Here is a 61,107-nt window from a genome sequence, read left to right as displayed (position 1 = left end):
AGAAGCTTTTACTTAGTATCGACCCGATCTGCTTATAAACTCATTACGCCAGTGCTGATGCAGTAAATTAAATCAGAATATCAGATCAAACGCTTTTCCTGAAACCTGATAATATATCGAGTGGATTGTAATGTATCTCAAGTGTTCACTGTGAACAGAAGGAGAATATGAATGCACATTGACAATAAATATCACAATATAATCCAATGTTTGAATGTATTCAATATCATTTTATATATAATATAGAAAACGGTGTAAAGCAAATATATATATAGCCAAAAAAGTAACTCACTTTATTAAAAAACATACATATGTGAATTTATTTCATGCCTTATGTCATGTATATTTTTATACATTACATGAAGCATGAATTATTGTCAAAACATCGAGATACAATTTTAAGCTTGAATTTGTATGCATTCTGAAAATATATTTTAATATATTCAACTGTTTTTCATATATGTTAATATACTGCAATATATTGGGCAAATGTGAAATACCTCTAGTTTTGTTTTCTTCCAGTTGCGCTCCTTTCACATATACTGTAAATTGTAAGTTTTTAATGCTTTAACATCACAACTCGCCTAATGCATTAACTCAGCAAAAAAGAAGAAGAAAAAAAAGGTCCCTTTCTCATGATAGTGTATTTCAAAGAAAACTGAGTAAATTCCAAATAAGCTTTACAGATCTTTATTGGAAAGGTTTTTCATGCTTCAATAATTGCACATGCACCCGTGGGACAATCCTTAAGACAGTTTACAGGCGCTAGACAATTAAAGGAAAATAATTCATTCAAATTCATTTTTAAATAAACATCTTTAAAGAGACTGCAGCAACACTTTGTCAGAGCCTCGAGTAAATCACTTATTTTGTTTAGTTGTGGGAAAATGGTGATTCTTGTATCCAGAATCGTGCAGCTCTACCAAACATCAGTTTTTTATCTCTCTCTTTATTATTATTATTATTATGGCGAAGAGTCACTTTATCCACAGAATCACAGCAGTATCTATATGATAAATGCATAGTCAAGGTTCCTCAACATCACTTCTTCACATATTTCTGAATGGCTGCCCAAAGTCAAGCTTAAAAAAAAGAAAGATGTATTAGTTCCTCAATTATTCCATCTGCACTTTTCATGCTCATTAGTTATGCAATCGCCGTATATTACTATAATTGAGTGTTTTGGTACAAAAAACTAACTAAAATAAGTGAGGGAAAATTTAATAAAAAAATTTAAAAAAAAGAATGTCATGACCCATTCATTCATACACATTCATTGTGTAATTGAGAAATATTATTTCAAAGAAAAGGAAGTGTCTGATAAAACAGGAGAGGTTCAGGACCTACTGCTTTATAATTACTTCCAAGCACTTCCAAGAAAGCACTGAATAATATAAGATAACTACATGGGTTAAGATTGGGATTAGGGATTGGTTCAGGGTTAGTTCCCGGTTTTAACCCAATTATTGTAATTACTACACAAATATATAAGTATAATAAGTATATAGGGTTACACTTTTTTTAATGTGTCATTGTTACAGTGTACTTATATATTTAACTTATCCTTAGTTAATTTGACCCCCATAGAAATGAATGGAATGCGAGGAATACTTCAGTACACACAGATAAACCTAAAAATGCTCAACATTCAAACTAAAAATGCTCAACATTCAAACTAAAAATGCTCAACATTCAAACTACTTTATTAGATTTGATCAATAAAAAATAAATATAATTTAATCTTTCACTCGCGGGTCAAAATGACCCAAAGCCCTTAAATTATACTTTTTTTTTTTTGTCCAGAAAGCTTATTTTATTTCATTTTGATAATATTTTTCTATTTTTTAATGCAATTCTTTGGGGGAGATTTTAAATTTTATTTACCCTTAAATTACTAAATTACTTTGTATTTATTATTTATTGATCAAATCTAGTAAATTAAAGGTAAATAAATAAAAAAAAGACTCCCAAAAGAATTGCATTAAAAAACAGAAAAAATATTATCAAAATAAAATAAATTAAGCTTTCTGGACAAAAAGAAAAAAGAAAAATAAAAAGGTATAATTTAAGACCTTGGGGTCATTTTGACCCGCGAGTGAAAGATTTGTTACAGGACGCGAGGGAAGGATGAGGGTTAAGAACTGAGTAATATTAATTAACAACATGTACTTACTAGTTAGGATTAGGATTTGGTTGAGGGTTAGTTAGTTAGTTATAATTTACTGTTATTACTATGATAAGTACATATATGTAACAAGGACACTGTAAAATAAAGTGCTACCATTACGTCTGTAGTGGAAACAATGGTAATATGAACTGAAATAGCACGGGTGAAGTGTATTGCGTGTTCGTGGTTTTCTCTCTGGTTAGGGCCTCATGAAGGAGTTCAGCCATGGCAGGAAGCGGGACACTTTCTGTAGGACGTATCCGCTCTTGCAGTCGGTTCCCGAGGGCCGGCTGATGATGCCGGTCAGGAAGAACACCTCTCGGTACAGTGTGAGCACAGGACTGCCGGATGCAAACACACAATCCGCTTTAGATCGAGGCATCGTACAGGCCATCTTATTGGTGACCTACAGACAAAATAAAACTAGTCAGTCATATACACTAGAACAACTTTAAATAGGTTTGATTCACCTATACTGAATATTTCAGTCCTTTTTTTACACAGTTAGCCCTTACAAATACAAGACTTTGTTCATAATTCTTTTCCAAATGTCCCTTACAATCCAGCCCTTTCTTACTGCTTGCTGTTGATCTTTGGGGGCCAGTGTTAATTTCGTTAATGAAAACTATGACGAAAAATGTTCGTTGACGACCTTTTTTTTCCCTGACTAAGACAATACGATGACAGACGACACCCATTAAACGATAACTGTGACTATATCAACACATGCAATATTGTTGATGAAAAAAGACGAGACTGAAATGTGTTTGAAAAAATAAAAACTTGACCAAAACCACTTGTTTTTGTCAAATAAAGGAGGAAACAACACATTACAGACATGTTACGAGCGTTCATGCTTACGGTTGCCAGATGTCAATAATTTAATTATTCAGTCAGAGGTTTTCTATTTGTTTTCTACCCGGTGTTTTCAATAGCATCTGGCAACCATGCGTGAAGCGCGGATGATCTGAAAACACAGACAAGTAAGCTGGGGTTCAGCGATGTTCATTTGAGATTTTCTGCGACTAAATCTGCGATCAAAAATTATTATTATTATTATTATTTTTTAATCGTTGATCTGCGATCAGAATCCAGGCTTATATCCAGTAGTGTTTTTAATGTTGATCATATTATACGAGCAAGAATGCAATGTTTCCCGAATATCCACAATTTAATATTTCCCGAATATCCACGTGACATTGATTTTATACAACAGTTCAAAAAAACAAAAGGGTAACATTAAGTGCTGTACTACATTTAAAACAGTATTTCAGTAGGCTTATTGCTATATTTCACAACGAAAGCCACAGCAGAACTGCAGCACACAGCGGTGATTCGTGAACGAATCTGTGGCTTTGAACGAATCATGAGATTTAATGATCCATTCATAAATACTTGCTTCGTTACTGAATGAATGAATGACTTGATGACTCACTCATAAAGACAGTGAGTTACCGCCACCTACTGGAGATTTTAATATAATAATTTATTAATATTAAACGTTTTGTATTATCATTGAATATTTATTGAACATTGTTTTATTTAAAGCATTATTTCTTTTTTAAAGGTACTTATAAAAGTAAAAAATGAAATGGACAAATCGATTTAAGGGGGCAAATATTGTCCCTTAACCAGGGGGTTCGGTACTCTAAAAAACTGGAACTAAGGAAAATGGATATGTAGAACTGCACAAGTGCTACTGCTAAAGAGTGCAATGTCAATACAGCCTGTTACCTTGATTCAAATTTCTCATAAGCTTAATCGAATTGGCCTAGCGAGAATATTTACAATGACATTTTCTTTCTAAATACTACATATAAAATAGCTACCAAAATTCAAGTAGGTAACTGCAGTTTGACTAAAAGTAATGTCGTAAAGTTGACAAAAAATGCAAAAGACTTTTCGTCAACTAAAACTAGACTAAAACTATGAAAGACAAAATGGCTAAAATGTGACTAAGACCAATAAGCATTTTCGTCTAAAGATGAAGACTAAAGGCCCGTTCACACCGGGACGAATTTCGCGCGCGATATTCGCCGACGTTTAACGCCTCGTGATTAAACAAAGGGCGCCAATGTGAGTGTGCACACCGGCGCGAAAAACGTCAAACGTAAAAGGCGTCATTTTTTTAAAAACGCCTCGGGTTCGTTTTTTTGGTTTGACGCGCCGCGTCAAAAACTATCCGACCAATGAGATTGATGCTTTTGCTCACGTATCTGGAGCTTCTGAAGTTACAGTAAAACACAACTTGGGGGCGCTCAAACACAAAACTGTCTTGCCGAGCACACACACGTAACGGCGAAGAAGATATACACCAAGTAGCGTCTACACTGCCGGGAAGAAGACGAGGAAGATGCAGGCCGAGATAAATGTAAAGCTGCTGGTCTCGTTGGTGTCGGAACATAAGCTTTGACATCCCACCTTCATGTTTTTGCCCATCGAAATGAGTCCCAGCTGCTACTACAGGTAACGCGACTCACCAAACAACACTTAGGCCTGTACTCATTCTGTACTACTGCTCTTGGTAAGGAGTCATTCACACAGCTCGTGTTCTTGGTTCAAAAAACCCTTGAGAGCACAATAAAATGGAACAGAATCCAGGGGTCTGGATATTTCTGTTTTACATTAGTTTTACATTTACGCCATCTAATGTCAGGGAATGAATCTGCACGTTCACTCGGCTCATGGTCAGCGAAAATCGCTTGGGTGTGAACACAAAAAATGCGTTGAAAAACGCTGGAGAATAATGCATGCCGATTTTCGTCCCGGTGTGTACAGAACTAAATCAAAAATGGCTGCCAAAATGAACACTGATGGGGGCCTAATTGTGATAACTTGTGTCTCTCTACTTCATCTCTTGAACTTCTTGTTTCTCTCGAGTTAAGTCATCCGGGACCCCTCCAGAGTTATCCTGTGTTCTCCCGGACTATGCAGACCAATTAGAAGTGTTCAGCAAGAACAAGACCTCGCCCTTGCCCCCACAGACCTTATGATTGTGCAATCCACTTGTTGCCTTGAATTCGCTGGTCCAGAGTAAGTTCAAACTGGAAACTTTGCATTCCTAAATACTGAAGTAGGTATGTACAGATATATAGTATATAAATAAAAGGATATAAACAACATATATTCATCATCGGGCCGGGGATCTGCTGTTACGGGCCGGGGATCTGCTGGCCCGTACTGATCATGAATCACGGAACAACTACGATCCCTAAGGCTACTTACATCGCACATCCTGCAATGTGACTATCGTGGATGCGCACATTGCGATATCAATTATAAAACGATATATCGTGCAGCCCTATCCGGTAGCCCCTTAAATAAAAAACGAACAGTCCCTAACAAAAAAATAAATAAAATAAATAAATGAAAAATAAATAAATAAATATAAATGAATCAATTTATTAATAAATACAAATGGGAGGAACACTTTGCACTACTTTCCCTTTCTGGTCTCCTCCTTCCTATTAAAAAAGGGGGGAGGAGGTGAGAATAGGGAGTGAACCAAATGCCCACACAGGCATATGAAAGTGGGTAGCCCAGACAGGTCTAACATTTTCTGGTTCGTAAAAACAGAGGGGATGAGAGCATTTGCATATCTTATAATATTTTTTGTGTATCCCATTGACCGCAAATCCAATAGCAATAATCTTAGTATATATCAAAAATAATCTAATTTTTATCAAGTACAGTAACTACAGAATTATAATTTATTCAGGTTCCCAAATCAAAAGGAAAATGTAACGCAAACCAGAGATGTCTGTAGACCAAGAATTCAAACAGCTCATCAGGAGCCTATATGCTTATCTTAGAACCTGCTCTTTCCAAACATTATCAAACAACCAGCATGTGGATATATGCTAATGCACGCAACTGGTTGCACATGGGACTAGATATACTTAAAGATCACTATCAGGAGTGCTTAGAAACGACACAAGCATCTATTCTTACCACATCTAGAACACGTTAGGTAAAAGCCTTGCAGATAGCAATAAAATGGGATAGACGAAACTTAAAATCCCTACAAGAACATACCATTGAATTAGCCTCCCAAGTTGTCACAACCTTCATGACAACAGATAAACCATCTCAACCCACCCAAAAACCGGAACCACTACCGCTAAAGTCCCCTACAATAGAAAACATTCACGAAAATGAAGAAACCCAGAAACAAGATAAACCAATAAAGGAACAAACAATCACTAAATGTCCAACCCCGAAACCAACGGTCCGTCGGAAAATTACAGAGACCGGAGAAGAATCATGCAACATTGAAACAAAACGACACAAACCAACAAACCGGATCTCCTCTATTAGATCAACACATGATTCCGATGACGAATATTTTTTTCCCACAATGGAATCAAATAACAACGACTTCACCTTAAAACCACCACAGGCTTTCTCCACACCCAAACGTCCGGACCCAGAGGAGAAACCTAGCACATCAAAACCTGCATTAATCCCAATACCTCACCTTACCCCGTTAAATACCTGAAGAAAGCAAAGAGCAAACCGTAAACCTCCAGACAGAGACTCGGACACAGGCCTTAGGGATTTCTGAAAGACAGGAACACCACCAGAACAAGTACCAAAACTTGAGTCTAACCCCCAAGAAACTACTCCTTTTTCTAGGCGCCTCTAACCTTAGCCAGCTACCCCACAGTAGAAACAACAAAGTACAGGTTGTCAGCTATCCAGGAGCCAAGTTAGAACACGCTTATCATATCCTAATAAAACCCAGACAGCTTCGGAAGTCCAACAAGTTATTTTACACTTTGGTTTAAACAACAGAAACGAGGGCAACTTATCAATCTTACGGACGGCGGTAGAGAGAGTTCTTTGGAGCAGCGCGACAAAACCTCCCAACAGCAATAATACATATTCCCCTCATAAACTATGACAGAAACGTATCAGGGAAACTCTTGACTTCCTAAATGATATTATCAGGGACAGGGCACAATACATCACCCTGTTACCAGGGGGTACCTGTACCTGTTACCAGTTACTGGACAGTCCAAACGGGAGAGGCCATGGCGGAGCACTGGCTGGGACATTTAAACTTGTCAGGACAACAAACACAGAACTGGTTAAACTAGACGGGACAGTGGTAAACCTCTCACAAATACACATCCTAACACCAGCAGAAACAGCAGTACTAAACAGGGGCCTATCTTTCATCCCAGCACACTCAACTAAATCACGGGATAGGCACTCTATAAGGGCCGAATTAAGTAAATTTCACCTAAGCATACAAAGGGCAATATTCTTTGGAACGGGGAGCGACCCAAAACTGATCCACTTGGAAACCCTCACCCCAACAAATTTGGGATTTCTTCGACAAAAACGAAAAACACCTAAAAGATCTGACAACCAACCCCCAATCACCGGAACCGAACCTGTCCCTACAGGAAATAAAAGCTCTAAACACACTTGCCCAAAGAAAGGATCTTGTTATAAACCAGCTAACAAAGGGTACGCAATAGTAGTTATGGACAAAACCCAATACATTCAATAAGGCTTACGACAACTACAGGACAAAAAATGTTTACACCAAAATTCTACACCCGATTTACCAAAAATCCATTCCCCGTATCAAACACATTATTGAAGAAACAGTTAAACAGGGCTATCTACAACCAAAACCGAAGAAATATTTGTTGGGAGAACATACCGAAAATTCATAAACCAAGAGAAGACTGGCCAACTCCCTACATGCCCCCGGAGGTCCCATAGTATCCTACTGTGGTAGTGAGTCATACAGGATTGCAGAATATAGTGGTTTCTACATAAAACCATTATCCATCAAACATGAAAGTTACATTAAAAAGATACATATGATTTCACTGATAAAATCAAATCTCTAAAAATCCCACCAGAAGCCATTCTGTTCACAATGGACGCTGTCAGTCTATATACCAACATTGAGACCAAATTGGGCCTACAAGCAATCAGAGAATGCTTTGAAAAGAACGAAGATAGCGCAAGACCAGACGGGACAATCCTTCAATTACTAGAAATTAGTCCGACATGTAATGACTTTGAATTTGCTGGAGAACACTACCTACAAATAAATGATACGGCCATGGGCAAAAAATTCAACCCTGCATATACAAACATTTATATGGCACGATGGGAGGAAACAATTTTTCCCAAATGTACTAAACTCCCATCCAGGTCGTCCCCTTGACGACATCTGGGGAATATGGCAACATGGAACCAAAAATTTTGAAACTTTCACACAGATCTTAAACAACCAGCACAAACTAATCAAAGTCAAAGCAACCACAAACCCAACCTCAATAGACTTCCTCTACACCAGGGCTATTCAAAAACATTTGCAGGGGGGCCAAACTAGGAAATTCCAAAATTTGTGAGGGCCGGACGGACAAATTGATATCAGCTAAAGGAAATTAAAATATACTATATGTATATACTAAGGTACATAATATATGAAATAAAATAAGGTACATTATTCTTTTGGTTTCCTTTATTATTTCAACACATTCAACTTGTATTGATTAGGCCTACAACAAAGTGCGCAACTGCAAATACTGAGACATATACACAGCTTTTACCCTCACAGTAAACATAAGTAATAGCTTATGTATAGTATATAGTATATATATATATAAATAAATCAAACAATCAAAATAAAGCTGTCATAAGTGCAAAACCGCAACTGCAGTTTCAAGTATCAAATCTTATTTTGGGAAATAACATTCAAATATCCCTTAAGTATATCTTTCAGACAGTAAGTACACATTTTAAAACTAGAAAAAACATTTCAAGTGTACAGTAAGTAAAAATCTGCTAACTATGTCCTGTAAACATACTCTTGATGAAAACTAATAACAAGAATATTTTTTTCGGTACAAAACCCGCCAATTTCACGCTGACTTTGCTCAAAAGAAGTTACCAGTCTGTCTATTCTACGTTGTCTCTCCACTGAGCCCTCTTGGTATTGCGCAGAAAAAGACTAATGTTTTGTAGTAAAATGTCTCTTCACATTATATTCTTGGGCCACAGCCACTGATTCGTTGCACAGTAAACACACAGGTCTATCGGTCCCTCGCTTGCTTGCCATAGTTGGCACAGTACTTCTCCGTCCATTCACTCTGAAACTTACGATTTTCTCTGTCAACTTTGCGGTTTGGGATGGACAACGCCATGTTAGATGCATGTGTCATAGGCAGCGTGAGAACATCAATCAGTGAGAATGAGTGTTTGTCACCATGGAGACGACCTGCTCCGCTCTAGAATATTTGCCTGTACCCTTGTCTGTGCGCCGCGGCAGATTTGTAGATTTTATTTTTTATTTTTTTTTATCTGCCGCGGGCCAGAATAAATTTCAATCGGGCCAAATTTGCCCCCGGGCCGCTATTTGAATAGGCCTGCTCTTCACCACCACCGACACTACAAGGGCCTAAACTTTAACGCTACCCACCGACTGGACTCAAAGGTCTTTTTCAAAGAAACAGACACACACGCTCCATTATAAAAGTTTCCACCCCAAACATACCTTTGAAGGGATTGTCCGAGCTCAAGTCCTGAGATTCTCAAGAATCTTTACGAGGGAGAAGGATTTTCAAGAGGCCAAACAAATTCTTTTTACAACCCTCAGGGTATTCAAAGTCAAAACTCAAAAAAATATACAAAGAACATCTCCAAAACCAAACACATCCTGTTCAGCGACACCCTTCCTTCCGCATCTTAATTAAACATTTCCAGAGGCATGGCATTCAAAATGTACAGATCAAAGGGATTGACCATAACCCGCACTGGACAGAACAAAGAAGACGGGCGGAATGACAGAGGATTACGAAGTAAAATACCAAGTTCCCAAGGGGCCTGAACGAATGACGGGAGGGAGATCAGTTTGATTAAACACAAATGTAAACTAAAAAAAATATGTTTATTTGTAAAAAACTTTCACAAAAGTTGTTCATCCTTTTGAAAGTTGTTCATCCTTTTATTCACACCTAAACAATTTTTTGTTTCAATAAAAATGTTTTCTTCTAAAGAAATAAAGAATAAATAAAAAATAAAAAAAATAAAAAGGGGACATGATGATCAAGAGATAGACAAGGAGCAACGGCTCAATTTGTCCTTCCTGATCTGAGACCCCAACATCTATTTACACAAATCATACATTTTTATCCCCCTTAACCACTGACAGAACAAGTAAGACCTATTAGCAAATATGCTTAAAACTTAACCCTCGTAGAAAGATATATAATTACAGCACAATCAACGATAAACCTGGTACCTACACAAACACTAAAATCTGACCCCCCTAGGGGACTAAGATCAAATTCCTCCAATATACCTAAAACCTAACGGTCACATAAGAGGAGACGCATCTTGGACAAAAGTTGGCTATCCCTACATCTACACCAACACTAGAATATAACCCTCACAGGGAATGAGGACCAAACTCTTAAACATACCTAAACCTAACCCTCACAAGAAAAAGACACCAAAAAGCTGGTAAAACCACATAAAACCCTTAGAAAACCACCTAAAATCCAACCTGAACCACCTTAAAACTAGCCACAACCTTCAAAAACACCATAAACCACCATAAACCAGAGAACCCGACAAAAACCACATAAAAACCCTTAAAAACCACCTAAATCCATCCAAAACCATCTAAAAACAACCAAAAACCATTAAAAACCACCAAAAACCTAGTAAACCAGATAAAACATCCTAAAACAATTTTCCATTTCACCACCAGTGAGGAAACCCAGACTATATCCACAAGGCCCTGAAATCTGGCTTTGTACGTCCCTCGACTTCACCAACTGGATGAATAATTATCCAGATATAAAAAATAACTCTAGATGGCGTTAATTCAGCCCAGATTAATTCTCCTTTGTTAAATGGTTGTAATGCTCTCACCTGTGTTGAATCAGTCCTAATGACAAACCATATTTAAGGCCCCACTGCCTTTTATTCTGGATCAGTCCTGTTGGTCTAAGCGTTGTCATTGGTGTAAGATTATTCCTGCCTTCTGTTTTTGCACTTGGATTGAATGTTTTTTGTTACCTTTTTGTGGATTGTGAACTCTTGGATAAATATCTTTCTGGACTGATGTTTAAAGGGACAATGTGTAGTTTTTTAGGTATTTTATTATCTAAAATCAATATTTTTATTCATAAAAATGTCCTCAATGGTGTAAAAATACCACTGCCAATTATCTGACTTATCCTCGTAAACAAAGAATTTATTATATTTATATACATGTGACGGGTAGGTCCACGGAGGCTTCCATGTCGTTCCGCCATCTTGAAAACTATAATAGCAGAGAGTTGTCAAAAAGTACTAGGCCAACACGTTTCCACAACGCATTTTCGTTCAGAGCCAGCGTCACGTGACTGAAAGCAGCAGAAACGGAGGAGCAGAGCAGTGAGAGGCGCTTCACTGCCCCGGCAAGTTTAAAAGGCTGCATTGCACTGTTATTTTTAATGGCTGACCATACATATGCCAAGCCACAGGAGAAGAAATCCTCGTCGCCAAAAAAGTCCAAAATTGAACGTAAAAGGAAACGTGACCGGAGATTACAAAAATGTAAAACTCGACGAAGTGCTATTAGAAGACATCCTGTCATAGCTTTTTGGTACATAACAGCTACCGTAGATGCAACACGCATTTGAAAAAGCGAGGCGCTAGAGAGCACAATTCGTTTGAATTCAAAATACAATTTCACCGCTAGATGGGAGAAATTCCTACACAATGTCCTTTTAAGGAGATCTCTTCTGTTTTGGATTGCCCTCTTTGTGTTGCCTCCCGTGGGGAGTTGTTTGAGTTACCCAGTAACACATTCATCTAAAGCGCTGCCTAAGACTGTTGCTAATATTTAGTTTTTCCCTCTGAAGTAAAGAGCCAAAGAACTCAGACTTTTGTGGTCTAGTTGTATTAATATTCCTCTGCACTTCGGTCGAACCTCCTTCAGTGGTGGAGTGGTCAGCATCAAGGACACACACACATCGGAGACCTGGGTTTGATCCTCAGCTGGATCATAACAACATGCTATTCTCACAATGGCAGTAAATTTATTATAATTTATTGATTCTCCCAACTACTACTTTTTATCTTTCCTTACTAAAAAAGCTTCCTGCTTATACTGCACTGTATATCTGTTCAGAAGCCCTTCCAGGTCTGTGGGATGTTTTGAGTCGTTTAACCGTGAATTACTGTCTCTGGGAGGCTTTTGTCTTTCGAACACAATAAAATGCACAAATTCACATCATTTCATATTTTCATGCAATGCAGGGGCTCCCCAATGTTTTATAGCTAGGCCAATAATAATAAATAATAAAATTAATTTCACTGTTCTCTGATTTCAGTTAATGGTCACATGACATGCAGGTAAACAAATAAAATATTTATATTTTTAATCTTCTTCAGTAAGTGTTTTGTTTTGTATGTTTTTTTTATGATTTAATTAATAGCTTTTCACTCAACTCATGAACCCCAGTCGGGGATACTCTGACGTAATGTAATATTTAATGGACATCATGTTGTTGATAACAAAGAATAGAATATATTTTCTTTCTCATTGTATTTTTTTTAATCAATATTGTACAACATTATCCTATTCAACTCAGTGTGATAAACAAGTTAGGACAAAAGTAATCGAAAAGTAATCAAAAAGTAGTCAGATTGCCTTAAATGTGTAATGTAATGGATTGCCGCGAATGTACTGAAAATGCTGAAAAGGAAACGAGGCATACATTTCAAGATGGCAGTCAATTCAGCAGATGTTGGTGCAGACGCGTATACTGTAATACCTTCTGCATACATTGTTAATTTAGCACTTTTTAAAACGAGAGGCAAATCGTTAGTAAAAATGCAATACATGAGTGGTCCTAGACAGCTCCCTTGAAGGAACTCCACATTATACTCTCCATCCAAGCAACTGCTGAAGGTCTAAACACATGACACTTTTCCAGAAGAAGCTTGTGATCAATAAGATCAAATGCAGCTGTAAAATCTAATAAGACAGCTCCACATATCATTTTATTATCCAAATCCCTATACCAGTCATCTGTCATTTGTACTAAAGCTGTGCTCTTTACATAGAGTCCCTTTCTGTAAGCATGCTGAACATTTGTTTTGTCAGATTATTTTCTGTGAAGTAACCTTGTATTTGATCAAATACTGCCTTCTCTTACTTAGATCTTAAGATTAGATCTAATATCTTACTTAGCGCTGGTAACAAACTTAGTGGACGACTATTAGGGCCACTAAATGGTATTTTCCCATTTTCTGGGAAAATGCTTCTTTCCAAGCCTGTGGAAATGTTAGTCGTGTAAGGCTTGCTTTTAATATATGACAGATTGGAGCCACAACATACTCTATGGCAATTCAAATCAATTTATCGTCTATATTATCTATCCCTGATTGTTTATCCTTACATATAGACTTTATTAATTTATTAATCGTTTCTACTTCTAATTCGCTGAACTCAAAATGACAATGTTAACCCCTCATATAATTTTTTATGTTTAAATGGTCAAGATATTGTCTGTTCCATATGATAATTCTTTCCTCAATTTATATACCTCTCTACCAAAATAATGATTCAAATAATTACCAATTTCTTTGGGTTTTGTAATAAAAATACCATCACAGTCCATCGAAGTAGGTTGTGTGTCTTACCATTTACTGTGCGCCAAAGCTTTTTCCCATCATTCATGTTCCTATTTAACTGTAGTACATAATATTGTTTATTTTTCTTTTGATTAGGTTTTGTCACATATTTCCTCAGTTTACAATATTTCTGTCTGTCAGTTATAGGTCCATTTTTTTGTGCTGTTTTCTTAGCCGCATCTCTCGGAGTCATATAATCTTTTAATTCATTATCAATCCAGGATGCTCTACAATTCCTAATCATCAATTTCTTAAAGGGAGCGTAATTATCAATGACTGTTTGGAATTTTTTGAGATCTGGTTTTTCTCCATCATAAATATCTGACCACCCACATATCTCAAAAAAGCATCATGGGAAAACCTCCTATATGACCTTTTATGCACAAGTCTTTGCTTGCTTTGTAATTCTATAATTCTATAATAACATCAGAATTAACTGAAATTAAATTCCACAAACAGCAAGAGATTACTTTACTTTTTTAAGGGAAAAGTAATTAAACTACTGTAATTAATGACTTGGTGTGTTTTGTCTGCGTTCTAACAAATGTTGGGTGTAATGCACTGTTTCATCAAATCAAACGTCATTAATAGCGGGTCTCTACCGTGATTTATCATATTATCATATCAGCATACCCTACCCCAGATCACCCTTTTTATGTGGACTCCAAATGTGCTCAAATAATAATATTAATAACACATAATAATAATGTATTATTTTAGTGAACTGGAAAAGCCCTCACCCACCTTCACATCACCATTAAATAAATTGTATGATGCTTGGATTATAAGAAGGGTTTGAAATTAACTTTTTCACTCACCCGCAAATTTGGCTACTACATTTTTAAATTACCGCCCATTCAGAACTTCTACTAGCCAAAAAAAATTTTTCTTTTTCTTTTTTCTATATATATATTTTAAAATTTGGATTTCATACATTCATTTCTTATTCAAACAAAATCCTGTCATCCAGCTTCTCCTCTCTTCTTCTTTCATACTTTTCACCATAAATGTATTTTAGGTGGACAGATCAATACAGTACGAAGAAAATAAATAATGTTGGATGTTGGAAAATAACAATGTCTTTTCTGTTCACCAAATCTTCACTATTGCTACAATGCAAATGAACAAGCGCGCCATTATTTGTTGTGTAGTGACATGTGTGTTCGAGTAAGCCAGATATGAGCAGATTCTGTGCAATACGCTGTATTTAATATATGATGATGACTCACGAGTATTTGCACTAAATCTGCGCAGATTTGTCTTACACAAACTTCCCCAGCAAGGTGAGTACATATAATAAGTAACACGCCAAATTGGCTTGTGATTTAACAGCGTAGTGCGCCACAGTTGATTTTTACCCGCATTTGGCGGGTGTTATTTTCAAACCCTGATTATAAGAGAACAATTTGTGAAATGAGAAACCCTGCAACTCCATAAAATCCTGACTTCTCCACACACATACCTGTCCGGAGTGGCGCTGGGAGCAAACCGGCAGCTTGTCATAGGACAGGTGGTTTAGCATGAGGTTCCCCTGAAACCCTGTGTCCCCGGAGACCTCCCTCCAGCCGGTGACGACCCCCAAGAGGTTTCCGGCCATGAGCACGCTGTCGGAGAAGTCCCGCTCTGGCAAACATGCTGGGAGAACCAGCTTCTTGAAGACGATCCTCTCCCTCAGCTCCACCACGGCCAGGTCGTTCTCCGGCTGGCCCTCAGCGTACAGCGGGTGGATGTGCACCTGCTTCACGTGGAGAGTCTGCTCTCCGGCTTCAAAGGAGCTCAGCCTCTTACCTGAGGAGTGTAGTTGAGATGAGAAAACTGACAGTAAAGGTGCAGTCTGTAAAAATGACAGAATAGGTCATTAAGAATGACGTCGAAATAGGTACTGCAGTCCAATTCAAAATATGGAGGATCATGGTTTCTCCTGCTCCTCAGACTGGACGCTCACACGGGTTGCCAGTTTGAGACACGCAACAGGAACGAGCGCAATGAAAATTGGCAAATTGGCAGCGTGCATTATCACACTGACCAAAACAACAACAAACATTCCAGCCTGGAAACAAAGTTAAATTTAAAATAACTGGCTGTAGAAGTTTTTTTCAGAGAAACGATTATGTGAACTTCCTCAATATATGCAAACATATATATGCAAACGTATTTTATGATTTAGTAGAGTGAAAAAGTTACATACAGCACCTTTAAGGCCTTGTAAGAATCACACACAGATAATATTATTAATATTTTTTTTTTCACTTTATTGGAATGGTATGAAACTTGGTAAAGGTTTTGGCACTTGCTATGTGAACACACACAAAAAAAAACCATGGACATGTTTCAAACAGATTAAATGGTCCTGAATAAAATTTGTGCTCCTCGCGGTAAAAAATAAGTGCATTGGAAATGAATGCGAGACGATTTTCATCCAGTGGAAGCGTTTGGTACTGCGGCCAAACAACATCTGACCGAAAGCTCATTTTTTGAGATATCAGGCTGAGATTTGGAACTTGTTTAGATTTATGGCTTTGATTTTCTTGTAGTTTTATAGTAAAACGTTTTTTTGAAAATATATATTTTCAAGAATTGCTTGATAACTTTTTATTTTTCTGTCTGTATCATCTCATTGAGTTTTTTTTTAGGGTTTACGCATGCGTTGTATGGATAATGTAGCGTTTTCCAAAGTTTCTCATCCACACTAAAACGTCAGAAAACGCCAGTGTGGAGGGAGAGTCCAATTCGTTTTTCAGAGAGTTTTGTTTTTAAATGAAAACGCCGTTTTCAAATGTATCCGGATTAAAGTAGCCTTAGTATGTTTGAATGGAAACTCACCCACGGCCACCTGGAAGTCGCTGTACTTCATCACACACTGGGCTGAGGTGAGGACCAGATTCTCCCTGAACACGACACCACTGCAGAAACCACTCGACCCCTGACGCAGCATCGCCTTCACAAACACACAACATCTTATGGATGACAACCGCATGTAAATCTGAGGATGAATGCAGTTAAGTATTGTTTTGTGTGCGTACAGAAAATGGATGAATAATATAGTGATAGACAGCCTTTTCTGTAAAGGACTCCCAACTCTGGAACATGTTACCAAATGAGTTTAAAGCAATATGTGAAATAAAGTCTTTTACATTGAACGTAAAGCGGTGGTTTAAAATAAACCTGAACTGCACGCATATTTAAATTGAATACATTTTTGTTTCAATTAGATATTCATGCCAGGGTTGGAGCTATCCTTAAAATAGATACAGGTCCAATGACGTAAAATAGGTAGGTATGTATTTGTAGAGTAGTAGAGGATGAAGAGTAGTAGAGGATGAAGAGTAGTGGAGGATGGAGAGTATTGGAGGATGAAGAGTACTGGAGGATGGAGAGTAGTGGAGGATGAAGATTAGTGGAGGATGGAGAGTAGTGGAGGATGAAGAGTAGTGGAGGATGGAGAGTAGTGGAGGAGTAGTGGAGGATGAAGAGTAGTGGAGGATGGAGAGTAATGGAGGAGTAGTGGAGGATGGAGAGTAGCGGAGGATGGAGAGTAGTGGAGGAGTAGTGGAGGATGGAAAGTAGTGGAGGATGGAGAGTAGTAGAGGATGAAGAGGAGGAGTAGTGGAGGATGGAGAGTAGTAGAGGATGAAGAGGAGGAGTACTGGAGGATGGAGAGTAGTGGAGGATGGAGAGTAGTGGAGGATGAAGAGTAGTGGAGGATGGAGAGTAGTAGAGGATGGAGAGTAGTGGAGGATGAAGAGCAGTAGAGGATGAAGAGGAGGAGTAGTGGAGGATGGAGAGTAGTAGAGGATGAAGAGGAGGAGTAGTGGAGGATGGAGAGTAGTGGAGGATGAAGAGTAGTGGAGGATGGAGAGTAGTAGAGGATGAAGAGGAGGAGTAGTGGAGGATGGAGAGTAGTAGAGGATGAAGAGGAGGACTAGTGGAGGATGGAGAGTAGTAGAGGATGAAGAGGAGGACTAGTGGAGGATGGAGAGTAGTAGAGGATGAAGAGGAGGAGTAGTGGAGGATGGAGAGTAGTGGAGGATGGAGAGTAGTGGAGGATGAAGAGTAGTGGAGGATGAAGAGTAGTGGAGAGTAGTGGAGGATGGAGAGTAGTGGAGGATGAAGAGGAGGAGTAGTGGAGGATGGAGAGTAGTAGAGGATGAAGAGTAGTGGAGGATGAAGAGTAGTGGAGAATGAAGAGTAGCGGAGGATGGAGAGTAGTAGAGGATGGAGAGTAGTGGAGGATGAATAGTAGTGGAGGATGAAGAGGAGGAGTAGTGGAGGATGGAGAGTAGTGGAGGATGGAGAGTAGTGGAGGATGAAGAGTAGTGGAGGATGGAGAGTAGTGGAGGATGAAGAGTAGTGGAGGATGAAGAGGAGGAGTAGTGGATGATGAAGAGGAGGAGTAGTGGAGGATGAAGAGGAGTAGTGGAGGATGGAGAGTAGTGATAGAATACTTAAAATAGATACAGGTCCAATGACGTAAAATAGGTAGGTATGTATTTGTAGAGTAGTAGAGGATGGAGAGTAGTAGAGGATGAAGAGGAGGAGTAGTGGAGGATGGAGAGTAGTGGAGGATGGAGAGTAGTGGAGGATGAAGAGTAGTGGAGGATGAAGAGTAGTGGAGAGTAGTGGAGGATGGAGAGTAGTGGAGGATGAAGAGGAGGAGTAGTGGAGGATGGAGAGTAGTAGAGGATGAAGAGTAGTGGAGGATGAAGAGTAGTGGAGGATGAAGAGTAGCGGAGGATGGAGAGTAGTAGAGGATGGAGAGTAGTGGAGGATGAATAGTAGTGGAGGATGAAGAGTAGTGGAGGATGAAGAGGAGGAGTAGTGGAGGATGGAGAGTAGTAGAGGATGAAGAGTAGTGGAGGATGAAGAGTAGTGGAGAATGAAGAGTAGCGGAGGATGGAGAGTAGTAGAGGATGGAGAGTAGTGGAGGATGAATAGTAGTGGAGGATGAAGAGGAGGAGTAGTGGAGGATGGAGAGTAGTGGAGGATGGAGAGTAGTGGAGGATGAAGAGTAGTGGAGGATGGAGAGTAGTGGAGGATGAAGAGTAGTGGAGGATGAAGAGGAGGAGTAGTGGATGATGAAGAGGAGGAGTAGTGGAGGATGAAGAGGAGTAGTGGAGGATGGAGAGTAGTGGAGGATGAAGAGTAGTGGAGGATGAAGAGTAGTGGAGGATGAAGAGTAGTGGAGGATGAAGAGGAGGAGTAGTGGAGGATGGAGAGTAGTGGAGGATGGAGAGTAGTGGAGGATGAAGAGTAGTGGAGGATGGAGAGTAGTGGAGGATGGAGAGTAGTGGAGGATGGAGAGTAGTGGAGGATGAAGAGTAGTGGAGGATGAAGAGGAGGAGTAGTGGAGGATGAAGAGTAGTGGAGGATGAAGAGTAGTGGAGGATGAAGAGGAGGAGTAGTGGAGGATGAAGAGGAGGAGTAGTTGAGGATGAAGAGGAGGAGTAGTGGAGGATGGAGAGTAGTGGAGGATGAAGAGTAGTGGAGGATGAAGAGGAGGAGTAGTGGAGGATGGAGAGTAGTGGAGGATGGAGAGTAGTGGAGGATGAAGAGGAGGAGTAGTGGAGGATGGAGAGTAGTGGAGGATGAAGAGTAGTAGAGGATGGAGAGTAGTAGAGGATGAAGAGGAGGAATAGTGGAGGATGAAGAGGAGGACTAGTGGAGGATGGAGAGTAGTAGAGGATGAATAGGAGGAATAGTGGAGGATGGAGAGTAGTGGAGGATGGAGAGTAGTGGAGGATGAAGAGTAGTGGAGGATGAAGAGGAGGACTAGTGGAGGATGGAGAGTAGTGGAGGATGGAGAGTAAGGGAGGATGGAGAGTAGTGGAGGATGGAGAGTAGTGGAGGATGGAGAGTAAGGGAGGATGGAGAGTAGTGGAGGATGGAGAGTAGTGGAGGATGAAGAGTAATAGAGGATGGAGAGTAGTAGAGGATGAAGAGGAGGAGTAGTGGAGGAAGAAGAGGAGGACTAGTGGAGGATGGAGAGTAGTAGAGGATGAAGAGGAGGACTAGTGGAGGATGGAGAGTAGTAGAGGATGAATAGGAGGAGTAGTGGAGGATGGAGAGTAGTGGAGGATGGAGAGTAGTAGAGGATGAATAGGAGGAGTAGTGGAGGATGGAGAGTAGTGGAGGATGAAGAGTAGTGGAGGATGGAGAGTAGTGGAGGATGAAGAGTAGTGGAGGATGAAGAGGAGGACTAGTGGAGGATGGAGAGTAGTGGAGGATGGAGAGTAGTGGAGGATGAAGAGTAATAGAGGATGGAGAGTAGTAGAGGATGAAGAGGAGGAGTAGTGGAGGATGAAGAGGAGGACTAGTGGAGGATGGAGAGTAGTAGAGGATGAAGAGGAGGAGTAGTGGAGGATGAAGAGGAGGACTAGTGGAGGATGGAGAGTAGTAGAGGATGAATAGGAGGACTAGTGGAGGATGGAGAGTAGTAGAGGATGAAGAGGAGGACTAGTGGAGGATGGAGAGTAGTAGAGGATGAATAGGAGGACTAGTGGAGGATGGAGAGTAGTAGAGGATGAAGAGGAGGACTAGTGGAGGATGGAGAGTAGTAGAGGATGAATAGGAGGACTAGTGGAGGATGGAGAGTAGTGTGTTCACCTGCCAGGGACACTCTTCCGGGGCACAGGCGAGTCCTTCATATTCTGACTGTATGTTGGCGGTCTGACGTCTGCCCCACTGACTCGAGCTACTCATCTTTCCACACGGGAATGACACTAAAGAAAGAAGTGAACATTTACTTAGAGACGATTTGGTAATGCTTGTCATTTTTTGGTACATGGCTTTTTTGGAGTAAATATGGAATGGAATTACTGAAATGACTTCCCAGTTGCCAGATGAAAAGGAATAAAAACATAATATATATTCACATATGTGAGACAGATAATCATGTATAAGATGCTGTGAGCGTTTCTGAACACTGGCTTTCTAGAGAAGAGTTGACCATTTCTCTCTTCCTACCTCCCAGATCACTAATAAACAAATCCCATTCTGTGTTCATGCCACTGTAAAGCTTACATCTTTACATCTGCAAACTCTTTATTTTCGATAGTCCACTTTAGACATTCAACTAACTAGAAGTACCTTTGCAGCTACATGTCAACTAACTGTCATTAGAGTATTATTAGGCTGTCTGCTTAATATCTGCTAACACTTTATTTTGATGCTCCCCAACAGACATTCTACTGACTATGAGTAACTTTGCAATTACAAGTCAACTTGTTCTCCTAACCCGAACCCTAACACTTAACCATAACCTAACATCATACTACAGTCTACTAATACTCTAATGAGAGTTAGCTGACATGTAGTTGCAAAGTTACTTATAGTTAGTAGAATGTCTAAAGTGGACCATCGAAAAAAGTGGAACAAGTTATTTCAGTGTTTTTAAAATAATATCAATGTGTAGGCATGTATTAAAAAAAAAAATACACAATGCTAATAAAACATGCTTTATTGAAACAATATAAAGTTGTTTACTTTAATAACATTCTCTGGCTATATATATATATATATATATATATATGCTATATGGTATTATGAGGAGTCAGATAGCATAACCTGTAGCCTGCTTGTGGTTGTGCGTAAATGTGATTGTGATTGTTAGGGAACTCACCAGCCGGCTCGCACTTCTCTTTCTGCTTGAGTTTCCAGCCGTAAGCACACGAGCACTCGTACGACTGATAGCCTGGCTTACAGAACTGACTGCAACCTTTGCTCTTATCTATCACACACACTGTCTGATCTGTAGATGTGACAACAATCAATGAGTGAGGATCGAGTCATAACAGCAAGAGAAAAACATCATTTAGCATCATGTAATAATAAATCAGAAATAAAGTATTAAAAACTATTTTCAAATGGCAAGTTTTTAAGGTAAAACTGTTGTATGCAGCACTTTGTTCAAGAGGTCATGAAATGCATTTTCAGATCTTTATATTATGTTTCTGGAAGTTATGTAAGGAACAAATGACGACAGGCCGTTGAATTATTAGAAAAATAATGCACACCTGAGGTGGTAATGCGGTCACGAGGCGAAGCAGATTATTTTTATTTGTTATATTATCTGGAATAATTACGAAAACCCGTGCAGGACGACTATCAATTTATTTATATATTCAGTTTAATTTTCTATTGATTATAGATAGAAGTAGGACCATATACTTTATTTATTTAAATTAAACTGCATGTGTCCATTGATTGTGAAGTTAGACATCGAAAATTGCAGATCAAGCGCATGGGGCTGCATGTTTTTCCTTATGAATTGTATCCTATTTTCCGTTATTACGGTTAACTATGCGGAGTGATATGGAGCTATAACGTGGTCAAACCTGCTGGAACTACTGCAACCGTGCGTTTCCCTGAAAATAATTGCACACCTTAGAACATCCTCAACCAATCAGAATCAAGTATTCATCAGCCCTATAGTATAACTATTATTATTATAACTGTTTGGCCGACCCTCTATGGACACACTGAAGCTCGGGTCGCCATTGGCTTGTGCAGTTTTTTAAAAATCGAATAAACAATTTCCAACTAAACAGCCTGTAATCAAACTACAAGCAATAGCACAAGATTTACGTGTTGAAATTGAATAAAGTAATCAAATGTAAAATAACTCGGACTGCCCCCTAACAGTCGACTAGAAGAGGTTTGGTTGAGTAAGATTTTATTAGTCGCAGAAAAAAAACTTGACAGGAAATGGTGAAACAAACATCCAAAACATTTGCCTATCATTCATCAACCTCAAATATGGCTTATGACTTGAAACATGTAAGTAGTAGCAACTATACAAGTCCGCTCGCTCTAATGCTAACCTAGATAAATGTGCGCTGTTCTTAGTGTTTGTGTGGAGATTGAGAAGCTCTTACTGCATGACATACAGGCCCCGGCGCACCACTGTGTTTAACTTAAAATACTCCCTAATTTCTGGTCATACAGATAAGAGTAATGCAAACTGTAAAGGGTCTACTTTTATTTCTGTAAACTCACAATAACAACAAAAAGTTTTGCTTTTGTAAAATCAGGATGTGCTTTCTGTGAACTTGAACGTCACAATAATGAACCGAAACTCAACGTATACTTGCCTCACAGACAAGAGAAATATATCTATAGAAAGCTTGAAATCTCTACTTTTAAATGAAACAATTCAAGTGTAAAATAAATATTCTCAGATTATGTAATCCATATGAAACATGCACTACTGCGGAGATGATGAGTCAGCATCATTGACTTAATCTCTGGAGCCGAAAACAGAAAACATTCCCAATACATTATTAAATTGTTCAAAGTGTCCTTCTGTTTTTTGCTGGTGCGCTGTGGCAAGCTTTATGCGTGTGCTTGAGCGCTGATTAGGCTGTGTATTATACAGTATATAGGCAATTAAAGACTCATTATTATGATTTATGTCTTAAATGAACGACTACCTATCAACTAGAAAAATCTTTAGTCGACGACAGCCTTAAAAACACCACTGCATAATGTTCACTTTATAAATGAAAAATAAAAAAAACATATTTAAGTTACGAAAGTTATTCAGTCAAGAGCAGTGAGTGGTTTCTTTTGCTGTTTGATTAACATTACAGGAATATTAGGCTGCTGTCACTTTAATACATACTGCACAAATCCAATATATTGATAATGTTACACATGCGTTGTCTTTCTCGACTGTTTACGTTCACTAATCTATGTTTACTAGGATACAAGATGGGAATTTTGTGTGAATTTGTCCAAGACGACGAGAAAGAGAACTCAATTCAGTATTCGTGTGCTTTCTTTCAGTAAAGCTCAGCAGGCAAGGAAATTGTGTCTTTTTTGTTTCTAGCTCAAATCACAGGCGAGTGAAATCATAAAATTTACTAGCCATCAGCTAATTAAAGAATTTTTTTAGTCGCCTAGAGTGAAATTTGTTTGCATATGCGAGTGATTTACCCGCATTGTAGAGAGTTGTTTGCACAAAAATTTGTTTTTCAAGAATTTGTTAAAATAACTAATAATTTTCACTTTGTAAGAATCCCACTATTACCTCTTTCAGAAACACAAGTCCATGCTCACGGCGGTGATTGACTAACTTCATCAGAGCGTATTCTTATGACCAATGGACAGGCAGGAGATGTTAAGAGCTCACTCCACAATTGGAGTGACAGCAACATCATGACAGCAGGACTGAAGCATTTTTCATGGAAGCTTGTTTCTGCCACGCAATAAAATTGTTTTAAAAGATAATTGTACCTTTTTATCTAAAAATTCTGACTTTATAACTCACAATTGCGAGTTTATATGATGCGATTCTGAGAAAAAAAGTCAGAATTATGAGATTTTATTTTTTATTCAGTAGTAGAAACAAGCTTCCATAGATTTCAAATCCTGGGGCCTGATATATAAACGTAACATTCAAAAAAAATGGGCATTGAAATATCCGTACACAACTTTTCATATTGTCCTAGTACCTTTCAACACAGTAGTACACAATACAATCCCCAGTGTTAAATCAACTGAGAGTACATATGTGTAACACTCTACAGAGGGTTAAAGTAACACTGACTACGTTTACATGCAGCCAATAACCCGTTCAAAACCGGGATATTAGCAATAACCCGGTTTTGAACGGCCATGTAAACACCGGCAAAAACCCGAATATGCTCATATCCCGGATTTTAAAAACCGGGATATTATACCTGGGGTACCCCTTTTCTAACCCGAATTTTTGGTCATGTAAACGCGCATCGGCATATCCCCATAGTGATGTGTGTTCTGCGCATGTTCTATTCGCAAGGAATCTTGGTCTTTTGAGTAGAGAAACTTCTCGGCGCATACAAAACCCCGCTTGCAGTATACCGGAAGTAAACATGGCGAGACGCAGCACAGCATACTTTTGGAGCGAGGTCAGTAACGTTACCAGCACCAAAGCGCAAACAAAGGCGATCGCTATCTGCCCCAAACTATTCATTATCCGCGTGCTGCTGTTGTTGTTGTCTTTGGATACAGGAAGAAGAATCGGAAATGACGCATATTGCGTCTCGAGGTTGTCCGTACGTCCAGACGCTAACCGCGCGTCGCGTTTACATCGGGATATTGCAATTCCATGTATACAGGAGTAACTCTCTCTGCTCACGCATGTAAACGGGTTATCCCTAATGTTTCAGAAACCCGAATAGTGACCTTAACCCGACCATAACCCGAAATTTGGCTGCATGTAAACGTAGTCACTGAAGCAGAGCTGAAGTTATATATGAGATAATTAATGGCGCTTTTCCACTGCATGGTACGGTACGGCTCGGCTCGGTACGGCTCACTTGTGGCGCTTTTCCACTGCATGGTATGGTACAGTACGGCTCGCTTTAAATGGTACCACCTCTGTTGAGGTTCCAAGCGTACTGTACCGATACTAAAATGTGACGTGGAAGCACTGTAGATCACTGATTGGTCAGACAGACAGAATCGTCACTACCAGCGTCATTGTATTTGCGAGACATCAAACCCGCAGGATTTAAATAGCCAGTAACAGCCACCGCTGTAGCAGCTGTTTTAAAACTACTTGCTTGACTTGCTTGAAGAAAAAAAAACTCCCAAAAAAGAAATGGTTGAATCGTGGTCAGTGGACGAGAAGTGCAGACGTTCCTCTTGTTGGTTGCAGAGGAGCGGATGATAACGATCAGTCATAATCCCACCCACTTTGAAGCGGTACTAACTGCAGTGGAAAAGCAACCGAGCTAAAGCGAAGCGAGCCATGCCGCGCCAAGTCGTACCACGCAGTGGAAAAGCGAAGCGAGCCGAACCGTGCCGCGCCGAGCCGAACCATACCGAGCCGTATCATGCAGAGGAAAAGCGCCATTAGTGATTCAGCATAGGAGAATGACATGGAAGAAAAGAGATAATGTATAATGAATAATGTTGTTATTTTTCTTTTTGGCGATGGAGGGACAGAAAGCTCTCAGATTTCATTAAAAATATCTTCATCTGTGTTCCGAAGAAGAACGAAGGTTTGGAACGACTTGAGGGAGAGTAATTAATTAAAGAATTTAAATTTTTGGGTGAACTATCCCTTTAAGTCAAGGGAAACTACAAGAAGCGGTATGAAGATTAAAATCTGAATGCTCTACTGTAATCATAAATGCTGGTCTCCATTCTGCTTCCACCAGTACAGGCTCAGCTCAGCCGCCAGTCTATTGGGCTCGACAGAAGCATTAGTATCCTCACTTATACCAGCTGGCACTAGCATTTATGTTCCCCCGCATTCTCTGTTCCTTGCGAAAGGGACAAGGCTGGAAAGGTTTTGTCAAAGAAGAGGAATCGTCTAAACTCCAACACACTTCAAAATATTCTGTCCCTCAATAAAAATCAATTGTAATCCTTCCGTCACTCAGCCAAAACTGCAGTGTTGCAGTTTGCTCCACTATATCCCCAGTCCCATAAGAACAACACTGCATTAAAACTAGTAACAGTTCACAGCACACAAACCAAACCAAAACAGAAACAATTTTTAACTTTTCCCACCCCAGACTGCTTTGTTTCAGTTTGCTTTATTACACTCCCTCCACCATAAGCATTGCACTCAACACAGTCTCACTTTTGTTGTTCATACTGTCACTATCCAAACAATTTATGAATAATTAATTAACTGTATGTATGACAGTAAGTCTCTGCACAAGTAAAGTCAGACAGAGAAAGTTACATATTTTATTTTATTCCCAGGCAATGGACAAATGTCTGGTCAGGATTAATTGATTTGTCTGCTATTTCTCTGCACAGGAGCTAGGTGTCACTAGTGAGCAATGCTGAATTAAGCTTCGGTTAATTAACGATCGATGTGAAGCAATAGGCTGCAAAGTCTCAGTGGTTCAGGAAGCCTCATTTTGGAAATCATATGCAGATAAGGATATGCATAGTAAAACTAGGTGTTGTAAGCACCGTATATGGTTATTTTGGGGAGGAGACAGGGTGATGATGCATGTATGTATGTATGCACAATCTCCGCTGATTAGGATTTCTAAAGGCAATTTTGTGCAGGTTCTGGCATATGTGGCGTACTTTAAGAATTAAATTGACGCAAAGTTTTATACACAGGCTCCAGATGCCTCAGAATGGTGGAAATCAAAATGCGTATGTGTATGTCCTTATGTGTAAGGACATTTTGATTTTCCATTTCATGACCCCTTTAATGTGTACTTTTAAAAAGAGCTCAACGTGCTCAAAAGCATCTCTTGAAAATATGCAGTGAACAAATATTTAGGTTAATGCAGAGATGCATTGCTTTTATTTTTTGTTTGTTAGATTTTTCTGGAAAGCAGTCATAAACATGAATGAAGTCTTTCTAAAACATCATGGGTTGAGTTACATACCTGTCTCGCAGTGGATTCCTGTAAAGCCTGATTTGCAAATGCAGTCATAACCGCCCACACTATCTGAACACATGGCTCCATTTTTGCACGGATGGTTCGCACACTGGTCACCATCTAGGGACATCGTGAGGGATAACACATATGATACACAGAAAACATATATATCCTTTAATGTATACAAACGGATATTGATTTTTGCATTTGGAAATACAACTGACACCAGACTTCCTCACATGACCATCATTCATCTTTACACAAGTTTGTTTCTGCAGCATTCACAACTTACCGATGTAGACAGACCAGAAGATATCCTTTAAAGAAACAAACACAATCCATTTAAGTCTGTATATAATTATAAGTAGAACTGTGAATATTATCATTAATATTAAATGTGTAGAATAGGGGTGTGCGATTTTCATTTAAAAACTATATCCCAATATTTTCTGGGATTTTGCCTATAACGATAATTAAACCGTGTTGTTCTGGTCCCTTTGTTTGGGCCTGTCATGAACAGCTGATTCGTTTCATATTCTTCTTTTTCTGTGTGGTGCTCAGAAATGTACTGATTTATTGGGTCACTGAATCACTGATCTGTTTAAAACACGGATTCAGTAATAAAGCACCACTCGGACAGGAACAACAGCTCTGCTGTGGTTGACAACAGTTTTTGTTTGACAAAATAAAGCAAAAGCAGAAAATATTGAAAATATTGGGTATATATAGACAGTAACTCAAAACGATCAATTATTGTTTATTGTATATCACAATCGTGCTGATACGGGTGTGATATCGCTTGACAATATATAGTCAAACCAAAAATTCTTCAGACAACAGATATAATTTTTACTAGTGTGTGCAGAATACTATAGTTCATTTATGTAAGTGAGGAGAGCAAAATAAAGTAAACTGTGATATATTATACCCCAAAATTCTTTATACAGTGACAACAAGCAAAATGTATACAAATTTTGGACCAAAAATGATTCAGACACTTTGAGCTGATCATATTTTGCTGAAGTGTTTTTTCTTTAATTGCTAATGCACCTTTTTACACCACAGACTGAACGACATGAAGCATTGCTTGGTAAGTGGTTGAGCTAAACTGGTATTATGTAATTGTGTAGTTAAATTGAACAGCTGACAGATATTCAACATAATTCATGCGTGAGAGTCTAACAGAAGGACGGACAAAACCAGTGAAATATCAACTGATTTAATAACTCTGAGTTCTTCTCATATTTTATTACCCTTTTCTAAACTAAAGCGAATAAACTGTGATAATGTCAGAAAGGTGTAATTTGATATTGGACGGGTGGGGAACGGGTCATCATTACGGCATTAGGCCAGATCTCACTGCTCTCTCTCAAGGTGCGTTTCTGTTTGTTTTTTCCAAAGCGCTCTACTATCAGTATTGCGATAGATGATACTGTGATCGATTGCCGGGTGATCGATTGCCAGACTCAGACTCACGGTGCGATAGTTATCCTGGAAGACTTCTCTGGCCTCCTCGTAATCGCAGACCTCCTCTAGACACTCCCTCTCGAGGCTGGCTGGGAGTTTGGTCTCTTCATCACCGCTGTTGCTCCTCTTCTGGCGGGAAATCACATTCAGCGCATCCCACTTCTCCAAGAACAGAGGAGCTGAAACAATACAGGACAGTTCAGAAAATTACATTTTGCAATTTGCAAACAAATATGAACATGGTTTCATACAGTATGAATGGTAGACGCTGGGAAATCGATAAAAAATTATATTTATAGTGGTCAACTGATATATATCATCAGGGCCATGTGGCCGATGTGTCTGAAGCAGGACTTTTATTTTGTCAGCATGCACACAGATTAGGATTACAGAATCAAGAAGTTGCAATGTTTTTTCATACATTTTTATATTATTTCTAATTCAGTAAAATAAATGTAAAATGATTACATTTATTAATTCCAGCAGATGTTATGCATCGGCTTTTAGCATCTTTTAATGATATAGCGTGATATACACTGGCCATCGGACACCCCGCTGTCTAAGATATTGGCTATCAAAAAAAATTAATGAATCAATCATTAGCGGTTGACTTCATGATATTTAAACTGAAATATTGAACCATGGTTTCTGGTTATGACCATTGAACACCTGCATTGGCTGAATCCCCGGCTACATTACATTAATATTTACATTGTCATAAACATTTACACATGATCTGGAAACCATCTAATGTTCATTGTTTATATTTTTTTATTTACACCTTTGAAAGTTAAGAAAAAAAGTTGTGGTGCTGTTAGACTACGGTCGTGAAGTATCGAGGGAACAGGTTATGCAGGATCACCCGAGAGAAAGACAATAAAACAGAAAACTCACTGCTGCGAAATTCTGTTGATGGATCTTAAAACAACTAAATATATATAATGAGCAAGTACATCATGAATCTTTCAAGAAGTGTTTTATCCTGAGTCACTACAGTACGCCTATAAGTGCTTATTGGGATTATTTTACCAGTTTGAGTATCAGTGCATAGCCATAAACTGAGAGAAGGAGCTCTGGCTATTAATGTTCTTCTGCAAGACCAGGGGCGATTCCAGGATTTTATAAATGGGGGGGGGGGGGGGGGGGCACAGGGGGGACCAAGATCCAGTCAGGGGGGGCCCATGGGAAATCAGAAAATTCGAATGGAAATAAATACGTGTTTAAAAAATATTAAGCACGATTTAAAAAAAAATCTTTGCAATGCTCAGTGACCTAATATAGATGGTATTAAATGTGGCACTGAACAAGAGCCTGAAAATCATTTTGTATTATACATGGATTGGACCACACAGTTTTGCTCTAATAAATAAAAAACATCACCTAGGCATTATTTAGTTATTTAACATGCTTTATTCTCAACACAAACACTGAATGTGTGTGTGTGTGTGTGTGTGTGTGTGTGTGTGTGTGTGTGTGTGTGTGTGTGTGTGTGTGTGTGTGTGTGTGCGTCTGTGTTGGCGAATGTTGTCTGCATGAAATCTGTCTCTGACATGGTTTCTTCGTAAAGAAACCTTGGATGTCCTGGTGTAAAAATAAACAAAAACCCATTCAGTATAAATTACACAGAGTTGCATGTAAATTCTCACATTTTAATGTTTACCACGGCTCTGCTTTTTTGGAAAAATATTATAGTGCCTTTAGTCTTTAAAACAAAAGATAAAAAATGATTTCCATTACACGAGAGTAGATGTTAAAACTTCATGCTGATTTGTACTCGGCTTTCGCCAAGATAATCACGAACTAAGACATAGCTTTACAGTAACCTATGCTTCTCCATCCATTTACGCTTCTTTCCATCTGGTGATGTGACTCTTCTGTCTGGTGTTAATATTGCGCGTCAGCACACACAACGGCTGCAACCACAGTGCGGTCCCCCCATAACAACCCCCCATTAAGTAATATGTGGGTCATTCCTGGTATGCGGTGACATTTTGGCTTCATAAATGTTGGGGAAAAAAGGGCATGATTTTCATGTTTTTAGCATTCTATCAAAATAGTGACATGTTTAACATTTAGGTTTGATGTTTGACATATAGGTCAAGCTCAGGGACTCTATAATAATAATTATTGGTAGATTGTTCAGACACTGTCCATAAAAATATTCCACCCTGTTAGGGACATATACGTTTATCACAACATGTTAATAATGTAAACGTTAAACAATAATGAGCTTTTCTTGGATAGTATATGTCCCTTATGCCATCTTAGATTTTTTCTTCTTCTTGAAACAAGCAAAAAAATTTTGATGAATCGAATATGTTTAACATTCAAAGAGCTATGGCTAACTTAGCTCAGAATTTTCCACCCTGTTAGATCTATAAACCTAACAGGGTGGAAAATTCTGAGCTAAGTTAGCCATAGCTCTTTGAGTGATCAACATTTTTAGCTAGCTAACCTTCTACAGATGAACAGAACTTTTATAACTATGTCAGATTTGTTTTTACATTTTTTTGATAGGACAAACATTCTCCATAACATACCCTAACAGGGTGGAACTTTAAGGTGGGAACAAGCAGGATAACATTTCAAAAACTAAAAGAAAAGTTAGGAGTGAGAGATGAAGCATACCTCAGTTTGTACAGTTGAATTCCAGCAGGTAAAAGAAAAGAAATTTCACTTCTTGAAAATGGTCTCAAGGAAATTGCAGTTGGATTTGGAAGGCAAAAAAGTACATACTAACAGGGTGGAAGATGACTTCAGGTACGCAATAATTGAAGACAATTTTAAGAAAAAGACCTATATTTCCACATGATTTATATGTATGATTAGAGGCAATTTAGCCTAGTCTATAACATAATTTAAAAATATTTTGAGGTTTTTGTCATTTCATGGTTTATATTTCTTGCAGAAGTTGATTACTGTGCACTGAGGACATGATATAATTGAATGCATACATCAATTAAAATTGTGTAAAATACAAAATAGTATTTTTAATGTCTATTATCTCTGATTAAATGGTAAAGAATACTTAAATCTACAATTTAAGCCATTTATTATAAATATGTGACTCATTTTAGAGAAAATATGAGTAAATAAATCATTGGGACAGGAAAGTCACCGCATACCAGGAATGACCCATGTATCTATTTTATATTTATGTAGACGCGCTGCCGCAGAATAACATTGACAAGTCATCTGCCGAAATTACGTTATCTAATCTAACGTTACTGGCTTGATCAGTCACACATGAAAGTAATCAGACCAACATATGGTGCGATATTTCAAAATATATACTGTAATTGAGTGTGTATATACCATAAACAGTGACGTGTCGAGGTGTTTCTCTCTCTCTCCTACTGTTTGAAAAACGCGGACCTGTGATTTCGCTTTGCGAATCGCAAATCAAGCAGTGATTGACAGCGCTCTGATCCAATGGCGTTGGGCATTGTCGGGTTGACAGTAAATCTAGCCCAATGATGTTGGGGGGGCACCAGGGGGGGCCAATCATATTTCAGGGGGGGCCAGTGCCACCCCGTGCCCCCCTTCTAGACACGCCCCTGTGCAAGACACATGCAGTTTGGTTTATTTACCGCTAGAGTGCCAAAAGTTACATAGAGAACCTTTAAAAGTTAAATATATTTATATTTAAATATTAAATATAAATGCTCTATTGGCCAACATTTTATGCTATTTCTCAAAATCAGGTGTATCACACACTTCAGCAATGACCGGCAGAACACAGAAAACATGGGCCATCGTACTGAAGCTGCTCCACAATGGGGATGCCGACAGAATAATAATAACTCCAGGGTTATGATCTTTGGATGAATTGACTTTGAAATTAACTATTCCTATATTTCTTTACTGACTGTTTGCTTGTCTTCAATAATTGCTTGTACTTTTTCTTAAATTAGTTAACCGATGATTCCTTTTTGCTGGTATTGAGAATTGTAAAATTTCACTGGTCTCTCAAATTTTGATTGTAAGTGCAAATAGTTTTTAGATGCTATTTAGTGCAAATCGTACCAGATACTCAGTGCAGATCAGTGTATTGTAGAGGTTGCACAGTCATGACCTATAGAGGGCGCAACAGGAGAAGAAATCTCTTTTACACTCGTTTCCATCAGTTAAAGTGACAAATCAATACTCCACAATCCGATCCACAAGATATGTTGGATTATTATAATATTTGATTATTATGATTATATTTGATTATCTGGGTGCTCAAAATTGGGAGAATGCACGTTTTACAGTTTATTTCTACGTACGTTATTCACCGTACTACTACGTACGCACGTATATACTAATGCGCTGCGACATTGTAACACACACACACACACACACACACACACACACACACACACACACACACACACACACACACACACACACACACACACACACACACACACACACACACACACACACACACACACTGGCTTATTTGTTCATTAATGACGTCATCAGCGAATAGGCGACGTCAACTCGACTTTCATCACCCAAATGTAGACTTGAAGTCATTCAGTCCCTAATGTAGTGTAGTATATTATAAAACGGTATGTAATAATAACAACATGTACTGTAATCAAATATACTGAATATTTAATAAAATCATAAATGGATGCTGCCTTATTGGGACATTACATGTCCCTGTTTCTAAAGCCCTCATACACCTACTCAAACACTGTTATTGTGTTTTTCTGATAATTATGGTTAATATGCTGTTAAATCAGTATTTTATGGAGGTTCAGCTATGGATATAGGGGATCAAACCTTAGTAAAGCTTTTGATGTGAAGCAATAACTTGTTTTAATGATTTATTGCTTGTTCAAGTAAATGCAACAATATATAAATTGGGAATGCTTAGTCAACTTGTCTTGTAAGTTGCCCATACTTAAATATTTAAGTTAATTCGATGGGAAGACCACATTAGGTGAACTTGATAAAACAAGTTTTACTCAATTGAAGAAAGAGTTTGCACTTATCAGGGTTACAGTGGTTTAGTAAGAGATGAGGATCACGCATTCACAGACCGACCGTTATCAGTTCTTGTCATTCAATGAAGTTTGAGCAAGAATTATCGTTTTTTTTCACTGATGTTAGAGTTTAACATAAAGACTGTGGCCTTTTCCCTGTAAACAAGCACTGCCGATGCACTCGTTAGCTCTATGAATGCAATAAGCATCTCAAAAACTGGCATAACCATCAACATGTCACCTAGAAGCATTAAAATATTAACAATTCACTTTTAGAGGGGCATTAATAACCCCAAAAGCTCAGGTGAGTCTTTCCACAGCATATTACAGATGTAACTTATTACTACAGTAATATTTGTGTAATGTTACTTTTGCCAAAAATGTTCCTACATTAACTGGAACATTATATATTTCGAAGTGCTTTCAGCCATTTTGACAGCAAATATTGTATTTTCCTGCATTCCAGTAAACAATGCTGATAGAGTTTAGAAGTGAAAGGGGAGATACAATTACATTTTAAAGCACTCGTGTGAAAACCAACCGGGAAAGAGACGTGAATGAGGGTTTGGGGGAAAACAAGATTCTTAGTGCATTTTAGTGATGGGATATCGTTCGTTAAAGTGGGACATCAGAACACGAAAGCACAGTTTCTGTGTCTTTTTCATATTGTTACAGCTGAAAGCAAAGCAAAGAAATAATCAGGAACAACAGAATAAAGAAAACTTTGGCCACATATTCTTTTCTTCAATGTTACATTAAAATACCAAAACGTACATTACTTTTCCAACAGATAAAAATAGAGCATGACGGAAAATTCACAGCTCATTCAATCACATGACGGATCAGTGATAGTGAGAGAGAGCGCGTGAATGAAGCCTTGTTTATACTCGACGCATCCGCACGAGCGCGACGGTGCGCGCGGCAAACATGACGTCATTGCACAAGACCCCATTTCGCCTGCCGGTGTGCACGGCACTTTTTGACATCACGTGCAGCACCGCATCGAAGATGCACGACTTCGAGCCGAATCTGGCCGAGCACATACGTCTTATCACACCGGCACCCGTTTGTGGGTCTAGTTTAAATTTACAAAATGAGCCAACAATAGCAGACATGCCCTTTTAATTATGGTCCATGTTTAATAAAAAAAATTCTCGAAACTAAATTAAAATGTTTAGTGAATTTAGAAAATATGTAGCTTATTGTTAATTTAGTTGTATATGTTCTCAGATTCATTTATTTTGTTCTAATGTAACAAGTAGTCTTATAAATTCAAGGTTTACTGCTTTAGACTACACGATTCTTTTGTAATTTGGTTTTGGTGAAGTGTATTAAAATAAACATTCACCTGTGTACCTTACTTCTTCTCACTGCTGATTCATGGTGGTTTAGAGGGCAATTACTCCGAGTCACCTCCTGTCATTTCAAAGAATATTACTACGGCGGGCACGTCAAGTAAACGCCTCGTCTGTTTGGGAAGGTGCGCGCAGGCAGCGGAGGCTCACGCTGCAGAGCCAGGCGAAAGTATAAACTAGGCTTGAGGGAGAGAGAGCGCGAGAGGTACGGGTGAGTGAGAGAGAGAGAGGGACGAGCGAGAGGTAGTGCTGTGCGAATGCGCTACGGCACTCTGCAATCAAATACGATTTTAAATAGGCTTAGTAAAAAAAATAAAAAATCAATGTGTGGCGGTCAGCGTTGATATTGTGGCGGGCCACCACAAATAAATTAACGTATGAGAAACCCTGGGGTGATAAAATGCCCTTTTCACAAGATGTAAAATAAACCTCTTATGTCCCCAGAGTGTGTGTGGGGTATTTTGTGCTAAAACTTCACACACACAGATATTTTTATATAGCATGTTAAAGTTGTCACTTTTTGAGGGTTAGCTAAAACGCACCGTTTTGTGCCTGGCCCTTTAAATGCAAATGAGCTGCCTCAGAGGGCGGGGTTTCAAGAGGTCTTGTGTGTTAGCCGCTGCAATTACCTCACACAGACACGCTAAAATGACAGAAACTGTTCTGCCTTTAATGTTAAAACAGAGTCAGACAAATATGGAGAGACTCAAGAAGAAGTGACAACATGTAGAATGCAACAGGACGTCTCTGAATGGTTAGTTGAAGAATTTATGTTGCTGATGTGGAGTTAACTATCTTCAATTAGCATATTCGCTCATGATAATCTATAAATCGCTCGTATAGGAACTGTTGTGAGATGCACACAGAGTGACTTTCTATTGCATGTGAAAAGAAGGATGCTAAAGTTTGAGCTGACTCACAAATGTACTCTTATACAACAACTTTCCACTTCTCAACATGGACTGCAACCCCGGAGGCGGGGATTATGTTCAGTTTAGGGTTGCTGATGACACTAACCCGGGAGAAATGTTGTGTAGTCCCTACCAGCCGTTTGTTGTAGTCCTTTTCTTTAAAAGCAAATATCTCCCTTTGCTTTGAACTTTGAGCGCTGTAACTTTGCAGATGTTTTTTTATGCTCAAACAGTAACATTTCACACTAGCTAAAGTTAGAAAAGTGAAATCGTGTTTTACCACCCCTTTAAAAAGTGAGGAAAACAACTATTCATCCTTATAAAGAGAAAACTATACATAGATACAAAGTTACAACAGTTTTTAGAAACACACACATAGTGTGAGCAATGTTCTTATTAAGTGTTTACATAATGCTGTTCGTCACAGAAACGATACTGACAATGTTGAAAATAATTTATCATAATCATGACAAATATTAGAGAAAAATAAGGCAATATTATGTGTGCCAGCATTAAAACAAATATGTCCTTCCATCACGGTTGAACTCGCACTAACATTAACAAGCTTGATAGCGCGACAAACCCGCCCACTAGATCCAGCGAGGGGGAGCTGGAGCTCTAGCTCCTCCCATTTGGCTCTGCATCAATAACCATCCAACGTTTTATAAAAACCAAATGACGCAGTAGTGATTTAAGATTCAAATCTCTATCACAAACACTGCCAAATTAGCAGACAGTCTCAATTTTGGCAGAGTTGTATAACTAAATATATAAGGCACTCATTTTGTTCAAATGTATCAATACAATATATCAAACAACAACAAACACAATGTGCAGCAACAGTACAGTAAGTTAGCGACATTTAGCGGGTTAAACACGGCGTTGGCAACCGAGCAGCGAGATGATCACGTGCCCCCTGCTACTTTTCTCATCGCTTTTCATGATGAGCCAATCGCCTTTCACGACGAGGCGTTTGATTTAAACATTTTATATGGGCTCTAGGAAAGATTTACACTGGTATGTTCACTGGTAAAGCAAGGATCCAGTCTTTGCCTAACGATTTATACGCTGAAGTGAACAAAATGTCTGAGAAAAAGACAACAGGAATGCGGCCCATGGAGACACGAAGATCAATGTTTTAACGTTAAGTGTTTTACAGATTCCAAAAGCTTTAAATGTAGTAAAATTTTACTTTACCTGTTCTTTTATGCAACCCTGCCGTCACGAAGCCAAATAAAACTGCGAATGAAATAAATCTTCCGAGATGAGCCATGATGCTGGTGGACGCCTGTGGGAAAGCAGGATAAATGAATAAACAGCGCTAATTCAGCAGTGGCCGTTTGTTTGTTTACTAACGGGACAGAACCGTTATTCCAAACACTGTAGGCTAACTTTACTAAACGCTCAATTTACAATTGGGATAAACATAACATTAATAAACAGGGGTTAGCTTTAACCTCAAAATGCGATGTAGTTTCTCTTTCATTTAGCTTTTATTTATAATAGATAATTCCTCACCCGCTCGGCTGGTGACGCAGATATAAACGTAAATATCAGAGGACACAGTTACTGTCCTCGTGACCTCTGCTGTCCTGTCCACTGAGTTTAAACAGACCTACGTCAGAACATCTACTGTTGTTTGACACAAAAGCGAGACCACTGCGTTTGTGTGTATAACCAGAGAATGTGGTATAACCCATAGACTGTAAAAAGGTTTAACCACACGAGGGTGCAAATGCACTATGGTCGTTTTTCGTCACAGTTGCTTGAATATATTAATTGTTCATTTTCATCTATAATTTGGTGCTTTCATCGGTTCTCACCGTCAGCGCAATTTTAAGTGTGAGATTTACAGACCGACATTAAAACCATTATGACCAAAATGGAAAGACAAGACAAAGAACAGAATTGTAACAAATATAATATAATATAATATAATAATAGGAATATAAAACGTAAATTAATTAATTAAAATGAAAGATATCAAGTAATATTTAATGTCCCTTCTCAGTACTGTAAAAGAAGTATACCAAATTGTACTTTATGTAAATGTAAAAATAAATGGTAACACTTTACAATAAAGTTCATTAGTTAACATTAGTTAAGGTATTTAACAACATGAATTAACCATGAGCAATTTTGTTACAGTTTTTTATTAATCTTTGGTAATGTTAGTTAATAAAAATACAGCTGTTCATTGTTTGTTTATGTTAGTTCACAGTGCATTAACTAATGTTTACAAATACAACCTTTGATTTTAAGAACGTATTAGTAAATGTTGAAATTAATATGACTAAGATTAATAAATGCTGAAGATGTTTTGTTCATCCTTAGTTCATGTTTAAGGTAGTTAACTAATGTTAACTAATTAAGCTTATTGTAAAGCGTTACCAAATAAAATAACACATTTATATATTAGTCTAATCAAAAATACCCTGTGATTGTACTTAGGCTATTTCATGCTTTCTTTAATGCACACAGAGAAACTTTGATCACTACAAATTATGGTTATTTGCAACTACAACTTGTTTTGAGGACAAGATGCACTTATGAAACACCACATACTAACTGATATTATTGATATTATCAAACCCTCAGTTCAGGGATTTATTAGTCCATTTCTCTTTGTTAAATGTCTGTGAGATTTGTCCAGTTAATGTCTTAGTTGTTTAATCTTTTTAAGTTCATACTAATATTTACATGTTAAAAAATTAGCTGAGAAAAGAGCAGTTGAAAGTGAGGATTTTCGAAAAGTGATGGTCATCCTTCAGCGTATGTGTGGTGTTCAACCATCAATGTTGACCCCTATGAGGGCATCTAGCGGATCATTTCTACTGTGGGGACGTTTTGCTGCCATGGTTTGGGTCAACTCGTCATCTTCTTCGGATAAAGCTGTCGTGCTTTGAACCTGGCCATCTAATGACACAGTTAAAAACATGAACTTGGGCCACAGATTATTCAAAACTATCCACAAAAGCATTCTCATCCACTGTGTGTGCATTTATCCTGATCTGTGTCCCATCAAAGCAGCCGAATACCTCAGGAAAACTGAAAATTTTAGTCTATGTTTAGTCGCTTCTCAAATCTCCACACCTCTATAGGATTATTGAGAAGGATTATTTTTGTTCAACACTTTATTGTTTTGAATGTTGTTGTTTTTTATCCAGTGAGTTTTGTCTTGATTTCAGAAATGAATGATTAACAGACATTCACAGTAAGTAGGATACAGCAGCAAACGTACTAAACTGACACAAGTCTATATTTATTTCACTTACTCTCCCTTGTGAACATTTGTACCTTGTGAGACTTTAAACTGTCTTTTTTTAGTTATTTTTCAGTGAACCTAGAACGCTGCAACAACAAATAAACGGAACATGAATCTGCAGTCTAATGAACTGTTTGTAACCTATACTGGTGTGATTTTGTTACATCCTTAAGTCTCTTATTTGGCAATTAACACATAGCCTTGGCACATAACTACAAAGGGCCTTGGCACCCTGGACAAATGAAGTCTGTCTCCATAGTTGGTCTGCTCATGCAAGTCCCATTGGTACCAGCTAGGGATGAGCGAGTACAGCATTATCTGTATCTGTATCTGTATCTGTTAACCATATGAATTATCTGTATCTGTATCTGTACTCGGACTGGGCGGGGCCTAACCCGGAAGTGGGCGGGATTTAACCCGGAAGTGGGTCAGGTTGTCTTGAAATGGGCGGGGCTTTAACCGGTATGGTATTTTAAGCATGCAATTGATATGGGTTGTTCAGAAATTGTTATTTATTGCTGATTAGAAAACTATTTACTCATTATTCTGTTTCACTGATCATGAGAGGGGGGGGGGGGGGGGGGGTGTTTGTGTTTTTGTGAGTGTAGCAGCTTAATTTGTAATATTATTTATAACACAACTACCTTTAATTTATTTATAAAATACAGCAAGAAAGTGTCACTCAGTGCGTGAAGTAAAAAAAAACTGGTTAGAGCCAGCAGACGGTTTAAAAAAAAAACTCAGATGACCGGCAGAGAGAGAGAGAGAGAGTGTGTGTGTGTGTTGCTAGCTAATTCATTTGTAATATAGTTTTATACCACTACTTCCTTTATTTTTTTTAATGAAATCCAGCAAAAAGTGTCAGACACTCAGTGCATGAAGTAAAACAAACGGTTAAAAAAAAAAAAAAAAACTCCGACTGGCAGAGACGCAACGCGAGTCGCATTCTCTTGGTCGACGTTACGTCACAAATCATGTGACCTGCAGGCGCTATCAGCTATATGAATACAGATCTTCTTCTTCTATTACAGAATGTCTTATCAATATATAGACAGTCTCCTAGCGCCTGCATTGACCAGGTACCACAGAAAGCTGTCGCTTGTAGGTTTAGCATTACAATATTGTCCATCGGCATCCAGCTGAGTCCTGGGAGAACAAACCAAAAGCATGGCCCAGGCTCGAGTTTCCAGACATACAATTACCTCATCAAATCCTAGGGTGGCTATTTCTATAACACCAAAAAGAAGGACACATATATTTTGTTGACAAGTGTCACGCAAGGTCTCTCGCTCTCTGCCGCGCTCTGCACGGTTTGGAGCACATACGTTATGTCCTGTCTCGCATGCACGGCTCGAGATTCCAGGAGATTTTAACTAATTTCCGGGCATTAGGGAGCCGCTATCAATGTGCGGGATTGTTATAGGTTAACTTTTTTAAACAATTCAGCGCAACTCCAAAAAGGAGGACAAATGAGTGTCCGGCTTGAGGCTGCGCCGGACAAGTGGCTTAAAATCCGGACTGTCCAGACAAAATCCGGACGTATGGCCACCCTATCAAATCCCCTGGTATGAACACCATGTGTACATACCATGTGTCCTACACTTGCAGTCATGTTTACATACCCATCAAGCATCGATTACATTAACTATGTAATCGATTTTTTATTAATTAAAAAAACTGTTCATTCAAAAGCACTGTGTAACAAAGTGGCTGTAATGAGCTCAGTCTGTCAGTGGCATGTCAGTGAGGGACACAGTTTTTTCCAAAAAAAAGCCAATAAAGGCTAACTGCATAAATGTATAGTTTTTAGGCATTATTCTCGGCGCTTGTTTATCTTCCGCTTTCGTGTTGCTTAATGGCGGGTGCTTGTTGTTTTACCCTTCGCCGCGTTGCTATGCGCGCGCAGTGCATTATAGGAGTAAAATTCCCGGATGTCCGACCTTGAGAATTCTACCAAGCACCACGTCTGAACAAACCCCACGTTTACCAGAACTCTACTGGTTAATAAGTAAGTGTACTACAAACCGAAGTAAAAAACAAACCTGAAGCTGAAGAAACCCTAAACGTTAACGGAAAAAAGACCCGCGAACCTGAGTGACTGAGGGAGAGACAGAGGGAGAGAGTGTTCTGTGTGTGAGTGAGCAGAGCGGGACACAGCAGCACAATAAATCAAATCTGTATGCGTGTAGGGGAGGGGCGTTGTGACTAGTCTATAACAGAACGCAGACACAGTCAGCTACCCAATGAGGATTTTTATTCAATCCGAGCACAGATATTGACTCGTATTACTCGTATTATACTCGTACTCGGCAAAAGTGCTTTATCCGTACCGGATACTCGTTTCAGCCGAGAATCCGGCTCAACTCTAGTACCAGCCACTGCAGCTGTCACACTGAATCTGAAAAGATATTATCATGAGTAAGAATGTAATCTTCAAAAATAAACGTCAGATTACTATACATTTTCTTTATGTAAATCATATTCTTAGTTTAATGTATCCTAGTGTCCACTTTGTCCTGTATACAGATTTATTTATTTTTCGCCACAAGCCAGGCACAAGTCATTTAAATATTCTGCGGAAGCAAATTTATCAAGGTAATATTATACATATGGTCAAGGCACATCATCTATTAACCAAATTTAAAGAAAATAAATAAAGAAAGAAAAAATTAGACATAATTATTTTAGCAGTCCTTGGCAAAAATATGCAAAAGATCTCTCCCTGTTAAAATGGCTTCTGCAAACTGAACAGTTCAGTGAAACAAATTCTAATGGTGTGTGTGTGTGTGTGTGTGTGTGTGTGTGTGTGTGTGTGTGTGTGTGTGTGTGTGTGTGTGTGTGTGTGTGTGTGTGTGTGCGTGCGTGCGTGTGTGTGTGTTTAACAAAGTTTATAACAGCTATATACTTGGCAGGCAAACACCCCACATGAATTGCCATCAGAGCTGTGTGGTAAAGTTACACATTTCCATTTAGTGCCATGGAAACCCTTGAGTTCTTGAAACACCTTTTTTGGGGAGGGATATGGCATTTTTTTATTTAAAGTTAACACTTGATGAGGTTCCTGACACATTGTTCTTCATTTATTCTCATCTGCAGTGAACTACATTCCTGCTGCTCTCACCACACAAGCTCAAATAAACTATCCTCCCTTTTTGAGGATATATATCATCTGTCAAAAGATTTAGTTAATAAATTGTTAAAAAATAAACAGAGAAAGACAGAAGTCATGTAAAGAAACAAACCAGCGGTCCACCGGAAATCCAGTGGTCAACCTCATTCATGGACCCTGCCAGAAAATCATATGCCCGTGGATCCATCTAGATTACACAGGTATAGGTCATTAGAATAATACATCATCTCAAGGACAGGATAAGTATTTTACCTTCTTCATTGAACTGTCTTTGCCATTCCATATATTTGTCATTTCAAAAGTATCCATGACAAATGCCTTACCTGCATAACTATTTGTCAGGCAAGTGAGATATGCATTGATAACCTGCACCAAATTTAAGAATGTGAACAATTCCCATAGTTCCACACTTTAATATATATGTCAGAATGAGAAAGTTGAACAACTAAGCAAACTAACTATTATGGAATTGTGAACAAAATCAAATATGAAGTCACAGGCCTGGGGAGAAGCTTGAGAGTGAGGTCAGAGGAGGTCAAAATCACATATAAACAATTTATAGAGATCTATTTTGAAATATAGCCTTCCCCTACTTTCCCTTCCCAGATGTGTTGTAACAGTAAATGGACCCAAAGAGAAGCAATGCTCATTTTTCATTTAAGTATCCTTGAAGTTAAAAATGGATACATACAAGTTGTTGGGAGACAGCAGATTGGGAGGCAGAACTGGAGACAGCAGGACTGGAGACAGCAGGTTGGGAGGCAAGACTGGAGACAGCAGGATTAGAGGCAGCAGGACTGGAGACAGCAGGTTGGGAGGCAGGACTGGAGACAGTAGGACTAGAGACAGGATTAGAGGCAGCAGGACTGGAGACAGCAGGTTGAGAGGCAGGACTAGAGACAAGACGAGACAGCAGGGATGGAGGCAGGACTGGAGACAGCAGATTGAGAGGCAGGACTGGAGACAGCAGGATCAGAGGCAGCATCACTAGAGACAGCAGGGCTAGAGACAGCAGGACTGGAGACAGCAGGACTAGAGACAGCAGGACTGGAGGCAGCAGGTTGGGAGGCAGGACTGGAGGCAGGACTAGAGACAAGACGAAACAGCAGGACTGGAGGCAGGACTGCAGACATCAGATTGGGAGGCAGGACTGTAGACAGCAGGACTGTAGACAGCAGAACTGCAGACAGCAGGACTGGGGACAGCAGAACTAGAGACAGCAGGACTGGAGACAGCAGGACTAGAGACAGCAGGACTGGAGACAGCAGGACTAGAGACAGCAGGACTAGAGACAGCAGGACTGGAGGCAGCAGGACTAGAGACAGCAGGACTGGAGGCAGCAGGACTAGAGACAGCAGGACTGGAGGCAGCACGACTGGAGGCAGCAGGACTAGAGACAGTAGGACTAGAGACAGCAGGACTGGAGGCAGCAGGACTAGAGACAGCAGGACTAGAGGCAGCAGGACTGGAGACAGCAGGATTAGAAGCAGCAGGACTAGAGACAGCAGGGCTGGAAACAGCAGGACTAGAGACAGCAGGGCTAGAGGCAGCAGGACTGGAGACAGCAGGACTAGAGGCAGCAAGACTGGAGACAGCAGGACTAGAGACAGCAGGGCTAGAGGCAGCAGGACTGGAGACAGCAGGACTAGAGGCAGCAAGACTGGAGACAGCAGGACTAGAGACAGCAGGACTGAAGGCAGCAGGACTGGAGGCAGCAGGACTAGAGACAGCAGGACTGGAGACAGAAGGATTAGAGGCAGCAGGACTGGAGACAGCAGGTTGGGAGGCAGGACTAGAGACAGGACGAGACAGCAGGACTGGAGACAGCAGGACTAGAGAACGCAGGACTGGAGACAGCAGGACTAGAGACAGCAGGACTGGAGACAGCAGGACTGAAGACAGCAGGACTGGAGACAGCAGGTTGGGAGGCAGGACTAAAGACAGCAGGACTGGAGGCAGCAGGACTGGAGGCAGCAGGACTAGAGACAGTAGGACTAGAGACAGCAGGACTGGAGGCAGCAGGACTAGAGACAGCAGGACTAGAGGCAGCAGGACTGGAGACAGCAGGATTAGAAGCAGCAGGACTAGAGACAGCAGGGCTGGAAACAGCAGGACTAGAGATAGCAGGGCTAGAGGCAGCAGGACTGGAGACAGCAGGACTAGAGGCAGCAAGACTGGAGACAGCAGGACTAGAGACAGCAGGACTGGAGGCAGCAGGACTGGAGGCAGCAGGACTAGAGACAGCAGGACTGGAGACAGAAGGATTAGAGGCAGCAGGACTGGAGACAGCAGGTTGGGAGGCAGGACTAGAGACAGGACGAGACAGCAGGACTGGAGACAGCAGGACTAGAGACAGCAGGACTGGAGACAGCAGGACTGAAGACAGCAGGACTGGAGACAGCAGGTTGGGAGGCAGGACTAAAGACAGCAGGACTAGAGACAGCAGGACTGGAGACAGCAGGACCGGAGACAGCAGGACTGGAGACAGCAGGGTTAGAGGAAGCAGGACTGGAGACAGCAGGTTGGGAGGCAGGACTGGAGGCAGGACTAGAGACAGGACGAGACAGCAGGACTGGAGACAGCAGGTTGGAGACAGCAGATTGGGAGGCAGGACTGGAGACAGTAAATTGGGAGGCAGGACTGGAGACAGGACGAGACAGCAGGACTGGAGACAGCAGGTTGAGAGGCAGGACTAGAGACAGCAGGACTGGAGACAGCAGGACTAGAGACAGCATCACTGGAGACAGCAGGACTAAAGACAGCAGGTTGGGAGGCAGGACTAGAGACAGCAGGTTGGGAGGCAGCAGGACTGGAGACAGCAGGACTGGAGACAGCAGGTTGGGAGGCAGGACTAGAGACAGCAGGACTGGAGACAGCAGGACAAGAGACAGCAGGTACGGAGACAGCAGGTTGGGAGGCAGGACTGGATACAGCAGGTTGGGTGGCAGGACTGGAGACAGCAGGACTGGAGACAGCAGGACTAGAGACACCAGGTTGGGAGGCAAGACTGGAGACAGCAGGTTGGGAGGCAGGACTGGAGACAGCAGGTTGGGAGGCAGGACTGGATACAGCAGGTTGGGAGGCAGGACTGGAGACAGCAGGACTGGAGACAGCAGGACTAGAGACAGCATGTTCGGAGGCAGGACTAAAGACAGCAGGTTGGGAGGCAGGACTAGAGACAGCAGGTTGGGAGGCAGCAGGACTGGAGACAGCAGGACTGGAGAGAGCAGGTTGCGAGGCAGCAGGTTCGGAGGCAGGACTGAAGACAGCAGGTTGGGAGGCAGGACTGGAGACAGCAGGACTGAAGACAGCAGGACTGGAGACAGCAGGTTGGGAGGCAGGACTAAAGACAGCAGGACTAGAGACAGCAGGACTGGAGACAGCAGACTGGAGACAGCAGGGTTAGAGGAAGCAGGACTGGAGACAGCAGGTTGGGAAGCAGGACTGGAGGCAGGACTCGAGACAGGACGAGACAGCAGGACTGGAGACAGCAGGTTGGAGACAGCAGATTGGGAGGCAGGACTGGAGACAGTAAATTGGGAGGCAGGACTGGAGACAGGACTAGAGACAGGACGAGACAGCAGGACTGGAGACAGCAGGTTGAGAGGCAGGACTAGAGACAGCAGGACTGGAGACAGCAGGACTAGAGACAGCAGGACTGGAGACAGCAGGACTAAAGACAGCAGGTTGGGAGGCAGGACTAGAGACAGCAGGTTGGGAGGCAGCAGGACTGGAGACAGCAGTACTGGAGACAGCAGGTTGGGAGGCAGGACTAGAGACAGCAGGACTGGAGACAGCAGGACAAGAGACAGCAGGTACGGAGACAGCAGGTTGGGAGGCAGGACTGGATACAGCAGGTTGGGAGGCAAGACTGGAGACAGCAGGACTGGAGACAGCAGGACTAGAGACACCAGGTTGGGAGGCAGGACTGGAGACAGCAGGTTGGGAGGCAGGACTGGAGACAGCAGGTTGGGAGGCAGGACTGGATACAGCAGGTTGGGAGGCAGGACTGGAGACAGCAGGACTGGAGACAGCAGGACTAGAGACAGCATGTTCGGAGGCAGGACTAAAGACAGCAGGTTGGGAGGCAGGACTAGAGACAGCAGGTTGGGAGGCAGCAGGACTGGAGACAGCAGGTTGCGAGGCAGCAGGTTCGGAGGCAGGACTGAAGACAGCAGGTTGGGAGGCAGGACTGGAGACAGCAGGACTGGAGACAGCAGGACTGGAGACAGCAGGACTGGAGACAGCAGGACTGGAGACAGCAGTTTGGGAGGCAGGACTGGAGACAGTAGGTTGGGAGGCAGGACTGGAGACAGCAGGCTGGGAGACAGGACTGGGGCCTGCAGGACTAGAGACAGCAGGAATGGAGACAGCATGACAGGAGACAGCAGGTTGGGAGGCAGGACTGGAGACAGCAGATTGGGAGGCAGGACTGGTGACAGCAGGTTGGGAGGCAGGAATAGAGACAGCAGGAATAGAGACAGCAGGACTAGAGACAGCAGGACTGGATACAGCAGGACTAGAGACAGCAGGACTGGAGACAGAATGACTAGAGACAGCAGGACTAGAGACAGCAGGACTGGAGACAGCAGGACTAGAGACAGCAGGACTGGAGACAGCAGGACAGGAGACAGCAGGACTAGAGACAGCAGGACTGGAGACAGCAGGACTGGAGACAGCCGGACTGGAGACAGCAGGTTGGGAGGCAGGACTAGAGACAGCAGGACTGGAGACAGCAGGACTGGAGGCAGCAGGTTGTGAGGCAGGACTGGAGACAGCAGGACTGGAGACAGCAGGACTGGAGACAGCAGATTGGGAGACAGGACTGGACATGTTTACACCACAAAAAAATCCTATTTTTCAGAACAAGCAACTTTTTTTTGCTCAGACAAGTGAAGGACCAATTTACTTATCCGAAGAACAAACACATCCTTCCCTCGAGTTTTGTAGCTTATTTGATTTCATTTTGATAATATTTTTTAATTTAAAAAATGTGGGATTTTTTGCACATTTTTATATTATTTACCTTTAAACTACCAGATTTAATTAAATAATAAAATAAATATTAATTTAAGCACATTTCTTACATTCTTTCAACTTAAATTAAAAATAAATCACAATTTCATGCATAAACCTTTTAATTCAGCTCAAAATATCTTACATTGGGTGGCGACCTCTTGTGGAAAAATAATAATATAACATGATATTTCATGACTCTTGCCACTAGATGGCCTTATAGCTCTATATGAGCTTTTCTTCTGGGTCCTAAAGTCAGTTTTGCTTCAGAAAAGTGCATTCAGATACACACATTATAAAATAATTTTTTGGTAAAGTTGTAGCATTTTTAGTTTGAATTTTGAGCATTTTTAGGTTTTTTTATGTGTACTGAAGCATTCCCCATATTCCATTCATTCCTTAGGGATTCAGATTGACCCGTGAGGGAAGGATTTGTTACTTTTTTAAATTTCAGCCACAGAACTCCTCGAATCCATTACATTTTTTTGTGTGTGTGTATTTATGGTTTAAATGCGATAAAAGTCCTGGGGTACTGGACTCCTCTGATGAACACTACATTTTTAAAAAAACTTCAAAAAACATTCTGGGGAAGTATGGGGGTTAAACAAACCACAAAATCCATATAATCCATGGTGCATGCCAATATGCCATAGCACATTTATAAATTTACTAATGCAAATGAACCCTTTAGTCCTTAGTCCAGAGGATTGGGGAGCCAAATATAACCTGGAGCATATAAATTACTTCTTTCTTCCTTTTTAATCCAAAAATATCATTAAAATGATTGTCATGTAATTTAAATAAGATATAAACATGATATTTATGCAGTGTTTTCTAAAATATTTACGTATTTTATATTTTCTTCCTTAAAATGTAATAGGTTTTACCAATAATTCTTCACTTTTTTCCGATAACATACAAAAAAAAAAAATGCACAGGCCACTCATTACAGTGAAAAATGTAATCAATTGAATTTGTGGCAAAAATTATTTTATAAAGTGCCATTTTATGACTAGGCCACTAAGTGACCTCAGAGCTCTACCTGGAACTGAACCAAAAACGTTTTTTTGAAGCCAATTTGCTCCTTCATGCATGCAGGTATATATTTAGACATTAAACATTATATATATATATATATATATATATATATATATATATATATATATATATATATATATAGATATATATATATATATAGATATATATAGATAGATAGATAGATAGATAGATAGATAGATAGATAGATAGATAGATAGATAGATAGATAGAAAGTATATACATCTTGTTTCATACACGTTACATTAACACACACTACTCAGACTGCTAGACTGCATCTTAAAACTGGGAACATTTGCACTGACCGACTTTTTGCACATCCTACACTAATGTACAGTTAAATGTATATTTTTATTCTTATAAATTGTTTGTTTATATTTATACCAATTTTATTTCTCTCTTTATAATTTCTTATTTATTCTTCTCATTTCAAACTTTCTCTTTCACTTTAACTGTTTTACCTTACATATATCTATTATTAATTTATTCTTTGAGACACCAAGACAAACACCAAGACAAAATTCCTTGACAAATTCCAAGACAAATTCCTACACCAAGACAAATTCCTTGTACATGTAAACCCACTGTACTTGCTAATAAAAACTGATTTTGAAGAATTGAACTTAAACACAAAGGCAGTGCAGGAGCGGTGTGTGAAAGTGATCCAGAAGTCCACTGTGATCCACTGTGTGTCCAGGAGCAGCAGACCACATCTTCCAGGAGTTTCATTGTAGAGCTTCTGGAGAACACTGCGACCACATTAAAACCAGAGTTGATGCCATAGATATTCATGCTTGGGTAGGTACATATTTGCATTAAACTTGACAAACTACAGATAACCATTTTTTTTTTTTTATCTATTCTTTATCTGTGTTTCGTGTACAATCAGCTATTTTAATTTTTCGAATACACTACATGTTGCCAGGTGTGTGTTATGATTAAGCATTGTGACCTTAAGCAAACTGAGGAATACATCTCTATGGAGGTATCGAGAATAACCTATATTAAGGTTTTATTAAAATAGCAATGTTAAAATATAAGATGCATAGAATCATGTCACCTTGAATTGATTTGTAGTTCAGTTTGGAGACAGTATTGGCATATAAATGAATCTCCAACTTTACCCTCAATAATTTTTGTCATTGAAAAAAAAAATCTTCTAATTTTTTACAATATTTTTTCAATTAATGCAGTATTTCAAATTAATATAGAGACTAGGCCTTTTAAATCCAATTTTGATGTCAGATTAGCGCCATCTGCTGACAGAAAATAAAATAAAACATTTAATTTCATGGTGTAACCACTAGATGCAGGAGAGGCTTGGGAATTCTCTAGCAGTTTTTGGACAAAATTACTTTTAAGATGTGGGTTTTAATGTATTTTTTTAGAACTTCTCAAATTTCTTTAGTAAATAAAAATAAATAATAATAATTCCAGTAAGTTCATACAGCCAAAACCTAAAAATCTGTTGACTTTGGTGATATATAAGTGTATAAAAATAGCAGTGTGTGTGTGTGTGTGTGTATACCGGTATGTGTTTTGCACAGTGGATGATTGGCACACTAAAAAAAAAAAAAAAAAGCTCAGTTATTGGCTTATTCAATTAATTTGTTTGTGTATGTGCAAGTGACTTTTTTTATTTAAAAAATCTTGCCCTTGTTAATAGGCTCATTCAATGGCTTTCAAAGCAATGCGTTTGTGGATATGTGTGTGTGTGTGTGTGTGTGTGTGTGTGTGTGTGTGTGTGTGTGTGTGTGTGTGTGTGTGTGTGTGTGTGTGTGTGTGTGTGTGTGTTTGTGTTAAGAACAAATTTAAATGAATAAATGTAAATGTATAGGCTCACACCTTTATTGATGTGTATGTCTGATCTGCATTGTGATGGATTTATTGATTTTTATTGGACAAATAAAAAACAAATGCTCTGAATTATAGTATTTCCCATTTATTTCCAATGGGTGCCCACTTTTGTCCACGAAGTACCAGTTAAGGAGGTGTTTTTTAACCACTTAACATTGTTGAATCGAGTCAAATTTTTGTGTGAGTTCAGCAAACTTAGCCAAGTCGCTTAGATTGAGGAAACTATATATATAAATAAAAGATTTAGCCCACAATTGTCCCTAATGTTGCTTGAGGGTTAAACATAGTAGTTTTCTTTGAAATCATTGTTTAATCACCATAATACTTGATCAAAAAGGAATTTAATTCTGAAACTTTCAATTATTCAAATCTGAACTATTTTCAGATAAACTCTGATGTGTGCAAAATACTGGGCATGAAGACGAGCTTGTGTTTCCATTATCAACCACAAACCAATGCAGATGTGCAATTTATTATCATTAATATCATTATTATTATTTATTGATGTTGTTGTTGGAAACAAAGACAAAATAATTTGGTTTAACACTTGATGTTTTATACATGTATTGAAAATATTTATACAGCTTGCTACAAACTGATGTCTGAAAACACAGGGCCCTGGGAAAACTGGTTAACAGTAAACCCAGTAAACCCAAAACATCAAACCAGCGCTTGGATGCTGTGATGTTCGGCCTCAGGACCAAACCCCCCCCCCCCCCCCCCCCCCCAAGAAAACCAAATAACCAACTCCCCATTTTATCTGATGTTTAGCAGAGAGACCCGTTATCCCTTTGAAATCCCATCAGAGCAATACCAGGTTTAACAAAATTGGGCAAAGTATATTATTATCTCTGCAAATTCCTGAATTTGTGAATAAAGAGCTTCTCGATATTTGATTTCTTATGATGATAATGTATAGGTTGACAACAGCACCCAAGAAGTCATTGGAAAAGAGGAGGTATTTTCTGGACTTAAACAACCTGAAGAACTTTTAAAAGTTGAGAATCAGACAAAATTAAGCCCCTCAAGACTAAATGAAAGGGAGAGTGATAAAGAGAAAGAATGGCCAGATATATACAGTAGCGCCGGTGATCTTGTCTGGAGAAAAAACAGCCGTGAAGAACAAAGGAAGGGAGCAAACTTGATCCTGACTTTCTTTTACTGTGACTAAAATTGAAGGAAAATCTGTGGATCTGCTGGTTAAAAATGGAAAGTTCTGCCGAAGGTGATGATCGACCGTCTGAAGCCATGCATTGAGGAGATGGCCCGACAAACTAAAACTGTCAAACAAAATTACGTAACGATATAATGGTATGAGCACGCACGATTATCATATTGTGCAAATTTGCTTATTTACGATAGATGGAGAATCTCACCTGCGCATAGGCAACTTCTTTCCACTTGACTACTTAGACTCTCAACTTGCTTAACCCACACACATACAGCGGAGAAAATTACAGAGACTGTTATCTCTAATCTCCATCTCTAGACCCCTGTTGAAAAATGAAGTTAAAATTTGCAGTATGGGAATACTTTGGATATAGAAAAAACAAACGCATGGTTGGTATACGAACATCAGTTGATGTAAAAGAGCTGTGAAAGTCTGTACGATCTGTAGCAAAATTGTATGGCATTTGCCATTGTACAGATTCTGTAAAAAGATGAAGATGTTAGAAGAAAAGGAATCGAGGGAAGAAGGTCTTCGCTGATGAACAAGAGAAAGAACGTACAGAATATCTGAGGAGAGCAGCTGATGCATTCGATGGACTGTGTCCACGTGGGTAAGTTGGATAAAGAGTAAAATTAGGAATACGATAGGAGAAAGTTAGGGGGAAATTATCAATGTATAGTGGTGCCAAAGTAAAACATACAGATGGATAGATGGGCAAAATATGGAAAATATGGAAATGATGCGAATAAAATTACAAGTGAATTATCAGCTTGCTGTGAAATATGGTTTAAAATATCCAAAGACATGGGATGAATCTTCAAAGGCAGGAGCAGACTGGTTTTCAGCTTACATTAAAATAAACCCAACCTTGTCCATTAGGAGCCCTGAGCGCACCAGTTTTAATAAACACAATGAGGCAATGTTTACAGAAAACTTGATGAAATAATGAAAACAACTGCAAGCAGTCGGTGTGTGATTGCAACACGTGGCACTAAACAGGTTGGGGCGATGACATCAGGGTCAACTGGTCAGTCTCGCATTTGCAGTCAATTGCACAATTCCTCCAATATTTGTGTTCCCAAGCATTCGTTACGTAGACCACTTTGTATGAGATGGGGCCGATAGGAAGTATTGGAAGTGGAAATAAATCATGATTGATGAAGGATGAGGATTCTGTCATCTTTCTGATGCAAAACACACCAAGGTCAACCCTGAGTAGAGTTGCTTCTTCTCCTAGATTACCATTGCTCACACTTGTCAATTACAGCCATTGACTTCTGCAAGAACAAAGGAGTTGCGATGCTAATATTCCCCCCTCACTGTAGTCATAAACTCCAACCAATCCAAGTGATTGCTGGATGAGAATGAATCCAGGGAAGACCATGACAGTATGTGATATACCAGGTCTTGTGAGGATAACAGCTACACCAGAGCATGTCCAAGATGGCTTCCAGTGCAGTGGGATTTGGCCGTACAATCCAGACATATTTGAGGAGAGTGAGTTTACACCTTCACAAGTCAAGGCTCGTCTTGAGCTAGCCGTTCACTGGAAGAAGAGCAGCGAACTGACAAAGTGAAACAGAATATAATCTTGCCAGAGAAAGGTCTGGGCAACTTACACGATAAGTCGACTCGCACAAACCAACAACGCTCTAGGCTGTCTAAGAAAACATATAGAACCTGCATAACTTTGAGCCACCGGACACAGATTACTCAGATGCTGAGGAGAATTTCTGTATTGTGTGCATGAAACACTTCAAAAACTCAAAGCCAAAGGAAGGTTGGGTTCAGTGTTTGAACTGTACTCAGGAGTGCCATGCATCTGTCACTCTGATGGTGAATAACACCTTATCACAATCCTTATTTCCTTAAGTTACATCTCACCCCGGGGTGTGTTACAACTAACCCGGAGTGTGGGTGATTTATAACATGTCACTTCTCATGTTTAAAACTAAACTATGCATTTTCTGACCAAAAAATAGCTCCTCTAATCTAAAGCAAGCTCAAGTTGAAAAGCACTCCAGCTTTTCTCATACCCTCCCAATCCTTTGTACCTATACAGCAGATCATGAAGAGTACCTATCAGGAAGATGGCCACAGGCTGTACCACATGGCATAGACCGAGACCATTTTCGTTATCATGGAAGAGGACGAGCATGGGAACCGTCTCCAAAAGATGGTCCAGCATGGGCTCCGGAAAAAAATCTAGGTAATCTCTTAAAAAACGATAAGTGTTGCATAAAGTCCCTTAACAGTCATTAAAGTAAAACATAAGGTTTGGAAAACTTCACCTTCAGTGTTACACGAAGTGAGCGGGTTCAATCCAAGTCTTCTAACTAGACCGGCCGCTTTATATAATCAAATTTTAATTTTGCCGTTTTTTCACATATAAAGACATAAAGCACATCTTATATGTTTAACAGAAGCTCAAACGTGCGTGTCACGTGTAAGATCGAACCTCATTGGTTCTCGCGGTTGCGCGCACGTTTGAGATTTCGAAACAGTCTGAATCATACCGATTACTTTTATGTCTTTCAATAAATGGACGGAAATGATGAGCGAATATTATTTGTGATTTGTGAATACTTCATTTGTGACTAAAGATGAATGAAAGTCTTATGGGTTTAGACTGACATGATTGTGAGTATGATGACAGAATTTTCAAAATGAGTAAACTATCAATTTAAGTTTTATCTCATCCTTCTCTTTCATATTTTGTTTTCTTTTTTGTTTTCCTTGTCCATGTTATGCTGTTTTCTGTGAAACGTACCGCTATCTGTATTAACAAATAATGTGTCCATGGCAGAAATCTAATTTTATAACGGCAAAATCTAGGTTGCTGTCATGAAACACTTAACAATTTCCCTTACCTAAGAGAACAGTTTAAGGGATTATATGCAACACCCTTAAGTCGTTCTCTGAGCTAAGGGGAAATCAAGTCTCATACTTAAAGGGGACCTATTATTCCCCTTTTCACAAGATGTAAAATAAGTCTCTGATGTCCCCAGAGTGTATGTGAAATTTTAGCTCAAAATACCAAACAGATATATTTTTACAGCATGTTTAAATCATAGACTGTAAAAAAAGATGGACGACTCCCCTTCGGTCTCTTCCATTGGCGAGAAGTGAAGCCGGCATTGTCCCGTTATGGCGCTGACATCTTGGGACTTGAGTCTGCGCAGTTGCGATTTCGGGACTAGAAATGCGCAGTAGTGAGCAGGAAGTAAAGCCGCGAAATCAACATCCCGCCCTCACTCTCGCTGAATCAACCGCAAGCACACGCCTCTGCTGCAGAACAACACATTATGTCGGTGTGAAATAATTAATTATAGAAATTTAGGTATTAAATTTAAAGCTCCAATCTCCTCAGTCCTCCAAAGATCCCGAAAAAAAGTCAGTTGTTGCTTCAGTGACTACTTTGCTCAGAGAAACTGTCAATCACAGCTGTCAATCATGTAAGCCACAGCGCTGTTTTTATAGCATCAAATAACTAACTAAAAACAAACTTATTTTTTAAAACAAACACTTGAAATTACATCAGCGTGATAAAAACTACAGTAAATGACAGAAACTATCTTTGGAAAAAAAGATATGTAAAGTGTAATTTAATTGTTTAGGTGGTCTCACGTCCCGTTGAATAACATGGGGAGGCGGGGTTTATGACCTATACTAGGACCGGTCACCGGGGGGCGATCGAGACGTTTTGACTTCACTTTTCAGGGCTTGTGCGGCACGCTTGGTTTAAATTGTCACTTTTTGGGGCTCAGAAAAACGCACCGTTTTAGTGTGTATCCCTTTAAATGCAAATGAGCAGCTGCTGCCGGCCCAGAGGGCGGAGCCTCACGAGCTCGCACTCAGTCAGGACAATCTCATCTCACGGAATGATAATATCAAAACATTAACTCCCTCTCAGTAGCCGTGTTCATTTCGACCCGGAGTCGGACAATAATGCCCACAGAGCCAGATAATATGTGCTGTATATAGATAGAACAGTATAGTCTAGTTTAATTACGGTTATAACTTATTTTTACATCTTGCTTTTATCAACTATTAGTACAAACCTGTTGTAGCGGAACGCGACCGAATGTTGGCCAAAAATATACTGATGAGTTCAATGAAGTTTATTGTACATCCCACAAAAGATGAAGCGTCAATTTTACTCCAGAAAATCACTGTAAGAGCTGAATAAACACTGTACAGGAAGTCTGCATTAAAGTCTTATCCATAAACTCTCTCTCTCTCCCTTTCATTATCATCAACACTCAAAAACACTCATTACAACTAACAGTAAACAAATATATACACACCTTTTCAGGGGGTGCTTAATAAACGGGTAAACTGTATATCTGTAAAACAACTCCTATGATCTGTAATAAAGTGTGCGCTCACTTTCATTTCTGCCATGATCAATAACGTTAGGCCTATCGCTCCAGTAAATAAATTGAGCTATGTGGATTAATACATCCAGCTACACAACACCGACAACGCTTGGGAGACATTCTCGTCAGTGCAGCAATGGCGGATGTTTTCAACTCTCAACTCGCTGTGAACTCGATCAGGGCGGTTCTATGTTAAAACGGAAGTGCCTGTCAACACTCGTGGGCGGGGCCTGTGGGTGTAGTGACGTCACTAAACCCGTATTCTGAAAACATGTCGTTGGGAGACACTGCTTATGATTTATGGGGATTAAAAAAAAAGTAGTGGGTGGATTTTTATCACTGCAGGGTGGTTGTGTACACACACTGCCATCCCACATTTATGCCCAAACACCATGCAAAAGTGAATTTTGCATAATAGGTCCCCTTTAAGGAAAAAACTTAAGGCGCTTAAGGGGCACAGGTCCTCAGCATGCCTATGTGTACCTATGTGCTGTCTCAACAATCATCTTATGGTTCTTTGCAATGTGCAGATCACACATTGTGATGAGCCTGCTTCTTACTGGGTTCTGGATCATGACAATGTGGCATTACCGCGTAGAGTTGGAGGAAATTTAAATGACAATTGTCGCGTCGAACAACCTGGGAAAGCGTGGGGTGAACATCAGTGTTGGTCGATGTTAGTCTGGAAGATTGCAGCTTCAGCCATTGAGTACACTGAGAAAAGGTACCCACAACCTCCTGGAGACCAGACCTCGACCACAAAAGGTCAACCGATGGCTCGCGAGAACGAACATTCACAGCCACGTGGTACGAAACGTTCCCCACACCATCGACAAGGCTCATCAGGCCAAAAGACCTGTCATCCTTTTGTCCAAATTTTGTTATTGTTAAAAGGAGAGCCATGTCGATGTCCACATTGACAGAGAGGACAGACCGATTGAAGAGTTGAGCAATGTGTTGGTCCCTGTGAAGAATATTCATTCTCCCCAAAATTGACAGGTTGATCTTGAGGGTGCTTGGCCTCTCCAGATCCTCAGGAGGAAAACTCCTCAAACGAGCAGAGAAATTGTTAAACAGCACATTGATATCAATGCCGATTGTGTCAGGTATGGGGGTGATGGAAGGAGCGAGGACTCAATAATGGAGAGTTAAGGGCTTTATTAATTATAAAAAATTGGTTTGGTTTACGCTCTGTTGTTATGGATTGTCGTCACCGTCCCACGTTCTCATTGGTTTACGCTCTGTTATTATGTGTCGTCATCTCTGTCCTGCGTTCTCATTGGTTTACGCTCTGTTATTATGTGTCGTCATCTCTGTCCTGCGTTCTCATTGTTTACGCTCTGTTGTTATGGATTGTCGTCACTGTCCCGCGTTCTCATTGGTTTACGCTCTGTTTTTATGTATAGTCATCATTGTGCCGCGCTCTCATTGGTTTATGCTCTGTTATTATGTGTCGTCATCACCTTTCTTTCTTCTCTGTGATACTTTCTGCTGCTCCATAAGCGCCACTTACTGTCAGACAGTAGCTTTTCATTCTCATTCAGCTATTGTGTTCAGACCGTTGTGTAAATCATATGTTTTTACCCAGCATACACACAGTTGTACATGGATGATGAATGAAAAGCAGCTAATGTGCATTCTGAAAATGGAAACAAAATGTATTATTCTCTGTATGTTGAAGTGCCCGTGACAACAATATTGTGCTTGTTGTGTTTTTTTGTTTATGTTCATTATGTTTCAAATGGACACGTACACAGTATAATTTAAAAAAGATAAAGATCTCCCCAGCATTATACAGAGGAAAAGTAAAGAAATAAATGTAAAAACTCCAATATACAGTGATCTTAACATATGACAAGAGCTCTAATCAAAACTGGTATAATGCAGATGCCAAAGAAATCTGAGCCATCTATGCTGATGTTGTTTGAGCTGTAAAAAGTTGAAATACTTTATATAATGAGCCAGTTGAGGGCACTATAAACACATTTACATGACGATGATCACACCACATCGTTTGCTTTAGTAACCACTAGTAGAACAGGCTTTAATTGTAATTTTTTTTACTGTAGCTTGACTTCATTGTTGGTATCACTCCACAAGCTGTATTCATCACTGCTTGCTTTGCCTTCTTTTAGGAGCTATTCATTGGCAGAGCAAAAATGTACAAAAGTCCTTGATATTAGATTTCTTTATAGGACTGTTGTATACAAATAATATCACACTCAATGTACACTTTATCACTGTATTCGTCTGTAAATCAATGCATATCTTAAATAAGATATGAAAATGTTTTCTTTCTCTAGATGGAAATAAACCTGTGCAAAACATGTCACTTAACTCATACATGACTGTTTTACAATGCTGCAGCAATTTGAAGTATGTTAACATTAGCAGAGGCAGTGAGGTACCAGATACCCGTAAGAGAAGTTTGGTGACAGCTGAGGAAGAGTCACTTCAACACTTTCCCTGAGTTATTCCGTAAGTCCAGTATTTTCCACACGTGTTCCTGATGCTCAGCGGTAAAGCCCTCGACAGCTGAGATTGGTTCTAGCTCAACGCAGCTGTTTCCCGCGCTTATAGATGGAAATGATGGAAGAACTGTTGCCAAATACTTTCAATGGAAAGGCGCTAAAGCCTACTCGAAGTCGCTTAATGATGTAATACGCCAATTAGCATATTCATAATGACCACGCATCATTTGCATTCTGCCTAGAGTCAGCTCTTTACTTTTGTTTGCTTCTCTCCTACTCTTTGTGCTAACATACCGTATTTTAATCCAGACAAATTCAAAATGGGCCACTTGTCATCCGACTGCCACACACGAACATAAACAACAAAAACAACAACATTTACGGCAAAGATCTGTGGCTCCCCGTCTCTCCTTCCACTGTTGTCACTCCTTCTCATTTTCTTGAACTTGAGACCTGTGTGCTGCACCAGTGTCATTCGTTTGCACTCTTTCCTCCAGACTCACTCTGTTTTCACCATGCTCGTCACAATATTAACAGAAAAAAATAATGAATATCATATTATAAAAAGAATTCAGTCAGGATTGCTCGGTTTGATTAAGATTATTGTAGAGGATCTGAATGTTATTTGGTGGCAGGCTTCGCTCAGAAGGGTTCAGCTTCCAAGATGTCCACAAGCAAACCTCGCTGTCAGTGAACAGTTTAGGTGTGGGCGATATGACCAAATTCTTATTTCACAAAATGAGGAATTTTATTTCACGATAACTGTATAGTCTATATCACAATAAAATTTAGATATATTTTTAACATGGAAAAATGCGGTTTTACAGATACTAGACACGTGACTTTCAAATAAAAGTTTGGTATCAAAGAGCACACAGGTTCTTAACCGACGACGAGGACTTGACAGAGCAGCCATCAAGTGTTAGACAGTATTCTAGGTTGTTACGTGTGGAAGTTTTTTGTCCAATAAATAGAATCTCTGTTTTTTCAGAATTAAATAGTAGGACATTACTAGTCATCCAGTATTTTATATCAGCTATGCATTCCGTTAAATTGGTGAATTGGTAAGTTTCGTCAGGGCGTGAAGAAATATAGAGCTGAGTATCATCAGCATAACAGTGAAAACTAATGCCATGCTTCCTAATAATATCTCCTAACGGTAGCATGTACAGAGTGAACAGCAACGGTCCTAGTACTGAGCCTTGTGGTACGCCATACTGAACTTTTGACTGATAAGACATCTCTTCATTTACTGCTACAAACTGCCCAAAAGCAAACCTCACTGACTCACTCACCTCCCTCACTCACCTCCCCCGAACACAATGCTCGTATGTTTGGTTCTAAGATTGATCTTAATTCGTATGGAGCAACACAATCAGTACACACATTATTAAACAAATTCACCAATTAATTTGGAAAGAAATAGATGTAGACTTGATAATGTCAGTAAATTAATGAGGTTTAAATAATGATGAAAACAGCTTAATGAATTAGATGTTTTTACACGAGAATATTAACATTGGCCACACAGTATTTTTTCTTTTGGGAATCTGTTAATTACTTAAGTAAAATATATTTTGTGTAGTGCTATTTATTTTATTCCTTTTATATAGTTATTTCTGTTTTTCTCGGTTCACAGAAGCGCTGCAGGTGATGTGTCGGTGTGTGAATCCTCATGTTCTGATGTTAATGCTGCTATCTGCACATAAAGCATAAAGCCCTGAAAAAAAAATAATTGCGGCATTTTTAATGGGTCACAGACACCCATTTATTATAATTGAATTCAATTTTAATTTGACATTCTAATCTTAAAGATTAATGATCGACTAATGAGCTTCGGATGTCGGTCAGGAAAATAATCGAAACGATATGCTCTCATTACAATTCTCCACCAGATTTACTATGCTGCACGCAAGTTCACACTAACTGAACAACTTGTGTGCACGAGCTGAGACCTGACGTGAGATTTGATCGTACGGTTGTTTTGTAAATGAGGGCAATTGTCACATGCCATATATGTGCAGGATGACTCGGCTATAAAACTACTGTAAATGACTCTGGAATATGTTTAGTAAAACTTTTTGTGTAACCTTTTGTTTGTGTGTGTGCTTGTTTACATTATTTATGTATAACAACATTGGTATTACAATGTAAAAAGTGGTTTACGAGGACACTTTCTTTGTCCCTGTGAACCAAATGTTGTTGTTTTTTATTCTTTTTGAAAAGTTTTTCTGTGAGGTTTGTGTTTAAGATTTGGGTTAGAGGATAGAAAATATGATGATTTCAGTATTAAAACCATTATGAACTGCAATAGAAAACCATCTTCATCATTTATGTTTAAATTTCAGAAGGTTTTCATATGTTCCTTCATGTAACAGCCAGTGTAGATTTTAACTAAATTTGAGGCAAATATAACAGTACTGAAATGTATATATGTGTCAGCAAGGGTTGAGGACAGGCACACGAAGACGACGAATTTGGTAAATATGCTTTAATAAGCTTCAAAGATACATATAAATACAGGTTACTGAAGAAACACAAGCGCTAACGTAAACGTAGAGAACTAATGAGAACTGAAATAGAGTAACTTATGGTAATGGGGTGAACACAGCTGAAACTAATGACAAATCGTATTAGTAACCATGATGAAAAAACAAGGAGCGGGAAACCTGAACAAAGGAAAACAGGAATACTAACTAAAAAAACCAAGAAAGTGAAACTAAGAACAAACATAACTCTATATCCCTACCAATATGAGTCACTGCATGGGAAATAAAATATTTTTCTTTCTTTGGTATTGTGTTATCAAATTCAATAAAGTCTACAGTATAGAAGTGAGCTAAAAGTATAGCCACAATGGACCAAGCATCTTTGTATTGAGAGAGTGCGTT

At 39.5% G+C, this 61,107-nt stretch overlaps 1 protein-coding gene across 1 annotated transcript; it reads right to left on the bottom strand.

Moving 5' to 3' along the window:
* Nucleotides 1–674: 674 nt before the first annotated feature.
* proza (protein Z, vitamin K-dependent plasma glycoprotein a) lies at nt 675–37,596 on the bottom strand. The gene is made up of 10 exons (XM_077230587.1): nt 37,390–37,596; nt 37,069–37,159; nt 28,639–28,808; nt 27,455–27,479; nt 27,169–27,282; nt 21,444–21,572; nt 20,429–20,544; nt 16,649–16,763; nt 15,288–15,613; nt 675–2,573 (listed from the first exon to the last, which is right to left on the bottom strand). Exons 2-10 carry the CDS (start codon nt 37,142–37,144, stop codon nt 2,367–2,369), a joined length of 1,278 nt encoding a protein of 425 aa, XP_077086702.1. The 5' UTR covers nt 37,145–37,159; nt 37,390–37,596; the 3' UTR covers nt 675–2,366.
* Nucleotides 37,597–61,107: the final 23,511 nt, after the last annotated feature.

Source organism: Siphateles boraxobius, unplaced genomic scaffold (assembly GCF_051911475.1).
Source record: "Siphateles boraxobius isolate OS27281-9 unplaced genomic scaffold, OSU_SipBor_1 15, whole genome shotgun sequence".
Taxonomy (NCBI): Eukaryota; Metazoa; Chordata; class Actinopteri; order Cypriniformes; family Leuciscidae; genus Siphateles; species Siphateles boraxobius.
This window is presented reverse-complemented; position numbering and strand designations above follow the sequence as displayed.

What these genes read in the sequence shown, in the direction of transcription:
- proza (XM_077230587.1), bottom strand. Translation starts at nt 37,144, where the DNA reads ATGGCTCATCTCGGAAGATTTATTTCATTCGCAGTTTTATTTGGCTTC. An exon ending in CGGAAGAGTGTCCCTGGCAG is followed by an intron (nt 16,764 to 20,428) that starts GTGAACACACTA and finishes GTGTTTGTGAAG; the next exon opens with GCGATGCTGCGTCAGGGGTC. An exon ending in CGACTTCCAGGTGGCCGTGG is followed by an intron (nt 15,614 to 16,648) that starts GTGAGTTTCCAT and finishes TACACTCCTCAG; the next exon opens with GTAAGAGGCTGAGCTCCTTT.